Source organism: Haliotis rubra, unplaced genomic scaffold (genome assembly GCF_003918875.1).
Source record: "Haliotis rubra isolate DU_JTF1 unplaced genomic scaffold, ASM391887v1 Scf44, whole genome shotgun sequence".
NCBI lineage: Eukaryota > Metazoa > Mollusca > Gastropoda > Lepetellida > Haliotidae > Haliotis > Haliotis rubra.
The window spans coordinates 1,462,554-1,534,642 of record NW_025767124.1 but is presented as its reverse complement, the minus strand read 5'-3'; the positions used below and the strand labels follow the sequence as shown (position 1 = coordinate 1,534,642).

The 72,089-nt window shown below is 38.3% G+C and overlaps 2 long non-coding RNA genes across 2 annotated transcripts in view; both read left to right on the top strand.

Annotated features, from left to right (window-relative positions):
• The first annotated feature begins 21,326 nt into the window (after window positions 1-21,326).
• On the top strand, window positions 21,327-33,927 carry LOC124289375. Its single transcript, XR_006901681.1, has 3 exons — window positions 21,327-21,338; window positions 25,966-25,968; window positions 33,832-33,927. It is a non-coding gene; the product is annotated as an uncharacterized LOC124289375 (long non-coding RNA).
• A 35,956-nt stretch (window positions 33,928-69,883) lies between these two features.
• LOC124289364 overlaps window positions 69,884-72,089 on the top strand; it is a 14,342-nt gene continuing 12,136 nt past the window's right edge. The window contains exons 1-2 of the long non-coding RNA XR_006901679.1: window positions 69,884-69,895; window positions 71,786-71,787. This is a non-coding gene — a long non-coding RNA (uncharacterized LOC124289364). The remainder of the gene's footprint in view (window positions 69,896-71,785; window positions 71,788-72,089) is intronic.

Genomic DNA, 72,089 nt, shown 5'->3' with positions numbered 1-72,089 from the left:
TGGGTAACCAAAGTCAGACACATCCTGTTTCAATATGGATTTGGATATGCTTGGCTAAGCCAAAAATTTGGAAATGTGGAATATTTTGTGTATCTATTCAAGCTAAGGCTAGGTGATAACTTAAAACTGTTTTGGTTCTCATCAATTTGTGCATCTCCTAAATGTATATTTTACAAGGAGTTCAAAACTTTGTTAAATGTTGAAAGATATTTGTGTTGTGATATCCCTATGCATATAAGAATTGCTATGTCAAGGTTTAGATGCAGTAATGTTAATGCGGCTGTTGAATGTGTTATAGGTATAATGGAATTGAATATAACGAAAGGCTATGTCCTTTTTGTAAAACCAGACGCCAGCATTATATAGAAAATGAATATCATGTACTATTTATTTGTAATGCCTATGATATACTTAGAACGAAATATATAACAAGGTTCACTAAAGAACCACTTACTCATTACTCTGTCATAAATCTTTTGCAAAGCAAAAATGATGCTGTCATACGAATGTTGGCCTGTACTTATACAACGTCCAGAAATTGATAAACTCCAGGACATAGAGCTGCAAAGTTGTATTGCGTGTCCACTAAACACAATGTCAGTTTGATTGTATTACGGGCGAGGGTCTCTTTAATGAATAAATACTGTCGGCCTGTCTGTCTCTATTACAGATAAGATTATGTTGTGGTAACAAAGTTACATTTAAATTGTTACATAGTCAAAAGATGTCATTATTGATTTGTTTTGAATCAATGTTACTGTAACAAAAGTTTCATGACAAATGCTCAAAACAAACTTGTTAACATAAATTAAAAATGTGATTGCAGCTAAATCTGTAATATTTCATCGACTGTATATTTTTTTATACACAGATCTTTTACATTTTTATAGATGTCAATGTTTTGAAATATACACAGGTGGTAAAAATGCTCAGAATTATGATGTGCTGAAATTGTGAGTATCTCCCTTTGAACCATACAAGAGTTACTAGAAAGCAGTGAACTAGATCAATATTGCATTGTTTTGTTTCTGAATGATTAATAACAATACACAAAGTGTTATGAACAGAGAACATGTTTGATGTATATATGAAATATACACCTCACATTATGTTTATCAATTAAACAATGAAAGAGGTTGATCTTGTTGTATTTTTCTGAATGCATTAAACTCGATATAATTTCATGCAGCTTGATGTTAAGAATAATGCTGATTTTTTTTGGTAATTGACATAATCAGAGAAATGACTTCTAACATAGTAGTACAGAAACTTGGAAAGAAGGTAATCAAAGAAGAATGTATCTGCCTTGTCTTTCACGCTTTGCCAGCTCTCAGGACAAAAGCTAATTCTCTCGAGATGGTGTTGCCTTACAGACCAGACAAACACATAACACCACTTCAAACCAGTCATTGCCAGTTGCATCTGGATCGAATAATAGTAGTTAGATGTTGCCTTAAGAGCAAGCTGGCCATTGTCCTTCAGGCTCAGGTACTGCAGATCATGGAGGTCCTTATTCCGCAGGTCTGGACACTTCACCTCCAGTAGACAAAATGGAGGGTTGGAGCTGAGGTCTAGCACCTTCCGGTCTGGAGAAGCAACCACCCATGCTGCTCTTGGACTTATTACAATTCCACAGGGATATATATTCACATTGCCCTCCTTTAGCTGAAATATCAACATACAAGTACATGGGTACACTTCTTTATATTTATTATGTATGTTGAGATTTCTCTCCTTAATCCGAAATATGAACATACAATTTTAATTACAGATACACATGTGCATTTATTCAGCTGATTCATTTACACATATGACTTAATCAGTCTGAAATGTTTACCTTCCCATATGCCCCTACTGCAAAAGGCTCATTGGCAATGCCCTCTCTCTTTGCCTCTGCGAGGACGATCCTAAAAGAAGATCTCAGTCTTTCTGCAAACTTCTCTGGTTCTGAAATGTTATTTATTTTTATTTTTTAATGTAATGGATTTTGGTGCAACATTTTCTTTTTTAATAAAATTAATTACATAAAACTTAATGTTAATTAGGTTTATTTTTCTGTTGAAATTTCTCCAATTTTGGAAGCTGTGACCCTGTGACGTCTTAGACGAACCCACTTCTTGTCCTGCGCCTGGAGTCTGGTAGCCTTCTCTATCTCCACAGCCTCATCCTGACTGACACTGAGTGAGTCTAGCAGATCTGTCTGACTCTCTGTCAGCACACTGCTGCAGTTGTTATCTCCTGTCTGCTCAGCATTAATGGATAAGTCAGGATAAAGTCCATACAATGTTTATCAGATAATTTCTGTTGATGGCTGATGGTACTACCCTTAAGGAAACAATCCAAAATTAGTCCTTACAAAAGATGGCGCTGGCTCACCAGTCTGTGGAACTGTTGTTAATAGTGATAGATCGGGATGATTTAACTTCAGAGATGAAAAAAATGGTTCGAATGGTGGAAGGGTAGACCTAATGGGGTTGTAAAGGGTTGATTTCACTGGCCTGTCCTCTCCATCACTCTTGTATCCAGACACCTTTATCTCCAATACTGACAAACCGGATATTTTGTCCTGGTGAGGGATGTGCCATGTCTGTGGCATGGAGGTCTTGGCAATATCCTGCGGGATGGATTTTATTCCTCTCGGCTTATAGTGGGCCACCAGATATAAAACACCTGTGTAAGAAAAACATATTTTCAGGAACAACGGAATCAGATACTCAGTATAATATATACAGACATTACTTATTATTCATTGAAATAGGCTAATGACATACCTGTCACATGACCATAACACTGGCTCTAACCTATGGCACAGCTGCAGCTGGCGCTGACCACTTTAACCACTGGACTGCTCTCTAAGGTGACCTTCATTTCATAGTACATGTACTTGAGTGAAATGAATGTACTAGGCTATCACAATTTAACATAAATGAGATACTTTAAAAAATATGTGTTCCTAAATTATATATTTAGAATTTATATTATTTTATTATTATATTTATTAGTTTTTATTAGATATAAGAAATTATATCTGTACTAAGGATCTTCTGACTTTTGTCTTTTGTGTGTGTGTGTGTGTGTGTGTGTGTGTGTGTGTGTGTGTGTGTGTGTGTATGTGGGTATATATTCTGATATCAGACTGATAATATTTATTCTTGACATTACTATGAACCCAACTTAAAGTCATATTATGTGGCGAGTCATTTTTCTTCATGGAACGGTAACAACGAGCTGTTATTACGCAAGATGTGTCATCACATGATGATGCAAAAAAACGATTACAGGTGAAAAAATATACAAGTCAAAGGAATAATATTACACGAAATAACATAATTTGAATTTTACCCCCAAAAAATTCTTGTATGTTCTACAAGGTCTCTCAGATGTCAACGTTACCTCATTACTCAGGTTGAACCTTATCTTTCGTTCAGTTAACAAGACTTACACTGAATACCTGACAAGTCTTTTGGATAATAACGTATTATCCACCGCCACGCGTTTAGCGCGTAAGCGGGGGATATAGTATTAGGCTCCGTTCGTCCGTACGTACGAATTAGAATATCTTAAGAACCGTTCACTAGATTATTTTCATATATTTGGTACCCAGGTTCATCACAGTATAAGAAAGGTCCAAGTCAGGTTTGGTGACCTTGACCTTCATTTCAAGGTCACAAGGGAACTTTAACGTTCTACCTGCATTTTAAGCTATCTCCAGAAACATTCACTGGATTTTCATCAAATTCAATACCAAGCTTTATCTAGGGAAGGCGCAGGGTGATTTTGGTGACCTTCACATAATTTTCAAAGTCACGGCGACACTTTGAAGATTTCAGCATGTAAACCTGCACGTTAAGCTATCTCAAGAACCGTTCACTTGATTTTCTTCATATTTGACATCAAGCTATATCTAGGGAAGGTGCAGGGCCCAGTCACATTTGGTGACCTTCACTTAATTTTCAAGGTCACAGAGACACTTTGAAGATATCAGCATGTTAAATTGCATGTTAAGATAGTCAGCAAGATATCGCAAAAAATATTCACTGGATTTTCTTCATATTGACACTAAGCTTCATCCAGGGAAGGCCCAGGGCCCAGTCAATTTTGGTGACCTTCACATAATTTTCAGGGTCACGACGACACCTTGAAGATTTCAGTATGTTAACCTGAATTGTCAGCAAGATATTTCAAGAATGGTTCACTGGATTTTCTTCATAGACTTTCAAGACTTCCCTTGATTGTTTTTCATTAAGCAATTTCTTTAGTAACATTTTTGCATATTTCATACACTATGACATTCATGTCAAGGTCAAAGTCAGTCGTAATAATATGTGTGTGTTTGAACAACTACAGAGCAAGATATCAAGAGAGGTTGACTGGTCATGGTTTTGTTGACATTTAACTTCATTTTAAACTTTCATTACTTTATAAGTTTGATTTGATAATTTGCGGCGGGGGGATTATGTCACCTTAGTGACAATGTTGGTTTATATTCTTTATCACGACGTTTCAAAGCTAATTCTTGCTCTTTCATCTGGTAAATGGACAGGAGCATAGAGTTAATAGATATAGTTCATGTTACGTTTACACACCACACAAAATATATAACTATATAATGGTGTATGATTAATGAATTAACCTTCCTATGTTAAAGTTCATACAGAATTGTATATACGTAATTTAAGCCAAAATGAAATGATGTTTGAATGTTAAAGGTTTTATCAAAATGGATATTCAGGCTTTTTTTCATATTTTTGCACGGTTGAGCTGTAAAACCGTAAGTTTGTTCTCGGAAAGAAACATGGGTGGACGGAAGATACGTTCCTTCCTAACTATAAATGTGTGTGATGTAAGCATTCACAAAATGGCTAGAATAGAATTCTACACAGCCAATACATTTCAGCTGTTTAGTAACACGATGCTGTTGTATCCAAAATGGCTTGTGGCTGACCATATAATCATGTTTCGAATGTAACAACCATTGATATCTTATTCCACATTGTTTAAAACCTTTTGCTCAGATCAATGTCAACTGAAGCTATTAATGTAAAGAAGAAATGTTGGAATCCTCATTAGAATGATTCACTTCGCTTTGTAAAGAAATATTGACAAAGGGACGCATACAAAAACAAAAAGGTTTGAACTTGTATATTTGCTTTTGAATTAAACAACTCTCTTTATGCTTTTTAGCGTAAATGTATATCGTCAGCGCAAAAAATACCCGGCCTTTATCCTCAGAAACAGATTCACCTTGAAAATATACTCTTGAAGATCCGGGTTAGAATTTGAGTCTGCACCAGACAATAAACAGCGTAAGCATCGATACGATGACATGTGTCAGCCAAATCAGCAAGCCTGAGTGTCCACCCGATCCCGTTAGTCGCCTCTTACGACAAGCATGGGTTGCTGAAGATCAGTTCAAAGTGCACAACATAATACGTTCAATTTGAATGCACCCAGTGCAAACATTGCCTTAGGTTATTCGCATACAGTATTTCATATGTCATTTACGATGTCTTTGTAATGGCTTAAACTTTTATAAAAAGATCTGGCTTTAAGAACCTTTCATTTCCTGGCTCAAGCGTCCAAATCAGCATTGATGAGAAGACGATTCAAACAACCGGTAATTAGTGTTTCAAGCATCAGGTTTTCAAACCTTTTTAATACCAGCTTTGCACTATTATCAAGGTTGAGTCGAAAGATACGCCAATTAGCGTTGTACAATATGAATATTCATAGCGTTCATTATTTCTTCATCAGACCTGCAAACAGCGTTATCCTCTGCAAACAGTACACAGGAGTTCCATGTCTTCGTCGAGAAGGAGTCCCCCATCTCAACTTAATATACTCCCTATTCAACCATTTACAAAACAGGCTTTGTGTTGGAGTTTTTATGGTATCAGTCATTCCAGATCTAAATGGTATTCCAATTCTAGGGGCGCCAGCGAGACCAACCTAATGCCATTTTACTCTAACAACATTAAACCCTTCGGTGTTGGCAAGCTATGAATAAAAATATTGTTGAGTCCACCTAAGGGACCAATATTATAGCCATAGCCTAACACTGTATTGCTGTAAAAGGCTTTTGAATTGAATTGCCTTTCACAGGGGTATGGGTCGTTGAGCATGACTTATTGCACGATTATAACTTGATTATATACATGAATGCTGGATGATTCCTGAATGCAATTATATACGAATATCCACTCTCTCACTCTCTATGATTATCCGTCTGCTTAAACAGCAACTTAGTTTCACACGTTCAGTATACTGTTCACACGTTCAGTATACTGTTCACACGTTCAGTATACTGTTCACACGTTCAGTATACTGTTCATGTGCAGAGGAAAATTGGAAAGTCCAACATGTTTTCGCATAACGCCTGTTGAGAGCCATGATACTTTCATAAACTCTGTACGGACCTATCTAAACATGTAGCATGCTCTATCATGTAAGATACCACAATGGCTTATCATCTATAGTACTGACAAATTAGCAATACGTTCCTCACAATACTGCTTTATGTACAACCTTAACAAAGGACAAAAGCCAAATACGGTCAATATGATCTATGACATACGTTCATCGCAATTATCGCTCCATCGTAATTATCGCTCCAACGTAATTATCGATCCACTGGCAGGGCATCTTGCGGATCAGGGTAACACATTAACATTGGTTATTGCTGTACAGCTCCAGCCTCGTGTGGTTTACCGACACTCCAGGTCCGCTCTGTAAAGGGGCAGGTCCAATCCATCGTTCTTGATGTGAGGTTGGCGGTCAGCACTTCTTGAGACTGCGCCGAGTGGTAAGCGTCTGGTTGTCTGGATTCTGAAAGTGAAGATTGCTCGCCATTTTTCTCGAATAAGATATGCTTCTTGCAAATAAGCAGTTCGAACAAGAAGTCCTTGGTTGTTTCTTCGACTCTTCAACCAATTTCTTTGGTTCAAAGCCCAAAATTCGTTCACAAGATAACCCTTGAAATAAATTCCATGTCACAATAACTTTCGCTTCTTCGCCTCTGTGCAGATTATATTGGGCAAAATAGAGATGGCATGTTTCAGGTTTCAAGGCTTTCAGGATGTAAGCTAAATTCAGAAGATATGTACAGCAAGATCTCTATTTGTATCAGGGAGTAAGGGCACTAGTCTTCCAGAAAACGTGAGCCTTCCCTGCCGGAGGGACCGGTCACACAAACACATGAAAACAGTTTACCTGAAATGATTGATTGGTTGGTTTTGTTGTTCCAGGCCGCACTCAGCAATATTCCAGCTATATGGTCGCGGTCTGTAAATAATCGAGTCTGGACCAGACTTTAAAATGTGACAAATTGAGCTTACATTGTTTTGCAGCATTGTTCAAATGTCAAATGGTCACTTTAATTTAGTTATCCCTATTTCAAGACCACATACTGTGTCAAGTAGGTTATAAACATTTAAGGTTATACGTCTGTCAACGTTAAAGGTTGTTAGTTTCTTGTTTAACGCCGCACTCCGCAATATTCTGCTATATGGTCGCGGTCAAGTCTGGACCAGACAATCCAGTGATCAACAGCATCGGCATCGATCTACGCAATTCGCACACGATGACATGTGTCAACCAAGTCAGCAAGCCTGACCAGCCCATCCCGTTTGTCGCCACTGACGACATGCATTGGTTATTGAAGACCAATTCTATCCCGGATCTGAATATGAAGAGGGGTTTGTCTAATTTACCTGGAAAAGAACTGCACATGAATGTACAGTTACACATAACTGTACGTAATTTTATATAAATGTAGATTAAGTGTCTGATACTGACACAAAGAAGGTGCAAGAAAGTGGGACAGAATTTACATAATAAAGATACGGACTTTTATACGATTGTTGACACCTGAAGTTCGATATTTACAATGATTTATCAAGTAAGTAAAAGAGTCAGTGTCTTCCTGCGTTATTAATAACCCAATAAGTCAGTACCCAACTAACGAGGGAATGTATATCTTGATGGTAACAGGAATAGAATTTAGTTCCGACACACGTTTGTTAATCGACGTATAATGTGTGTTTAATACAGCAGAGGACCTCGACCTGTAGTGGTATTAGTTTTATGGAGTAATATTATTGCTGTCGAATATAGATTCGAATGAAAGGTCATATTTACGGCTTAGCTGTTGTGTTAAGTGGATCATGTAACAACAAGTCTATGTTTGTCTCACGGGCATAAACTTCAGGACGATGGTGTACATGACATATACACGTATGCAAGCAAGGGCATTACTTTACAATGTGATAAATTGAGTTTAAATTGTTTTGCAGCATTGTTCAAATGTCAAATGGTCACTTGAATTTAGTTACGCCTATTTCAAGACCACATACTGTGTCAAGAGATTAAAGACATTTAAGGTTATACATCTGTCAACGTTAAAGGTTGTTTAGTTTGGTGTTTAACGCCGCACTCAGCAATATTCCAGGTATATGGCCGCAGTATGTAAATAATCGAGTTTGGACAGTCCAGTGATTAACATCATGAGCATCGATATACGCAATTGGGATACGATGACAGCGAGTCAGCGAGCCTGACCAACCGATCCCTTCAGTCGTCTCTTACGGCAAGCATGGGTTGCTGAAGACCAATTCTAACCCGGGTCCACACTGCCTGCAAATTTCTACAGTGTCACCGTATACTGTTTGATGCCAGAGTAATACCCATGTTATAATATGGTTCGGAAACATAGGGAGTCCTCTTGATACTGAAATATTTATGATGGATCTTGCATACTTAATCTTGGAATGAACAGAAATAGACCCAATATTGTTACCATAGAAATTAGTGAAAAGATGCTGATTACCTGAGAAGTCTAAAATTTGGGTTCAGATTGTTGGCAAAACATAATTTAATAGGATTGGTTGGTTGGTTGGTTGGTTGGTTAACGCCGCACTCAGCAATATTCCAGCTCAATGGCGGCGGTCTGTAAATAATCAACTAAGTGATCAACAAATGAGCAAATTTAATAAGATTTATATGTCACAAAATAAAATAAATATAGCAGATGATGGTGTTACCAGCGAGATCTTTAATGTTAAGACATGTCTGTACTGGTGATTTTGTCTCATGTGACTACAACAGTGTGTTGAAATATTTGTGTATTTTCCGACTATATACTGAATAGTATCAGAATTAGGTGCTCCAGTTACAACGTTTTATTAGAAACTGTGAGATACATCAAATATCAAAATTTATTTTCTCATCTGTGTTATGTATGAATGTAAATTCAATTGTGTGTGATATTCCTAGCGATTGAGAGTTCATTGTTTTGTTCATGTCTTCATGTTCCCGAAGGTCTGGCCTTATATGGGAAGTTGATGTTTTTAGCGGTTGTAGATACTGCTGTAATTACATTTGCAGTGACAGGGGCATTGGCAGCAAATGATTTTATAACTACTAGTACAAAAATAACTTCTGTCGTGGGCAGAGTTGAACATCAGCCAGCTGCATCTAATGGATGTCACCATATTGTTTTTTTATTTTTCGAGATCTCAATTACATTCTGTGATGACACCACATTCACAAGCAAAACAAATGTCAGTGCTAAATATAGCACTCATTGTTCAGTCTAAAACAAGGCTAAGCAAACCTTGTGAAGCATACTTCTTTCACACTATACTTTTTAAATGCCATCCTGTTAAATTCTCAGCCTATTGTTGACGCTGTTAACAAACTAGTATGTTTTTGATGTTCAACTACACCTGTCTTCCAGGAACTTGGGTTATATTTCGATTTGGGCTGTTAAGTTGCTCCAGGCGAGTGATGCAGGGGCATTTGAGTGTTGTCATGAGTGGTTGTCATGAGTGATGGTACGTCAGATGTTTTAGTGGATGATATTAGCGGTGAGGTAGCCTAGTGGTTAAAGGGTTAGCTCGTCACGCCGAAGGACCGGGTTCGATTCCCCACATGGGTACATTGTGTGAAGCCCATTTCTGGTGTCCCCCGGCGTGATATTGCTGGAATATTGCTAAAAGCGGCGTAAAACTATGCTCACTCACTCACTGGTGGATGAAATTGGCGGAGTCTCCATATTGTCGACAGATTTGGTATTGGGTTTAGTACAAGCTTGTATTTCTCTTAGTTCTTGACTTTGCATTGCTTTTTTTAAATATTTTACTAGATCCAAGGCTGAGGATGATCAGTTTGTGAACATTAATCCAGACACCTCTGAGGGAACGGCGTCACCTCAGGAATATTTCCGTATAAGGTGTTGATTCATGGCTACACGACGATTCCAAACCGAGACAATGAACGAGACAACGTAGTGAACAACCGTGCGTACGTGCCTGTGTGTGCGTGCGTGAGATGAGAATATTTTATGCTTACGAGTTACATTAATGTTTCCAGTATACACAAGTGATTACTAGGTCTTGAAATTAATTACAGTTTATATTACGCAAAGAAAAGGGCACATATATTCGTGTTTGTGCATGATATGAGTGTCTTGGTACACAATTTATTGTGCCGGCCTCAAACGCGCAGAATAAACCAAGCTTTTCCGTGCCCACCTCAAACGCATGGACGTCTCCAACCAATACTGTACCAAACTCAAACGCGTGGACTCGTGATCCATACCAAGATTTGATGATACTGTGGGCGTAATTGGTAACCATCACTAAATTTGACATTTTAAAGGACATTACCAGATCCCGCTAAGTCAGTTTTATTTCTGCTTTTACGGCATCAGATGGAATATACCAATATAGAGCTAACGTTATGCCATTGTACAGGCTTCTTTTCTACGTCACTTCAAGCCTTCAAGGTTTGGATACTTACATCAGTGATACTGTCAGCCATAACACAGATCAGGATTAGCTGAAGAGGATTTTCATTCTTTAAATGACTCCCTAAAAATTCACTGCCTATGGTTGGTTTGTATAGGAAGTTTGGTCAAATATTCCCAGATAATGTGGCCCCTCTCGCTAATTTGTAGACAAAGTCCCTGAATTCTCATGTTTTGAAAGCTGCAGAGTTTTAGAAAACATTTTAACTGTCACTTGATGCAAATGAGATAAGTAAGTGAGTGAGTTTAGTCTTACGCCGCTTTTAGCAATATCCCTGTAATATCTCGGCCGGGGACATCACAAATGGGCTTTACACATTATACCCATGTGGGGAGTCGAACCCGGGTCTTCGGCGTGACGAGCGAACGCTTTAACCACTAGGCTACCCCACCGCCCAAATGAGATAAATGCTGGTGGTGTTTTGTTAGAAGAATATATAACAGGCACCATGTTTGCTATTTAACTTACAAATCTTCGGTTACATGTATACAGAGATTTATCCTGTCAGCACGTTCTTGGGCTCCATCAAGTGGAAGTTGGTATTGGCTTTGAATACATACATATGGAAAAAAAGTATCGCAACACATGAGTTTTAAACCCAAATACAGTATTTATTTTCATATCATATTCTGTTTGTTTGTATGATTTTTTACCAAATACTTCGAATTTAGATATGCACGTGCTACGATCAAAGGCGAGCATCACATGCAATACTTGTACCCGTCATTATAATTAAGCAATACGAAGTTTCAGTAAACTGTACACTTCAATAACTTGGAAAATCAATTGATCTCGTTGTTGATGAGAAAATATAGTGACTCCTCAACTGACAACTGCTCAAAGATGGCAAGTTATTGCTATGCGGAATGCTGGAATGTGAGGACTCTTGTAAGACATGTTGGTGGTCATCCATCGACTATCAGCCGTTTGGCAAGACTACATCAGCAAACTAATAACGTTAAGGACCGTCAGCGTTCAGGTCGACACGAGTGGCAGATTATATGGAGGATGCAGCCCATCTCAGAATTACAAGACTTAATCCGTTCAAGGCAAATGGCGTGTTAAAAACAAAGTGGCTTACACGTTGTCGTTTGTCCACAAGAACGGTCCGAAATTTCCTAATGTCGGCTGGGTATAGAGCCAGACGACCTGTCAGACGTTTGTAGTTATCCCCAGAGCACAAAGCAGCACATGCTTGTTGTCACAGGAATTCGACATCATTGGGAAGGGTCAACTGGTGGGACGAAAGTCGTTTCCTTTTGTTCATGTCTGATGGCCGAGCTCTTGTTTGACGCGCAGGAACACTGCATATGCTCAACGGAATATCTTCTTAGTTACCATAACTACGAAATGAGTCAATTTCTTGCCATGTTTGCTTCTCTGAATGAACTACAGTACGGTTCTTTGAGACTTGTCGCTTAATTATTCTTTGTGGGTCAGTTCATCCACATAGTAAGTTAAATTGAGGTTTGGATAACTTCCTTTGCAATGGATAATGAAAAAAAAATGGTCCATGAAAAATATGGGATATTGTGATACTGTGATGTGTCTAATGGAGAGGTGTGCTTTCAGGTATCACCTGTTTTGGTGTTTTCGAACCTGTAACCACATCATATTTAGTAATGTACTCCAAGGTACTGAGCCACAGTGGTAGGAGATACGGAACGCATCGATTGTGGACTCATGAGGCGCCTGCGAGTGCATGTACAGTGCCAGCAGTACCTTGGCTGCACGTTCTGGGGTAACAATAAGCAATAGACGAGCCCTTTTTGAAACCGGTATAGGTGTTACGTTCGATGAATGTCGGTCCAAATCTGAGATGATGTCAGCTTTTTGTGAACGTACCCGACCGGGTATGACGTTTTGACGAGAGTACGAAGGTTGAGTGAGTTGTGTTTTACGCCGCATTTGGCAATATTCGAACAATTCGGGTGACACCAGAACAGAGTAAGAACTATCATACGACCAATCTACCTCATCTGTCATCCCACGTTATTGGTTGAGAAAGAGACCCTTAATTACATTTTATCATTGCAATTTGAGGGAAATTGAGAACTACAAAGTATCCCAATAACGTGTTAACTCATTAAAATATCCTGACCTGTCTTTAAAGGTTTGAAAAACAAAATGTTTCAATGATTGATGATGTGTATTTTGTCTTTGCAAGTGTTAAATATTGAGATCAAAGGGACAATGTGGTTGTTTTTTCAGAAGTCAGTTGATTGGATCAGTACAGTCAGGCATTTTTGCTAATTATGGAGTTAACATGTACTGTATATTTTTATAATAAGTGTGCAGCATCTCTGCTTCCAGAGGTTCAGGACAGTTTGTCAAAAAATGAAAGTAAATGTCATCTGGAGTTTTACTGAGATAGGTGAAATGCTGGACTTGCTCATTTAAAACAGTCTACTCCGCTTTTAGTTGAGAGTATTCTTTATGCATTTGATTCGGATTTTCTGCTCAGATTGGCAAAGCGAAACTATAGCGACTTTACACCATGCAAATTGCCTGTTTTGAGCTGACAACCTTTTTCTGTTGGTCTTTTCAGGTGTTTGCGACGGATGAGTGAAGGAATGAGTGTGTATGGTTTTACGACGGTTTTAGCAATATGCCAGTAATATCACGCCGGGGGACACACATTGTACTCATGTTGGGAATCGAACCCGGGTCTTCGGTGTGACAAGCGAACGCTTTAACCACTAGGCTACCCAACTGCCTTGCGACAGCTGACGCAGGATCCGCAGACATATATTTCATAGTGGCTCATAAACACATGTTTATAGAACAGTCGAAATCATTCAATTAACTAATACTATCAGAAGACATACTATGCTTATAGAAATGGTTTTCTCGCTTTGATGTGAGACAGGGATTTGGTGTTGCATTTGCTGGACACACCATTTTCTATCTCTTTGTACGGAATATTTTTTACTTTGGAGTCCAATACAAAATCGGAATGGACATGTTAGGTTTCAGAGTCAAGCCGTACTCTGACAGTAATGATGCGTGGTTTTGGCAGATGAAGGAAGACAATTTATATTATTCCATCTCACTGCATCAACTTTGGCATTGACAGTGATAATATAAATGCTCTGTCCTGGAAGATCTATCCGTACTTCTCTATGGAAATATGTCGTTTGTTTTATCTTACTTCAGTTAATAAACTGCTACGTGTAGTCCAAAGATGAATAGCGTTATGGGCAATGTAGCAAAACTTCACAGGCAAAAATAGAAATGACACGTTCATAAGCATAATGGTAAACATATCGGATGATGAAACCCTGTACGAATAGCATTGAGTTTGTGAGCTGGCATGTTTGGTCAGAGGCCAGTTTAGCATTATTTAATAACACGAGACCTTGGGAATTTTCTTCACAGGACAATCAAATCATGCATGTGTCAATAAAGAAAGGTGTATCACTTTGTGAGACAGCTTCATAAGGTCACAAAGCGATCAATCACATAATCATAGTTTAATAATGCCACGATGACAAGCTATCAATCCCGTCAGCGAGGCAGACCACCTCATCCATTTAGATGACTGTTGCGACAAGCGTAGATTGTGTTGAGGGACCTGTAATCTGATCCTAACAAGAAGCATGGACAATAAATAATTAGGTTAATATCACACACTGATTATAAATAATTTGACATGTTAGAGTATACATTGCTGCACAAACCTCGGAACTATAATACACACGTAAGAACTGATTCATATACATAGGTCAAGGTCAAAGAGGTCTTCAGATTCACGAGCAGACGCTTTAACCACTAGGCTACCACACACCCACACACCACACCACACCACCAGCACCATCCCCACCACCACCACCCCAACCCCCCCACCCCTACACTCACACAAAATAATGGCACAATAGGAATCTCCCTCCAATATGATTCAACTTTACCTTCAGGGAGGCCTCTCCTACGGGCACACAGGAGAAGATATCTTACAAATGCAAAATTATATATATATTTCACTTTGCAAGATCTATTTTATTTTCTCATGTTAGTGGGTGTTTGTTTTTTTAGAATGCCTTAAAGCACTAGCCTTTGTTTGTGACGAGTGCCACCAGTGGGGGAGGATACGCTCACCTTCAACACCTGGTGTTATCACCCTTTGATAGTGATTACAAAACCATACTCAACCATCGTATCTCATGTTGTGAATGATCGGATTGTCTAGTCCAGACTCGATTGTTTACTGGCCGCGCCACTGCTGAAAGTGGTGTCAAACACACGCTCATGATATAGTCAGAATTGTACAATCGACTCAGCAGAGATTTCCTGTGGACTCGATGGTTTACTGGCCGCGCCCCTGCTGAAAGTGGCGTCAACCACACGCTCATGATATAGTCAGAATTGTACAATCGACTCAGCAGAGATTTCCTGTGGACGTTCTTAGGGTTTGTCGTTTCTATTTAAAGAAGTCGATCTGTGTAATACATACTGCATACCCACTTTTTAAGTTATTTTAAAATCACATGCCCGCTTACGCTGGAACTAACAAAATACAATACCGTTAAATAACAAATGCAAGAGATTCCCTTTCACCTTTCACCATAATGATTACTTGTGGTTGTGCACAGAGATGAGCGAACGTGGTGAATACGACCTGAATGACACCATCACATAAGGACAAACATCACCTCTCTGATATGCAAGCCCCATTGTTTGTTTTCATTCACAACTGCAATGATTATTTCCCCGTGTCTTTTTTAACGTTCCGAATATGACTTTCAATCTTTGATTTAAAATGAGATATAAAATGGGTTGAACGATTTGTCGAGAGCTGCTGGCGCTGAATATTGATCCACGTGTAGTTTAAAAATGTCTACATGTGATGGATGACTTGCGGAAGCACACGATGTGCCTGAAGGCAAGACGAAAAACGGTTGTCCTAAGTTTAAATGCGTAATGTTATTTCAAAAGAACCCAGCACATATCTTTACAGTGCGCACTGTCATCCATCACCTGAGAAAATAAAAACAGAAATAAATTGGTTGAGTCCAGGAATTACAGAAGATTACAATTAATTATGCTTAGCAACTTGAGGTATCAACACCCAGTGTAAATGTGTTCGTCATGATTATATGAATTTGTTAAGTGGCAATCTGGAGTATATTTTACTGATGGCGTCCTATTACCAATTTGTTGAAGATTTATCTCGTTTCTAAGAAAATCATTAACTTTTTACACGTGTGCCATTCGTATATCCTAAAAGATGGAACGGAAAAACACTTGAAAATAATCGATATAAAAAGGTATTCCACAAAGGATGCTTCCACTTACAGAAACCAAAGATAAAGAGAAATATAAATTTAAAAATTAAAATATGAATTTAAAAAACAACAATTCCAGTCCGACACCATATATAGCCAAAAGCAGCACGTTCTTTTTTTTGGTTAGATTACTAACATATGTAAATGTCAAGCCTAAAGTATTTAAAAAATAATGGATGCAAACGTGTCTGATATTTCTATTTTCTCTGTTTAAATGGAAACGCAAAGTAGAAATATAACTAATAAACGATAAAGTTATCCATGCTTCATTAAAGAACATTGTTTGCACACAATTGATTTTATTCAAAAGCCAAGCAACAACCGGATTATTTTCAGATTACTTACTCCTCATACTGTAAAGACAAATATTATAAAAGAGACATATGTCTTATATGCACTTTCTACCATCAAGTCAAGGCAATGTTTGCGATTTGATCCGAAGCCCATTTCGTGTCTCGGGAATTATATAAAAGGTATTTTAGGTACATTGAAGCGACAAAACCCTTTCAATATCCATAAGGAATAACTGTTAAAAGCACAGTCGATTGTACAATTCCGACTAAAATATGAGCATTGTTTGTATGTTTAACGCCGCTCTCGGCGATATGAAAGCTGTATCACTGTAGTCCGTAAATAATTGAGTCTGAACCAGACTATCCAGTGATAAATATCATGAGATACGATGTAAAAGTATGTGTGTATGGATCACTATTGGATAGTGATGATGCCACGTGTTCGCAAGAAGGTGAACATATCCTGCCCCACCGGTACCGCCGGTCAATAACACATGCAAAGGCCGGTCAAGTCAAAATACGGAATTGCATCGGACATAGTTTTTGTCACCGTTGCATCAGATTTTGAAACGTCCTCCACATGGCTACCATAAAACTGTTTGAAAACTTCACTGAGGCCTTCAATGTTGTGACCTTGATCCAACAACCTCTGCACAGGAGTGTTATGGCGCTGTTTGTAATCTTGGTGAAAAGAGCATGCTCGAGTGTACCTCAGATGTTAACACCAGAACCTACAGCTGTTGAACAATGCTCGACATGAAAGGAAATTTGATTCTTGGACAGTTGAAATCATCCCTTTTTGCCAAACAGTTTCGTGGAGACCTTTTTGTCATTCTGAATCTATCTTTATGCATAGATCTAAATATGGCACACATGAAGCGGTCTCACTTGTTTCCTTTATTTTTAGTTCAGCTGCGTAAATCAGTGGACTGGAATTGGCCATTTGATCGTTATTGAACGATATTAGATCATCGACACACCTAAAGCTTAAGTTACACTTCCTGGCCAAATTGCCTTGTTTTGATTTTGCCAATCCGAGCAGAAATTCTAATTCATTTGCATGAAGAAACTTATCCGCGTAGTATAATTGGTCTTCCTGTTTTAACGCGTACCCCTAAATTTTACATAGATGTTATCGATGAAGACGTCCACCATATTTGAAATGTTTGTCTCTGCTTCCTGTTTCTGAGATTGTCAAGATTCAAACAAACACTTTGAGGCTTTGAGTATCCACGTGGTATTAATTCTGCCTGTCTCAAATACTTTCTGTAAATATAGAGAAAGTCCTTCCGTGATAGTCTTACCGATTATGATTTATATTTGAGACAAGGAATCGGTGGTACATTTGTTGGACCGAGCAATGTATTTCTGTGTTAATTTGTATGGAGCTAGGCATCCAGTATAAAAGCGAAATGGACATGTCTTCAGGATGGAGTGATTTTCAACATTAAAATGCCGATAGACACAGTTGGGAACATTTCTCTTGATGCCTTATCTATGCTGACTGCATTGTGTCGATAAGTTCTTCAGTGGATCTCCGATACACGTCAATCCACTCACAGTATATTAAATGCCAGATATGATGGGGTGTTTTTGGTTTGTCATGACATGTCTTCAAAATATTTAGCGGAGTTTATTTTACTGTTTAAGTCAGACTTGAATTCAGTATCAATTATTGAAATAGAAAACCTTTTACAATGTTTGTGTCACACAAGGTTCAGTTCCTTCAACATGTTTCTTCGAAGTTAGCCATACGTCTCGGAACAAATATCCATCTGGTTCAGTTCCTTCAACATATGTGTGTGAAGTTAGCCATACGTCTCGGGAACAAAATATCTACCTGGCTCAGTTCATTCAACATTTTTGTGTGAAATAGTCATACGTCTCGAGGAAAAAACATCCACTTGGTTCAGTTTATTCAACATTTTTCTTCGAAGTTAGTCATACGTCTCGGAACAAAATACCCACCAGGTTCAGTTAATTCAACATATTGTGTGAAGAATGCATCCAAGGTAGTGATATGTCTCTGGGACTCATATCTAACACAACACATAACCACCGACAGACAAATCAAGAAACAAACCATATAGTGTTATTTTGAATTAATTCATACATTGTGTTGTTAGTTTGGTTTGGTTGACAGAATGTCGAAAATGGAATTTACGATTCCAACAGAAGCCAACAGTTAACATCGACGATGTACAAATAGCCAACGTCGTATGCATAATCATTCAAAGAAATTCTTAGCTGAGATTTCTTTTTAAAAAAAACATATATTCACATAATCCCAAAGGACAACTGATAGTTAAATCCTGAGAGTAGCTGTTAGATGGGTTATTCTTTGGGGGAATTTGTCCCCAACTGAATTAATTCATAAGCATTGTTTTCAAATTGTCAACACAATGTGATGATAATACCCACGTGCCTTGCACAACGTGAATCTTCAACAGAAAACTGGAACATTAAGTTGTTCGCTGGTCACGAGGGGGGCATGGGTTGATGTACACTCAATGTTTGTTTATGTTCCCTGAGCCCGAAGGGCGAGGGGAACATAAACAAACATCGAAAGGACATCAACCCATGGGCCCCGAGGGACCAATGAACAACGTATTTATCTTACCGAACACCTTAATTTAATTTTGAATTGTTTGAAGCGCGGGTACAAATCTTTTTGTAGCCATCGCTAGATTTTGCTGACAAGAAAAACAGATTTAGAGTTATGTCCCTTCCATCGATTTGCATTCGCAAAACATCGGTAATTTCCGTACATCATACGTGATTCAATGTAAGTCGAGATAAAGAATTACTACCACGAAGTACAAAATGAGTTGCCATTGATAGCGAGGTACAATGAAATGTTACTCGCTTGTAAACGGGTACATTGAAAATAATAGAAGAGCGCTCAGCCAATAAGACATTTATGTGTGAGGTAAGAAAAGTACTCTGAACAGACCGACAAATATAGGCGATGTAACAAACACAGTACTGTCAGTTTTGTTAATAGGTGGCAATGATCGTCTCGCCCACACACATGTAATCTTGATTATAAATTACTTTCCGCACATCACGTTTTCAACTTTGCCATTTGAGAACAACTGTTAACATTTAGAACACAATACTAAGGAAAGAGATCACCATTACAGATTTCCGTGCAACATTTGTGAACCGTCTTTGCAGATAGCTTGTCCACATCCTTGAATCACTCGTATTTTAGCAAAACGCTTCAGAAGATTAGTTATAGGCTAGGGAACCTAGTATATACCTTAATCCACCCTTCTGAGCCCAAGAACACAACACTGCTAACACGTTTTCGCAAAATGCTACATTGTTTACCATTTGAGTTAAAGTTTGGTTTCCATGGCAATCAGAAGCAGAATCTGGGAATCAGGTGTGAGGTGAGAAGTCGATTCTCCAGTTCTCATGAAGGATTTACTGGGATTGTTATCTTCCGTCTTTCAGTCGACTTCTCAATGGGGAAAATGGGTTTTCACAAAAACTATTGAACTTTGAGAACTCATATTTTACACACTGATGTTATTAGTCCTACAAGAAAATTGTAGTCTTAAATATATTTTTACAGCCTTAACGCTCCTGCTCCATGTTTTTCAACTTGGTTCAAACTGCATAAAACCGGGAACATTTTCTCAAACACTATTAATGTTGGGGACACACACTGGTGTTACTGGCCATGTTTCAAAATAGTTCGAAAAATGGTGTCATACACTGGCGAAAATGTACTGCCAAGAACACAGCCCTCCTGAAACTCTGGATAACGAGGACAAGGGGCCCTGACCTAATGGTGAGTGCGGAAGGGGCGGTTGGGTAGCATAGTGGTTGAAGCGTTTGCCCGTCACGCTGAAGACCCGGTTTCGATTCCCCACATGGGTACAATGTGTGAAGCCTATGTCTGGTGTCCCCCGCCGTAATATTGCTGGAATATTGCTAAAAGCGGCGTAAATCTAAACTCACTCACGCACTTCAGTGAGGAAGGATCACCCGAGACCTTCTAGCTGTATTTATTCGTATTGATCTGTATAATAATGATAATAATAATAATAAAAGTGAATGAGTCAGAGAGTTTGGTTCAGTGTCCATTTGAATCGACAACTCGTACAGGATTCCAGTCATATCACAGCTTAATGTGGGATTAAATCCCGTAACGATATAGGTCCTAGACGATCACGACATCACTGAAACCCACAAACATGGTGCTGTCAGATTTTGAACCGGAATCGTGGGTTCCTAATGAGAGAATAATATTGTCAAAGTCAAAATATCGAAGTATCAAGACTGTTCTCTTAGCCATCCTGACGTACACAATATGTCAGAGGCTATCTCGTGACGCGAAGGTGGACTTATAAGGCAATGACAGACTGGTGATTCAGTCGAGAAAAGGTCAATGTCAAGTTTACGTGGGTGGACACTGGATCGTATGTCTATGCGTCCTCACAGAGATTGTTTTACAATAACATCCGTCTTGAGGCATCTAACGATCTCTCGATGGTCAATTTACAAGAGTAATCCCAACGTTAACCTGGCTTTCTACTGATGCCACGCTCGCCGCCTACAGCAATGATGATAAATCAGTAGTCCAAAACAGAAGGTAGAATAACCGAAGGTAGTCAATCATGATTATTTTGATCGCTTTCCCATCTAATGACCCGAGTTAACGATCAGCTACCGCTCTCTGACAGCCGAGGGTCACATGAAGGATTATATAGCGGATTGGTTATGAAACAGCCTAAAGTAGCTAAACTATCCCGCAAGTTCTAAAAAATGACCATCTTTCTGTTTTTATAAATCATGATGTTGCTTCCCCACATAACGCACACTGTGACATTAAGTCTCTGTAATACATTAAACCCGTTTATTATCCTACATCCTTGAAGGCCTGGTTAAGTCATACCTGATATTTGATGGCATACATTCAGAGGCATTTGTCAATATGATGCTTATACGTCCCTATGCTGTGACATCCAGACTTTTTCAGAATGTGTTTAATGGCACTTGATGTATAGTGTTGTGCTACCGCTTGAGCAGGACATGCTTATAACTTCTTGTTTTGAAACCTAATAAATTAGCGATTCTTACGTGTTGCCTAAATCTGACCGGGTTTTGCTATGAGACCACACGATGCTAGGAAATCTTCATACTATCATAACATGCATATAGCCCCCATACATTTCTTTCGGCTTACTGATTTAATATCAAGGGTCACCATCATCATCAAAGATACAGTTCGAAAGGTTCCGTATCGCCATGAGTCATGATGAATGTACCATAGGTCAAGAAACCTTGAAAGTAAATAATGTTTGCCATTTTCACTAAAATGTCTGTAGATATTGATTTTGGAATGTATGTAGTTAAGGATAGTATTTTGATGTTTGTCTATCCATAACAATAAGTGATAAAACACTCTGGATGTAACACTCTGGATATGTGACCTAACTATACTTTATCTTACACATTACTATGGGCCATGCGGCCTGAATTGTGAAATTGATTGATTGGTTGATTGCGTTTAGTTTTACGTAGCACTAAGCAATATTACAGCTACATGGCGGCGGTCTGTAAGTAATCAACAGCATGAGCATCGATCTACGCAACTGGGATACGATGACATGTGTCAACAAAGTCAACGAGCCTGACCTCCCTGTCCCACTAGTCGCCTCTTACGACAAGCATGGGATACTGAAGATCAAATCTAGCCCGGATCTTTACGGGTAGACGTGGGAGAACGGTTGCAGTGTCTGGAATAACGAAATAAACTTGATTGGGTATAAAACAATGTTTAAGAATTTGACATCCATAACAATTACAGATTCCGACTTTATCATGTATAAATGAATCACTTTCAACTAGTGATGATTTCAGATGTTCACGAAAATTCGTAGCCTGCTCTAAAGTTGCATTATCATAAGCACAATGTAATTGCTAGTCAATTGTTCACTTGAACAAAAAGCGGAATATATGGTTTAAGTCAAAATAGATAATCGCATCTGACATCATTTTGGTCACTGTGGCGTCATTTTTCTTATGTGTCGTCCAGATGTCTGCCACGAACCTTTTGGTAAGGTTTACTAAGGAATTGAATGTCGTAACCTTTATCAAACAACCTCAGGGCAAGTGTTATAGGATGCTCTTGGTAAAAGATGCCTAACTTGACCTAAATAGGTGGGAAATGTCAACACCAAAGGCTGGAGCTACAGGAATGTTGCTTGAGGGGTTATTAGAAACTCGAAGTCATTCATCCTCTTCCCATTCAGTTTTGTGGAGAATATTGTGATGGTTGGTCACGGGGATCTACTTTCTAACCAGTGAAGTATATCATGCTGATTGCTGTATGACTGGGGCGGTGGGGTAGCCTTGTGGTTATAGCGTTCGCTCGTCACGCCTAAGATCCGGGTTCGATTCCTCACATTGGTACACTTTCTCCAGTCTATTTCTGTGATGTTGCTGGAACATTGCTACAAGCAGCGTAAACCTAAACTCACTTGGTAAGTTTGTCAAACCACTATCGTGAATATATGTTATATTTACCTTATATTTATCCATATTAGTTTAAACATGGTACACTGAACCCGCACAGTGGGGAACTTTTCTCAATAAGGTTCTGGATATAAGAATGCATACTACATGCAAGACGAAGGAATACATTATCGATAAGGGACAAATCTGTGCTTTTCGAAACTGCTCAGGATACAAGGATGACATTTTGCATACACCGGCATAAAGAATTGATATGTTAGAGAGTTATGGCCATATATTCTTCTCCCGCACGGGTCACCCATCAATATAAATGACCTTTTGAATACATCATTAAATTTTATAACTGAAAGATAATCCACTTTTAATCGCTTGCTGCATTATCGTGGGCGTCATGGTTCTACGTAACGGCACTGGTGACGTGCTCCGTGAGACCATGCTGTTGTTTGGTAATAAATCTGTCAAGATGTTTTTGTGGTGAGCAAGTTGATGTGACTCATTCAATATTTCTTAACCTCAACGGAGCTCAAGATTTCCTTGTTCAATTGATGCAGATACACATTATTAACCAGAACAGAATACAGTGAGGCCATGTGATCTTGTTATTAAAGTGGCGGCGGAGTAGCGTAGTGGTTAAAGAGTTCGCTCCTCAGAACGAAGACCTTTGTTCGATTTAATCAGTACCTTACTAAGCCCAAGCCCCGTGACACTGTGTCTCCTTTTCCTCGTTAAATGTGTCACAGACACCAATGTTTCTCAGACCCGTGAAGATGCAGGTTAGAATTGGTCTTCAGCATACCATGCTTGTCATAAGAGCCGTCTAATAGGATTGGATGGTCAGGCTCGCTGACTTGGTTGATCACTGGATTGCCTGGTTCAGACTCGACTATCGCTGGGTGCGACGTTGAACAGCAAACAAATACAACAAAAATAGCTCTCAGTTTTTTAACCTCTAGTCTAATTCTACTAAACTTGTTTTACATGAAAGAGTAAATTAGGCGTGGGCACCACTAATACTTTTAAGTGTACATGTATACAAATTATCCCCCGCAACGCGTCCGACCGTCCAGAGCAGAACCTTAAAACCGTTCAATGTTTCTTCACCAAATTTGGCACATAGATAGGTCTGGTTGTGAACTGGTGCCTTTTGGTAATTTTAAATTTGTCAATGAAATATGTCTTGCGTCTCCATGGCAACAAGTTTGACTTCTACTGAAATTGGTGTTGGTGCTCTCTTTCGGAGCAGAACTTTATTCTCTTTCCACTTTGTGGGTATCCAAGAATCTAATGACATAAATCAAAAGTTCCACTCTATTTCCAGTATCAACATTACTGAGGTACATTAAACCGTACATTTGACATAGTCATAAAGGGTTGATATATTCATGATGTATATTTTACCGTTGCGGGGATAATGATGACTTTGTCTTCTTGTCTGAATATTGATTCGAGGTATCATCAAAGTTTTAAAGCAACAACGTATCATATTCATCAATTATGGTTTAAATTATTTATATATAGTTAATAAAATATATATAAGATCATAATAGATGACGGACTCCGATTTAAAATGGGAAAGTTTCAGAGATGTCTGATCACCTCCAATATTGAATTCCTAACGACTTTCAATATGTCAACGGTCTTCAGGCATTTATTCTATATATCATTTATGTCGTAGGAAGGGCAAATGCTGTTAACAAAGACATTAGACATTAGCCTCTTTTACTGACGCAACATCTTTCCCAAAACCAGGGCACGCATTAGTTTATTGGTCAACTTTACTTCACAGAGAATTAAACTTTGTTTCCATGTATCACATTAATCAGTCTTGTTTCATCATTGTTTTTTAACTGGGTTCCCATCTGAGAAATCTAAACCTCGGATCTGGTAAATGGTTCACGGTTTTTTATTCCGAGCGTGATTTATTTTGTTTTCTGTTTGTTTGTTCGTTTGTTTGTTTGTTTGTTGTTTAACGCAATTAGCGATGTCCCAGCTCTGACGCCAGTCTGAAATCTGGACCAGACAATCCAGTGATTGACATAATGAGCATCGATGAAACTGGGATACGATGACGTGCATGAACCATGTGACCACCTGCTAGCCACGCATGGGTTGCTGAAAACCAAGTCTTACTCGTATGGTCACGACCAGGGTGCCGTTGTACAAAACACACTAAGCGCTAAGACTACTTTAAGTCAATGTTACGGTCACCTTAGCACTAAGATCGCTTTGCACACCAGCACCCAGAACTGGTCCAAGAGAAAATATTGTTTGCCATGAGAGGCGAGTAGTTTGTTTAAATTACGATATGAATGTTCTATTCTTAAAACTGCATTGCTTAACATTTGACATTCCCAGATATAAATTCCATATTGTTGGACCACGTCCAGCAACAGCCAACTGCAAATAATAATTCAAAGAATATGGTTGTTCTATGTACAATGAAGACGTGGAAACGAAAAACGCACCTGACCATGAACTGAACTGAATCTGTAGTCCCATCGTGTTGGCAATTCTAGAGCAGTTGATGTTGATGTGCCCCTTATCATGAATATTTGTAACTTTACACATTATTGTTTTTAACGAATATTTTTTGGCAAGTGAACAGTTGGTTTTGAATTATTCATACGTATGTTATCTTATTATCTGAAGAACATTTGAAATTGACCGAACAATTTTTTGTTTAAACGCAAAGTACTTTTTCATATTTTTCGGAAATAATTGACGCAGGGGGCTAAAACCCGTTTCGAATGATTTGAGGACGTCAACCTTGCCATACATTGTCAGTGTCAAAGAATAATCGATTACATATATGTCTCAACTACAACCCGAAACAGATTCGTCTACAGCCTCACGAAACAGCATTGTCCTAGCATTCTAGAGTGGAAGCGGAGATCATGTTCCACGAGCATCACGCCAGTGCGACTTATACACACAGATAACAAACACACAGATAACAAACAAATTATATTTATTTTAACAACGTATTCCAAAGGAACATTTTGTCAAAGTCTAAAAGTAATTTAGTATGTTTCATTATGGTATACCACATTGCTGACAATCGGCGTGCTGTTGCCTTGAGACTGAATTACGACCTAGCAGGTTTACCGAGATGCAAGTCCTGGAGACATAGGGTGGTAGTGTGTAGCCTTGTGGCCTTGTGGCAGAGTCCAGGTTACGAATCAGGGCCCATTCGATTGTGCTAAACCGGTTTTGGTTTCTGCAAAACCATGCACTAGATTATGTCGAAACCTAAAATTGGGTTCTGAAATTCCGAGGCAGGTTTCGCAGTTTCGGTTTCACGTTCCCTCACAACAAACATGGCGGAAACGAAGTTCAGCTGATCTTGGTGGCCAAATAGAGCAGCAGTTTCTGTAACCAAACAATGATAAAAATCAACAGAACAAGGAACATATTATTTAAAACCCCAGTCTATTGAACGTGACTATTTTATGTAACTTGTATACATATAATTGCTTGTACAGTATAATTACTTATACGCAAATATTTACCTCCATAAGCATCTCATCTCTTTATTATTTGTTCATTCCCTGATAAAATGACAAAAAAATTACCTTCGGCAATGCTGTCATCCAATTCCTTCCACATATATAGTAGCTGAGACATTTTTTTGTATCCATTTTGAAACCGGATGGTGAAACCATCCACTCGTTTATAAAACTAGAAACTAGTTTCTCTTTGAAACCATGTATCCGAAACTGGATACTCGTTTATAACAAGAGACACCAGTTTCTGAAACCAAAACCAGTTTCGTAATAGTTGACAGTCCTTGGATGGGTGACCGTGTTTTACAGCTTGGCTCTAGGGTTTCTGTTCCTGTCCCGCAACGAACCGCACGTGAAACATGTGGTGTCACCTTAGGCAGGTGAGTTTGTTCAAAATTGCCTCTGTTCACCCAGCAGTGAATGGGTACCCGTTGGGATACGTCATGTGACTATTAACCTTCTAACACCTCAAGGGCAGCTTTGGTTAACCGGGGTAATAATGTCCATTAGGTTGTGTGCGTTAAGAGTGTAGTTCAGAGCCAGAGAAATGATATTATTATTATTATAGGGGACTAATATGGGCTACTGGGCACTTATCTATACCAGGATTTCCGACAGGGTTGTATGATATCTGATATTTGACTCAGTGCGTCAAATATATTTGTATCATTTATATTTTACCTGTTATTGGGCATGTTACATGTTCGCAGATTGATTCAATAAACTGTTATAAAGTCTGTAAAAGTATTTATCGTCTAAGCTTTGGCAAGTTATCTCTTTACGATTCCCGTTTAACTCCAGAAATTGGTATTGGTAATATAATCGACTGATAACAAAATTATACAACCATGTGGTGTGCTTATAAAATCAAACGAGAATATACATACCTTTCATTAACTGTATGTTGACGTTCAAATCAATTTTGGTAGAAGTCAAAAGACAACTTCATTGCGTCTGGGGTGAATTAAAAATAACCAATGAAACATTTTTACAACTGTCACTTTTCCCTTCACAAAATACAGACGATACGTTATTTTTTTTCTTCAGTCCAAAAAAGCAACTATTCTATAGTCCAGCAATGGTCAGTCAGCTGCACATGACCTTTATTGAAATACGGGCATGCATGCGTTACCCTTCGTCAGCGTCATGCCAAGACTCGGGTCTTCTCTGTTTCTTGGGATTTTCTTCGTGTCTTCTGTGATAAACCGCCTGCTTTTTATACATAGTATGAACTTACATCGTGCTTTCATCAAAAAGGAGAAAATTACGAATAACGACATTCTCTGAAGGCATATACCTCTAACAGATGATTTTCGCTTAAAAGAGAAAATTGAGAACTGCAATTTTTCTTGGAATGCTTATACTTCTTACAGATGATTTTCGCTGTGAATTCAACCTGTTTGCCTTTTTGGGCCAAAGAATTTATTTATTCACACTCTAACAGTTTCAATTCCGTTTGCTCGGCAGCTCATATGTTTCTGAATAGTGGTGGTGAAGGCACAGCCAGTATTGATTGTTGTGATGCTGTTAGACTGAAGTCAAGTTTAAAATCGTCAAATAATTGTTTATTACACACTGTCGAAGGCACATATAGCTGGTACTACGTATAATTGAACACGTTCTCACATAACAGCCCGGCATCAAACTATACTAGTAAGTGAGGTGTTTCACATCCACATACCATCACTCATCAGAACCTCGTATAGTTTCAGGGGTGGTGGGGTAGCCTAGTGGTTAAAGCGTTCGCTCGTCACGCCGAAGACCAGGGTTCGATTACCCATTGCTGGAATATAGCTAAACGCGGCGTAAAACCATACTCACTCACTATTAGTCCCGATCATACTCCATTTGTGAGACACTAGTCCTCTGGACATTATAAGACTTATCATAAATATATTATGATTTTATTTGAGTTTTATGGTCATAAATAATTAAATAAATGGGTCTCGTATTACTACATCAAATACACACCACTTAGCTATTTGTAATGGAATACGGGAGTCCACCCAATATCTGTGAACACACAGTCCAGTAATCAGGTCAAGGTTCGGTGGTTTTTTTCTTATGGGTTGGTACTTTCTGTTTGGTTTCTTTTTAGGAAAACAGTTTTGACTTCCTATTTAACATTATCAGTAGGATATATTGAATAATTAAATCGCTTTTTGACTCGGATCAAATTGTTAAGCATGTGTTAATAGCAACAAAGTGATCAATGGAAGGAAACACAGAGGAGTCAGCTGGTTGCCAACTAGCTCTCTGCCTTTTACAACGAAATTTATTCTATGTCCTGCCTTACCGGCAGAACATTTCCAAGAGAGATATGACCTCAGATCTCATCTCCAGTGATTGTTAAAGCGATTGTGGAGTTTGTCCCGCACGTAAATCTACCAACATTCCAACCCAGGAAATTGTTCTATCTGGACTAATTTGCAGGGTTGGAGGTAAGTGCAAAATTTGATTGGTCGCAAATGTCGCTTTCAGCATCATTCCAGGAATACCTTCGCCGGAGACACCACAAATTCAATTAATGCAATGCACCAATGTGAGAAATTTTAGTCGAACAAACGTTTAAATCACCACTCCCTGGTGCTAATTAGTTTAAATGCGTCTCGCAATAGTCACATAACGATTTGTTCAGGGACATCCTAATGTCAAGGATGTGGCTCCATTACTGAAAAAGTTCATAATGGTTTTCTACTGGTATATGTAAGTACCAGTGTTAGTTGTGCGTAGGTTGATGACTCACCATCCACCAACGAGTAACCTTAAGAGGTAAACGATATATAACGTATTGTATTATATATACTGTTTTCATTTCCACTGCAACAAACTGTAGATAGATATACAAGCTTGTATGTGTCATGTAATGAATACATTACGAAGCTTAATTTACAACTTTGTTTTGATGAGATATATAAGACCTAAACAATTTTGTTTAGATGGGATTTTGTTATTCCCTGTATATATTGGCAAAAGGCTTAAAATTAGTATGAACTGATATATGACTGTCCTGTATGGGCTAAATAGAGTTCTTTACGTCGTGCTACGGTGGCGTGTAACATTACTGAAATTTGGCCTTGAGCTTCAATTACCACTATGCTGTGATAGCGGGACGACATACTCTCCTTGCAATGATATTGACAGGTAGGGAGATGAATTGCTTTGTACTTTTCCTCGCGCGTTGCAAAGCATGTGAGTAGATATTATGGCCTGATGCACATAGCAGATTAACAGACAGGGGTGATTGTACAAACGGTGACATGTATATTATAATCAAAGTGTGTTCAAATTGGTTTGTGCTGAGCTGACGGTTCGTTCTGTACACTTTATGATTACTAACATGCTCCAGTCCACCAAGCAAATTGACCAACGGAGTGGATTGTACAGGCAGGGGAAGCTTGTTTATTATCACTTAAGAGGGTTGAATTTGGTTTGTGCTGAGCCATCCGAATGTATAAATAAATGGTGCAATTTCGCTTTTAATTACGATTTTGCAATACTTTTGAATTCTGGTAAATGTTGTTCACATAGTCAAGATATGACTGTGAATGTATTGTAAAACAGACAATATATACAAATGTTACAAATAGATATTATCTTACCTTCAATAAAATAACATGCGATCTTCCAAATAAAATAAAACGATATTTTGTACGTTTAACATGGCGGTAAGATAAATGCGTTGTATGTCTCTCCCTCGGGTAATACGGTCTGATGTATGCCTCTTTGTATCATGTGTGATCCCTCGCCTACCGGCTCACATAACACTGCTACAAAGAGGCGTACATCAGACCGTATTACCCTCGAGAGAAGCATACAACTGATATTATTAACAAGTGGTATATGACCACTAATGATTTTAATAGACACTTTTTAAGACAAGAAAGTATCTCAGTAACATGTAAAGATTTTCTTGATATCTCTGGCATATGTAACCCTACAAGCCAAACAAAGTCTCAAGGCACAAACCTTGCTTATAGTTTCAATGTAATTCCCCATCTCTGACGAACAGTATGCAATAAACCATTAAAACTGAACCCACGTTGTGTACAGCAATCATATACAGCATCCAAACTGATGGTTATTTACAATCATGTCGTTTGTAAACATAATGAACATGGATCTTGGAACACTCGTTGTATTTGAAGAAGGAAATTGATTTCGTACTTCAAAAAGAACTGGTTCAGTAAGATTGTATATGCTATCATATGCAGCTTCAAGATATCGAATGAGATATATGTTGTGTGATGAAATGGATCAGATAACATTGTAAGGGTATAAGTGATGGTTTGATGACACATGTAATGATGGGAAATATAACTACCTTAGTTACTTAACTAAGAAACTGCAACTTGGTACAGGTAGATTTTAAATCAGTTAAGATACTCAACTGACCAGGATACTTATCAGATAAACTTTTATCATCCCAGACAGGCATTCCCAATGGTTGCTTACTCACGGACGAATTTCACTGATGTAATGAGCGGTACACTTTGTTTTGTCTCTGTGCGTTAGGTATATCTTGAAGAAAGAAACATTATGGGGAAAATTGCCTGAGCATGTTACATCAGTGTCATAATGTCATAATGTCATTTACATGGAAGCCACGCTCTACATCGAAGTATGGTATTAACATCGCATTTACAGAGCTACGGACAACGTTCTGGGCCATTAGTCTAGAAGCCAGACCCCCAAAATTGTGAAAATGTGGTGCAGTTCTGGCGACCAAACTGGATGGTTTAATTTAATAACTCTGGTTTGGATTGACTGATTTTCATCAAAATAGTAGTTTGGGAATGCTCAGATCATGATTTAAAATTGTAGACAAATAAAATAACATATATGATCATCGCAAAAATATTTTGGTAAGGTCAAAGGTAAATTTTGATAGAAAGGGCATTTGATGAGAAAATATGAGTTGAACGTTACAAATTAAAGGCATTTTTCTTTCCAAAATTATGTTTTTCTGATTCAGCTATATCATTTGAAGATCATATATACCTTTGGTTGGCACTTAATGCATAAAAAAACCATTACAAGGAAACCAAAGGTTGGTACTTTGTATTTAGATCAGCAACATATAAGAGAATTTCACCTCCATGCTTTACAAAGTATCAACAATACTAAATATGTCGAAGATACTGTTGAACTATCATATAAATTTGCGTTTATTGACATTCTGGCAGAAACAACAATTTAGCTGTCAGAAGGAGATATGTTTTGATAAGTGTCAGTATTGCACTGACATGCCGTGAAACCCTTAAAGCTGATTGATAATAGTATGACATCCTAAAGGAAGGTTTACAAGTGACATTATGGTGTGCCATTTTTCTGTGTACAATGTGAAATATTACGACTTTGGTTTTCTTGATTTCTTTTACACCGGCAATTATTAATACATTGTAAAATATATGACACACTGATGAGAAAGGCGTTATGGTATCTTACTACCAAATATACAAACAGTCATGTCATCATAACGCAAACAACATTGCCTTCATATCAGTTCGTATTTATTGTTTTTAATAGTCATAGTATATTCCCAGTTAAGATAAGATAAGATAATATTTTATTATCCCGAAGGAAATTTTGGATGACATGTTAGTCAATATCAACATTGTCAAGATCACGGGAACATGTTTCAAGTCCACATCCACATGCTGAAGCACACAACAGGTTCAACCTCTTGCAGCAACACCTTCCTGTACATAAATGTTTACACGCACAGATATCTTGAAGAAGGTCCAGGGAAACAATTAAGTCTTAACTTATTTGCAACTTTATCACAGAGGAACAGAGGAATATTTGATGAAGATATATTACGACAGAAACGTACTTCTTTAAAACAAAACATTAAGTGCCTACGTTAATGGACAACTCAAAGAAATTCTAGACAATATTCATATAAACATCTTGCTTCTACTATAACGTTCATAAAAATATGCATACCTCGGTGTTAGTAATATGTCATGATATACACAAAACAGTTACACATAGCATGGTCATGACTCTATTAGCATCGATCTTCACAAGTGGGATACGATGGCATGAATCAAACAAGTAAATGAGAACGACCAACCGATCACATTAGTTCGCTGTGATAATGGTTAGTGAATAAATGCATAGTCAGTCTCATGATATCTATTGTAGATCATTCCAAATCCTATTATTGACAACAGAATGTATGTCACCAATATCGTTTCTGGTCTCTGCATACGTTGTACCTCAGAGAGCCAATTGTCAAGTTGCATTTGATTACTATCAGCTATTCAATACACGCACAGAAGATAGTATATACGTTGACAGATGCTTTAGAATTATATTTTGCGCGGAAAACCTTGAATCGTCTATACATATTGACAGTAGTGGGTGACCTCGTCTAGATAGATACTAAAAGACCACCTGTCGTTCATTTTCAGATTTCAGTATCTCGCATGACTACGTTGTCCTTCAAGCAGAGAGTGAATGAGAGCGACAATAGTTATCGCATCATGGAATTGGCTCACGTGAATCATTATCTTCATCAGCTGATGAGCGATGACAGCACAACGTCAGCTCTAACATATTGACAGACCTCACCTAGATTAACATTACCAAGTCAGCTGTAGTCAGCTGCATTGTTCCAACAGATATTATGAAGCCACCAGCTGTGATCAGCTAAGTGTGTTTCAAATGAAGGACATCTTCTGATTGCTCAGATCTATATATTAATTTTTCGAAATATGAATGCTGATATTACTAGGAGATTAGGTTTTTTAAATGCGTTTCCCTCCATGTAAGAACCACATTCCCTCTGTATCGCTGGGACCTTACACATGCCAGTAGTCTCATACTCCAAACTTTCGGCCCAGCCCCTTCTGTAATGCAATAGTCCAAAATGAAGCCAGTCTAGACCCCAAATGGTTCGGAATCTCCGAGCTCACTGGAGCTAATTCAGTATATACGAGTTATATATTGCCATAAAGATTTCCTATTTTCAGAGGCTTACGCTTTGTATAACGTGCCAGGATCCCGTAATTATGGATCCAAACATGCTCCGGATATGCTTGGTGTTTTTTCAAGACCATATCTATAATTCTGAATTTCTCCCACATTAAACAACTGTTGTTAGATCCAATATTAAACTTGCACGCTGTGTAGCCTTTTTATGCAATGGGTTTTGTGCATGTGTTTGTTTATTTGTTATTTTGTTGCATTTGTATGGGCTGGGGCTATTCAAGATGAACTCCACCTAAGCAGGATTAATTGATTATTTTCTCACTAACAGCGAGTAGCGAACTAAGTGACCTACTTTTTGTTTGCACCATGAGCTCCCGTTTTTTCCTGGTGACTTGATTGTGTGTGTGCGTGCGTGCGAGCACGCTTATTGGTGAAATGCCACACAACTACATCCTAATCACTACATTTAATCATGGGTAACTTTTCATATTGTTTGCACTGTAAACTGATCAACATGTAGACGCTTGATGGGCATTTTGAAGTTGGAAGGAAACGTAACAACGTATGGTATGGATGTACAACTTCTTTATTATTTACAACACGACATTTCTTGGCTGCTTCTTAGTAGCCCAGAAACGTCGTGTATTTATGATATTGAATATCTGCTTGATTTTATGGAATATGGAAACTTAAGGTTAATCCGCGTACATTGTATGTATGATTTCTTGTGCGATCTTTTAATCAGCATGATTATTTTCTCCAATTATACATGGGGTAGTGGAAATAGAGGAAAGATCGGAGGTATCTGTTCAAGTGAGTGAGTGAGTTTAGTTTTACGCCGCACTCAGTAATATTCCAGCTATATGGCGGCGTCTGTAAATAATCGAGTCTGGACCAGACAATCCAGTGATCAACAGTATGAGCATCGATCTGCGCAGTTTGGAACCGATGACATGTGTCAACCAAGCCAGCGAGCCTGACCACCCGATTCCGTTAGTCACCTCTTCCGACAAACATGGGTTACTGAAGATTCATACTAACCCGGACCTTCACAGGTCTATCTGTTCAAGGCGTTAATACGTTGATACGTCCACGACCTCCAGATAACCTGCAGCGTTGCTTGAAATACTAAATCAATACATTTGAAAACATGCTTACCTGAAAGAATTATATAATGCATGGATGCGAAACATGTTGCAAACTGTAATATTGTTGTCAGTTAACACCCAATAAACCTGGTCGAAGTAATAACATATTGCATAGCCTAAACAACTATCAAACCTCAATGTGAATGACAACATTTAAGTCCATAACATCTGTCTGTAGCCTGTAGCCTTTTTTCCCACTTACATTTGTCTGAAGAACTGACAATTGGTTGAAACGAAGTGATGAAGCTGGTGATCTAGTGGAAACCATCACCAGCTTTTAAGCCATGAAAACATTTGAAAATTTACCAATTTACGATTGAAATGTTTCCCCACCTAAGGAAATATTCATTTTTCGAACCCAAGTAAACTTAGAAAAGACTCGGGAATTACATCATCTATTACAATCAAAAGGAATGAATTGGAAATATTGTGTATTTCAGAGGTATATGAGGGGTGTGTACATTTGGTTGTAAGATACCATGACGCCTTTCTGATCAGTGTGTCATATCTTTAACAATATATTAATGATTGCCGGTGTAAAAAGTCGTAATATTTCACATTGTAAACAGAAAAAATGGCACACCATAATGTCAATTGTAAACCTTCCATTAGGATGTCATACTATTATCCACCAGCTTTAAGGGTTTCACGGCATGTCAGTGCAGCTGGAGCGTGAAGTGACACAAATATAAACAATATTGACACTTATCAAAACATATCCCCTTCTGACATCAGCTGAATTGTTGGTTTTCATGCATGCAGTGCCAACCAAAGGTAGGTATGATCTTCAAATGATATAGCTGAATTGTAAAAACATAATTTTGTTAAATTTACCTTAAATTTGCAAATAAGTTAAGACTAAATCGTTTCCGTAGACCTTCTTCAAATTCATAACTGTGCTTGTAAAAGTCAATGTACAGGAACTCAGGAAGGTGTCAAAGAGGTTGAACCTGTTGTGTACTTCAGCATGTGGATGTGGACTTGAAACATGTTCCCGTGATCTTGACATTGTTGACAATGACTAACATGTCAACTAGGAATACACTAGGACTATTAGGAACAATAGACACGAATTGATATGAAGGAAGTATTGCTTGTGTTATGATGACATGACTAACTCATCATTCTTTGATGAGCTGAGAAAGACATCTGGACACTTGCTTCTGTTCATCTCAATTGGGTAGCCTAATTGTCCTTTCAGTAACCAAGTATATTGTACTCACCTCACTCAAACTCAATTGGGTATTTTGCCATTTTCCATTAATCTTAAAATATAATAAAGTTTAAATGTTAGTGTTTGTTATTTATATTTATTTAAATTTGTAATATGAGAAACGATCAGAAAGACTGCAAGTTGTCAAGTTCATGTGCTGTAATAGAACCTCTCAGTACACCTCAGTTATTTTATCTATCCACCGGTACGCAAGCTAAGATTTGACATTTTTGTATGTACGCATGTAAGATCACATTTATTGAGTATTTGACAAAAATTCAAGCGTACTTGTACGCAATAGACTTAATAGGAATTGAGTTTTTACACAAATATTTGCGTAATTTACGCATGCGCAGATACGCAGCTTATCTGTACCTCTGTGTGGCAGTCATTTATTTGCAAATATGTTTTCTATTCAAAGATGTTATATGAAGATATCAACCTCTTATTTTCTGCACGCATATATAAACTCAATTTAAACCAAAAGTGGTGGTTCGGGAGTATACAGTCAATGTCATAAAGGGGCGGTGGGGTAGCCTAATGGTTAAAGCGTTCGATCGTCACGCCGAAGACCCGGGCTCGATTCCCCACATGGGTACAATATGTGAAGCCCATTTCTGGTACTCAGGTGTCCCCCGCCGCGATATTGCTGGAATATTGCTAAAAACAGCGTAAAACTAAACTCACTTGCTCACTCAATGCCATAGAATAAAACATACATCAAGAAGCTGAGTGTTTCTAAGTAAATTAGAGATGTACAATAAATGTTGATAAGCGTTTTGAATCTGAGATCTTTTTGGAAGGTAACAGTTTACTTAAGTTTTGGAAATAGCAGAACGTAACTCGAGACAACTTGGGTAACGGGTTGTATTATATATCAATATACAGATAAAAGAAGGATCTACATGATGCACATTCAAAATATTGGTGATTCAGAAACAGAAATATTCCAGCAATATTATGGGCTCCACACATTGTACCCATGTGGGGAATCGATCTCGGGTCTTCAGCGTGACGAGCGGACGCTTTTAACCATTAGGCTACCCCACCGCCCCCTGAAAAAACAAACATTGTCACGCAGACCTCACTTCTTGCCTTTATTGCATGCAATAAATAGTATGGGGAGAAATAACTAAGCATACGACTTTTGGGATTACAACTGCTTGTTCATTGCCTAGACTGATGTTTCGATGTCCGTCGTTATGAATACGAATACAAAATGCCATTTACAAAGTGGTCAAATGTAACATATGTTATAGTTGGTATTACACTTTCTCAGTAAGTTACAGATTATAGTATTTTGGTTAAGTTAAGTCCCCTCCTGGATTCGAACCCACACTCTCAGAATCAGTCACCTAATCGCCAGCACACAAACTCAACGATCTAACCCACTCAGCCACCACGGCTTCCAGGTCGTTAAGGATTAAATGGTTAAACATGCTGATTGGGTGATCATTGAATAGTTGGTTGAAACAGTCAGTCGCTTGGTCGATGAATGGATTTCGACATTCTCACATAAAACTTGATTCACAGATACACACTATCAATCAATATTCAGTTTGCATTGAATCTGCCTGTTGACAGTTCAGTACTTTGTTGTATTGGCTTCAAGACTTGTGTGTTTTATGCTGATCTTACACTCCTAGCCTCATCCAATTTGTGCTTCTTGCTATTAATTACCTGTTGTTGTTGTTGTTGTTGTTGTTTTTACTGTGTTGCTTGCCACTGCATGCCCCTCGCATATCCTTCGCATCAATTGGATTCAGAGATACGATTAGCAGTCGTGTTTTCGGTGAAGGTTTTAACATTTATTAAATATATATAATTTGCGTAACGCGTTAAGGGCTTTTTATGACCCACTTGAAATGACAAATAAAAACATGTTCAAATAATTGACACCTAGCTGTTTTCCTTTATCAAATGCATACGAATAGCAAAACTGAGAGAACGCGAAATGAAAGTCAAAGTATGAAAGTATGAAGTATGTGATGATATATATTAATGCGCTATTGATGTTCTGGCCCATACTTGGTATCACTGGATTTTGTCGTCGAGACTCACATTTAATGGTTGCTGTGGTATTTTTGGGTGCGGCATTTGACGACAAATACTTACTTTAGCGTTCATAGAGTAAATGGCGAGTGCATGCTACCGATAGAACAGAACGTACTTGTTCTGTTCGTTAACACTCTGTGTGACAACTTATTTTAAACGACCCATCATATATTTTCATCACTGTTCTGTGTTTTACACATACTTGCATCAGATTCTGTTTCAGCAGATAATCGAGACAGAGGACTCCCTCGCGTTGCCATTTCATATTTACCACATATATCATGTTGGTACTGCTTTTCTATCCACAGAACTTATGAAATTCAGCTGGGATCAATTACCTGCTCATGTTCCAATACCAGAAGCCTTTCACGTGAGTGAGCGAGTGGGTATAGTTTCACGCCACTTTTAGCAATATTCCAGTAATATCAGGGCAGGGGACACCAGAAATGGACTTCACACATTATGCCCATGTTGGGAAACGAATCCGGGTCTCTGGCGTGATGAGCGAACCCTTTAACCACTAGCTACCCACCGCCCCCAAAACCATTATTTCAAAACATTTTATCAAAGTCTTTTATCTCAATGGTCAATTCTCACAACCATCCCTAACTAATGTAATATGTTGTGGTCTTCATTTATACGGATTCTGTGGGCCATTATCATGTTTCGTCCTTTGACAAAGTTCTACTGACATCTAATAATATGTCTTCCCTTTAGGCACAATACAATAATAACGTACTGAAGTCTGTTTCCGATCCCCCACTCACTCCACTAACCAGCTCTCAGTGTAGTCAGTCATTGCCTACACGGCCAGTCCCCAAGCAGCAACACTGACAGTTGTATTTCGAAATACTTCCGAAGACTGCACGGCGACCGATTGACATTCAGAGACGTGCGTTGGTTTATGTGACGACGCTTCGTTCTGGATATACCTACACTTGAAGCACGTTTTCAATATGCACATGACTAACAATACTTGAACGAAGGTGTACGTGCGTGGTTCGTTTGAAGGCCACAATGTCAAGGTTAAGACGTTAGCTCGCCTGTCACAAAATGTTTGCCATGTTTTGCAGACGGAAGACGTTATATATTCTGCAGTTATGAAATAAATTTCAATCTTTTACATATATATCTCCCTCATATTTCTTTAAATTTTGTCGATGTAGAACTTTATTTCAATGGCAACTAGGTGATTACTGAAAAGCTTTGACTTTGGTCACCTATAAGTAGTCAAATTTCATTCATTGATCATGACTGATTGTAAATTTTGGACAGACATTTCTAATTCCTAAAAAGGGCCATATGAGTAAAATACTATTTATGTCATTGAAAATCGTTCAGAAATTTTAAATTCTCCCAATAATTCATTGACTGTCCGAAACGGCATGGAGCGAGCTTGTATTACACCTTCACTCGTCAATATTCATTAGTACCACTGAATTTATAGAATTCATATAAGGAAAGGGCTGTTTTGATCTTAGAGTACAAAACAAACGACCTGTTTGTATGGCTGTTGTCACTAAAATGTCTGTATAAAAATGAACTGCCGAAATTTGTCGCATGTGAAAGGTTCACGTCAAGCATACTTAGCTTAGGACTGTTTGTACTTACACGGCGGTTCATATTGTTGCCAATATATATTTCTACATTTCGTTTTAAAAGATATGAGGTAGAATAGCAATCATGTTTATACGAACATTTCAAAGAGCGTCATACAAACCTTTGATGCAACAAACTTTTGACCAGCCTTACAACTTTCAATCCCCATTTTAAGTCATGGGCCATTATAAGTTGTTCACTGGTCACGAGGGGGGCATGGGTTGATGTACCCTCGATGTTTGTTTATGTTCCCTGAGCCTATGTTCCCCGAGGGACAAGTGAACAACGTATTTATCTTACCGAACACCTTAATGTTAATTTTGAATTATTTGAAGCACGGGTACAAATCTTTTTGTAGCCATCGCTAGATTTTGCTGACAAGAAAAACAGAATTAGAGTTATGTCCCTTCCATCGATTTGCATTCGCAAAACATCGGTAATTTCCGTACATCATACGTGATGTTTTCAATGTTATTCGAGATAAAGAATTACTACCACGAAGTACCAAATGAGTTGCCATTGACAGCGGGGTACATTGAAATGTTACTCGCTTGTAAGCGGGGTACATTGTACATAATAGAAGAGCGCCAATCAGAAAGCGACATTTGTTTGAGGTAAGATAAGTGTTCATGTTTATATCTTCTTTCAAGCGAACAATTACTTTTGTTTATTCGTTTTTTGTTACTATATCATGGCGGTCTGTGAATAATCATGTCAGGACCTGGAAATCCAGTGAATGACAGCTTGACTCCGACAAGATGACGTGCATCAACCAATCAGTCCAATTCCATCAGTGACCTGGCACATCACAAAAAAGACTGGTGAAGATTAGTACTAAACCCGATCTTCATTGGAGGGAGGTGTCTTACCGTATCGTCGTCCCCTAGGGTTGAGCGTAAAAATCCTTTGATGTGATATGTTGTTTTAGCGTTGTTGTTTCAAGGGATTAAAGTCTGGGTGTCACCAAAAGTTGAACTCAGGAATGAGAAGTGATTACCAATTTAAGTATAAGATTTGTTCACCTACCAGTCAGTGGTGCGTGGAGACTGTCAGCGCCTCCCTTGCCATTTTGTTTTGACACGCTTTAGAAGGTCGACGTTTCGGTAATGAACCGGGAGGGAATTTGAAATAATTGACTTGACTTTCCATGTAATTGTGTTTGTGTCACAGGCTGGGCAAGATACACTCACCTTTTCGCGGACACCTGTTATCATCCCCATTTGATAGTGATTGGACAGTTTCCACCTAATCCCTGCCTCAAAGATTCACCATAATCCTTACAAAACAATCGAGAAAGGATGTACTTTATATTCATGGAACATATTTGAGACAAGTAGAAATAAAACCATGTGGAATTTGGATTTTGCAGACTTTTTGCAATCTCCTAAAATAACCGAGTTCATTTCTGTGAAAACATTTCAGTTTTAATGTTATACACCAGTAACCCACATTCCAAACTTAAGGAAAAACACATCCTTGATCCATGGGGACTTTGGAACAAAAGGTTGTGGGGTTTAGAACAATTTGTCAAAAATGAACGTAAATATTGCCTGAAGTCTACAATTTAGGTGAAGACTTTTGTGCACACCTGCTTGCGGATCTCTGTCTTCATGCATATGAATCGGAATTTCTTCTCGGATTGGCAAAGATGAAACAAGGTAATTTGACCAAAAGACGTAAAGCTATCGATGATTGAACATCGTTGAACAACCATCAACCGGCCAATTCCCTGATTTAACCAGCTTAAGTAGAAATGCCAATTGGTTGCAGTGTTGCATATCTAGATCTACACAAAAAGACAGTGACAAATACAATTCCACAGGTAAACAATTTACTTGCAGTTGCGTGTTTTTGCAGGTAGGTCTGGTGAGGTGAGATGAAATTGGGTTTAACGTCGCGCTGGAGAGTATTTTGCTCATATGACGACGTACATGCGTGTGTATGTGTAGGTGCGGCTGCTTGTTCTAGCCCAGACTTAAGCTGGTTTTATAGTGCTAGCTCACTGAGGTACCATGCCGCAGTGAAGCATGAATACCCCACTCAGACACATTATACTGAATCCGAGCCGACCAGTCCTTGTTTTACCCATTAATGCCGAGCGCCAGGCAGGAACAAACAAGTACCATATTTTAACGTCTCTTGGTATGACGCGGTCGGGGATCGAACCCGCGACCTTCCGCTCTCCGGGCGGACGCTCTAACCACTACACCACGGAGGCGGTCAGGTAGGCCTGGATTCGTTTATCTATTTGTGAATAAAAGTGACAAAACCCTTTCTACAAAGAAAATATCTCGATTGTACAATTCCGACTATTATTATGAGCATGTTTGTTTGTTTGTTTAACGTTACACTCAGATATATTGCAGCTCTATGACGGCGGTGTGTAAATAATCGAGTCTTAACCGTACCGTCCAGTAATTAACATCATGGGATAAAATGACGAAGCATGTGTTAATGAATCACCTTCAAATAGTGATGATACCAGGAGAGCTTATCCTGCTTCATCGGTGGCACCTGTCATAAACAAATGAAAACTTTAAGGCAAATCAGTTATCGTACAAGTCAAAATAGAGAACTGCATAGGTCACCATTTTGTCACTGATGCATCCTCCACATGTCTACCATAAACTATTTGGAAGCTTTGAATGTTGTAACCCGGATCGAACAACTTCAGAGTAAGAATCGTACGACAGTCTTTGAAATCCAGGTAAAATGGACCTCATAAGTTGTGAAATGTGTATACCAAAGGCTGAATATGTTAGAATGTTCCTCGACAGAAAGGGGAGAAAGTTGACTACTGGAAGGTTGAAATCATCCCGTTTGTCATACAACCTTTTGGAGAGTATTTTTGTGAGCACACATGGTATTGTCATACACATGCAATTGCACTGAGGTTGGAGAAAAAATACATGGTACCAATGTAAGGCAATCGTAGTTTAAATGTGAATTCAAAATGTCAGTATAAACCTTATGCATTACATATATACTATACCTACATGTACATTCTATAAAATGAGGATATTTTGGCAATATAAAGAAATATTCGCAATGGCTGATATTCACATACACATTTTGTCTTCTTTCAGTTAGACCCTCAGTCATGGTACGGAACCACCCCCATTTCTGGAATCATGCCTATACACATTCTGTGGAATCATGCCTATTTATATCTCTGGAATCATGCCCATAAATAGCTGTGGAATATTGCCTATATTCAGTGCGGCATGTGTAAATAGCACAGCCAAATTGTGAAATCAGCCATTTCGTGAAATGATTAAACCTCCCCGTTGCGAAGTACACTCTTTTGATTGTGGCGTATAACGTCTGTGTGTGCTATAGTACAGAGTTGGTTCATCCGGTGTACTGTGCTTCTTGATTAATTTCCCAACGCCGCGACACTGGAGAACTTGGTATTTGGCGACCAAGTAGTACTTATATCGACATTTTGCCGGCAGACTTACTAGCTTTCTTGACTTCTTCAACGGTGGTGTAGCGTTCGAGTTGGAGCTACACATTGTTACTATGATAGTGAATGAGAACATTTCCCAACGTACATGGACATGGATGGGCCTAAGTACCAATCACAATTATTTGAAGTAATTAACGAATGTTCTTGATCTGAAATTGATTTAATATAAGATATATAGTTTTTGGGATTACAGTTTCTCAGTAGGGTACATATTCTTGTACTTCATTGGGGTTGAGTCCCATCCACAATCCCAGAGTGAGGCCCCTAATCGAAGCACACAATGTCAGCGATCCAACCCACTCAAGTTTCCACAAGAATCGAATGGAGATCACGTAATCGGCGTACCCCTCTGACAATAGGCATTCTCTTTTCGTGGATTAAACAACTTAATAGTTCCTGCTTCAGTAATTTCTACTTGACATTTCACGAAGTGACTGAAATGTTTAGGGATTGAAGGTAGGGCGTATTGACGATACCAGATACCATATACTTGTAGTCCAAGAGCCTGGGATCTGGTCAATCTATACCTAATGTTCAGCAGAGCTTGTAGATCCAGTGATCTTGCATTGTTCACCTACTGCTTGGGAAAATTCTGTCCACTGTTCTTTGCAATTAACCGTCACAAATATGCAAGATGGATGACAAAATATTATCTCCTGAACATTGACAAGACACACGCTGGTGCAAGACAAATCCTGGAACAGGGTGGACTTTCAGTCAACAGAAAAACCAAGCCTTTTGCAAGAGTACAAGTGGATATGGCCCTGGAACAGACTGAATGCCCCACACCGAGGTGTGTGATACTTTTTAAGAATGTCATTTACAGAGTTATCTCCCCTTAAGTGATTTTATAGAATTACCCTTACTTTCTTTTTCTTAGATAAAGAACTAACCTTGAGGGACACATGCATTTTATTGATATATTTGAATTCCTTATACATTTTGGCATATTTTAAAAGTCTTAAATACTGTATTATATGATACTTTAGTTTCATTACAATGAACTTCAGGTGGTAAAATGACAAAAAATTGTAAATCTACGAAGAAATACAATATGTCATTACTCTGCATACTACTCTGTTAAACATTATTTTGTGAAATTACACATTTATCTTTCTTCAATACATTGCAACCACTTTGGGTGAAATACTGAGTATTTGTATTTGGGAAATGGCATTTGAAAGGATGCAGCAGTTTACCTGAAAAAAATGCTGAGTCATCGCCCCAACGCCCCCCCTAGCGGGCTAAAGCCACAGCTTTGATTTGTTAGACTGAAATGTTTGGATTCGTGAGGCAATTTTACACCAGAATACATGTTCAAACCTTTTGGCCTCTCTCGGTACAAAAATAACCCCCGGGCTCTTGGACTAATTTACTGAACATTATTTATTGAAGAATAACAACGTAATTGAACATACTTCGTTCTGTAATTATATTATTGTCACCATATAAAGTTGGCGTGGATGTGTTCTATGCTCTATAACCATCCCAAAATGACAGGGTGTGTGTGTGTGTGTGTGTGTGTGTGTGTGTTTAATGTAGTTTTTTATAGCAATAGTTGATGGTCTCATCTGAAGAAGTCATACTAATTATAAGTTATTCTCAGTTGGTTGTTCTTCTGTCTTTTCAAATACACGGTCTGTCTGATTAATTCCTTAATTACTGTGGTAATTACTGTGTTTAAATACTGGAAGCCATTCATGTAAGACCGCCATGTTTTAGAATTTGTTTCTTTAATTCGTGACTAAATATGTCAATAATCTCTAACATCAGAAGGGATGGTATAAATCCAGCTACGGTCCATGCTGATACCAACAGTATTGTAAGTCTCTATGGTCTCTAGTATTGTAATATATACCCATTGTGTGTATATAGTATCATTATATGGTTACATGCTAGTTGTAAGTATAAACCTGTGATAGTCCAGTTATTTTATTGTCTATTGTTGACAAGTATTCAGATCGTATTTCATAGTCACGATATGGGTACCCGGTGGGATAAGTCATATGACTTATGCGCCTCACAGGCAGCTTGGGTTATCCGGGGTAATACATCCATTATGTTGTGTGCGCTTAGGCCATATTTAAAAATAGTCTTGTTTCTCTTAACCGCCCGGCCCAAAAATTCGACCGAACCCAGAGATGGTTTTGATTTTTTACACTAGAGAAAATGCAACTTTGACTCTCAAGAGTTTTGATCTTCTATCGGAGAAAAGGTCACTGTAAATTTCCACAGAAATCAAGGGGTTTGGGACATAAAATAAAATAAAATGTAAAAATAAAATCCGCCCGCCCGACCCGTATGTTTTTGAAAAAGTGATGCGTAACAGGAATATTTGTTTATGTGGCCTTAGAGCATGCCTGTGTGGCGTAGAGTTCAACGTTATATAAGTGGCCTTATGACTGAAAAACTGCTGATGTGACTGCCAATTTCCACTCACACTCACACGCTAGAAAACATTTTGTGACCATTAATCCTTACCTGATTACATTTGTCGGCGAAATTGGATCCAAAATGAAAATTGAATTCTATTCTAGCCAGACTATGTCCTTCAAATACTCGAAACTGTGTCAGTAATTTTAATACACAAGCCCTGGGAGATAACTTGTTTATTTACACTCGTAGGTTTATGAAATCTTTCATTACAGCATCTATCAAATGACATGAGTGGATCTGCTTACTGTATTACAATGCCTTATATGTAGCTTACAGTTGAAACCATCGTGATATGTGGGCAGGTTTCAACTCGAATTAAGACAGTGTAAAGTCTATTTGTCCAGCGGCCGTAATATATGTCGAATGTAAAACTATACAACAAACATGGCGATAAGTATTCAAGTTTCAACTAAAGCATAACCATCGTAAAATACATCAATAACAAAACCTTGAGCAAGAAGCGAAACTACAATTTGACTTCTAAGGATATATTAATTTAGCTTTTCATTCTCGTTTGTTACCAGATGAAATGCAACTATATTTCACAGGATTTTCGCAAAAATGGACTCAAGTCAGAACGGCTTCAAAACGGCCTCAAAATAAGTTAAAATTGATACAGCTTTGTATCAATTTCAACTTATTTTGCCAAAGAAAAGATCAGAACGGCGATATGTAAAAATAATTGCGATAAACGAATATCCAATGTAGGCGAATATCCAATGTTCATGTTAGAGGTTGTTATTACAATCTAGTCGAGTTTACCTGATTTAACCAAACAAATCATATCATCTCTGAACTGACTGATGTCTAATCTGAAAATGACTAATCCTAAGGATTTGCTTGTTGTTTAACAACTCTTGACCAACCTCTAACAAGAACCAGATATTATCTTAAGGTACAGTTGGACGTCTTGGTCGGATGTCATGCTCTCAAAGTGGACTCCTCATAACTCTGGATCTAATCGGACGTGAACCAAGGATACTGAGGGCTGGCGAACGTTCAGTCTGAGACCGCTATATGAACCAGACGGATGTGATTATCATGCTGTGGTTACTTGTGGTCGTCCAGATTACGGTCAGTTCTGTTGCCAGAGTCTTGGTACCGACAGTAGAATGAGGGATATGATTGTAAGCCCCGTAGGATTTATGATGAGCATTTCTGCCGGTTGGTTGGTTTGTTGTTTAACGCCGCACTCCAGTTATATGGCGGTGGTCTGCAAATATTCGAGTCTGGAACAGACAATCCAGTGATCAACATAATGAGCATCGATCTTCGCAATGGGGATATGAGGAAATGTTGTTTTCGTTTGTTTGCTGAGTTTATTTTACGCTGCACTCAGCAATATTCCAGCTATATGGCGGCAGTCTAAAAATGTATGGGGTCGGAGCAAGAAAATCCAGCGATCAACACCATGAGCATCGATCTTTAAGTACAATGTATATAAGACAGTTAATGTGACGTTACAAAGGAGTATATTTTCCTAATGTTTCTCTTGCCAGTTTGATTATCTTGTTGTGGTCGTTGAGGTTATGGGTTGTGGCCGTTTACATTTACCTTTTGAGGCCATTCTGACACAATAGCACAATCCCGATGCAACGACAATTTTATTCTTACTTACTGACACAATGCCTCAAAAAGGCTCCCTATGTTACGCACACTCATACAATGTTGTACATATCATAACGAACACCTCAATCAATCATTACTCGAGTCGGGACAATATGCAAGTATGGAGGTTTCATTATACATGTATACAACTGAAATCATTCAGCAAAAACTTCAAGCATGATAACTAAACAAGCATCATTACTAGAAGTCGTAAAGGGTCGTTTGTTAAACATGTTGAAAAGGTATACGTACTTGTAATAGTCTCTCTCTCTCTCTCTCTCTCTCTCTCTCTCTCTCTCTCTCTCTCTCTCTCTCTCTCTCTCTCTCTCTCTCTCTCTCTCTCTCTCTCTCTCTCTCTCTCTCTCTCTCTCTCACATACACACACATACACACACACATGTATGTATTCGACTGTTTTATACCAATATTATGGTTTTAATAATAGGAATTTTTTTTTTAAATCTGGATTTAGTCCAAGCTCACTTATATGTACAGATATTTCACTTTCATCTTCTATTTCCAAATATGTTCAAAATTTTCCTGAAATGATCAAATCAACTATAACTTATGTATAAGAATTTTTTCAGGTTGCATGTGAACGTTTCGTTCGCGATGAGAGTGGAGGAGGACATGTTATTTCTATTCTGACGTGGAATATTTTACTGAACTGTTTCGTTTCTAACACCTCAGAAATAACTGAACCAGTGAGCTGAAGCATCACACATTTTTTCAAAAAATGACGACACTCCAGTTTTGTTCAAGTGATCGGAATCGGACTTTCAACATGGCCGCCACGTACGCCACATCTGAGTGTTGATGTCGTATCAGAAGAAGCAAGTCCTGATGGTACTTCGCTACTTGTAAGCCATGTCCAAGAGTGGCCCAATAATGTCGCCAGAAAAGACAAGCAGATGTCTTGCCTGATTGTCAAGGCAATTATTGGAATTAGCGCTAATTCTACAGACGTTCAAGGCCAGAATAAGGACCCCTCTTGGGTGAAGCAGTAATAAGCGTATTTTTCAATCGCGACCTCGGTGCCAAATTCCTTTTGTTGGAATTACCATAAGCAATTTACACATAGGCGTCCATAAGGGACTGCTAATGAACTTAAAATACCCTCTTGGCGGGTCATAAAGTCATAAATTGATCAGTTTCCTGGAATGCTTATATTCCAAGACTCCTACTGAAACTGGCAACACGATAAACGATACAGTAAGGAAATTTGTGTCGGTCAAATATATTTCGTTGTAATGAAGGCGCAGCAGGGCAACGCGTAAGCTTGGTTCTGTCTTTACATGTCGAAAGTTTTCGCAGCGCACACTGAGTCGGCAACCAGACCGGAAGCGAGAAGTTGGACCATCGCTTACATCATTTCAAAAGGGGAGTTATCTCCCCTCGCAACAAAAAGATCACTCAATTTGTCTGGTAACTGGCGAACCTCTTACTACTTGTGGAGCAAGACATTAATAAGTCATGCTGTATGCTGTCAGTGCCCTGGGGTACCAAGCCAGAAGCGTGTTCATGCACCCAGCAGTCTGTTAAACATTTTGGCATGCTCTTGCTGCAAACATTTCAAAGATCGTTTGCTCGAAAGTTGTCTTTACAAGGGTTACAGCAGGAAAGGCCCCAGTAAAGGTTTCAAAATGTTCTACATAGATTGCTAAGGTGAACAATTGACCTACTTGTGCATGTATATACACTAGACGCCAAAAGAAACGTTACCTTCTTACCTTTATGAATTACTGAAAAACTATCAAAGATATTTTAGAAGGTTTTAGTTTACAAGAAAGCTTAACAACACAGCTTTATGCAAATCACGAAAAATAAATTCTCAAATGCATGCATATTTAGGTGAAATGCATCGTTTTCAGAAAAGTGAAAATTTTCCGAAATATACCAGTAATAGTGATTTTGATGTCCAAAAGAAAGGTTGAAATATAATTCTGCTTTGGGACAATGATAAACCATTTAAAGTCACCATTTTTCAACTATTAAAACAAGAAACAACTGTTGTAGAATGTTTAAAATTGTAAAATAATCATTGCTATGATTTCAGTCTTTTAAAACATTTTCTGCTGATTTGCATTAGTGAAAACAAGTAAAACGTGTCTTTGATATTGTGAAAAAATGTTTAGGAACATCTACAATTATCTTTGTTAATTTTTTTTTAGAAAGAGCCAATGAGATGGTGCAGATGGGGTCGACATACAATGCTGTTGCCAACGCCTCGGATGCCACCGTATCACGGTTATAAGACTTATTAAGGGCTTCAGACAGACTGGGATCACCGTAGACAGACCAAGAAGTGGACGTCCACGCATCACAACGCCAGCTGAAGATAGGAACCTCCGTCATAAAGGAAGGAGGGTAACGTTTCTTTTGGCGTTTGGTGTATGTTGAGAACACGCAGTAGACCAGGGCACGCTCATCTTTATTGGTAAATCGGTACCACCATAATTTACAAACCTAAAACATTATACGGCATAGATGAATACGTCTGTCTTACCTGGTGGATTTTGATTAAATGAATCCTTAGCTTGTACATATTTGCCCACATATTTTTTTACAATTAAACACAGACATTATTCACACACATACACATTAAAAATATTACTTGTATTCTACTAATGAATGGAGGGTCCAATCGTTTTTGTTGGCCACGTGTAAGACCAATATGTTAAACAAGGAAGGCACACAAACAAATAATTGAACTCATACCTCACATTTCTGAAAGTCAAGGGAGGTTATATGAAGGTGTTTGGTCTGTCCAGTATTATGTCCGATGCAGGTTTTGATCAAGAGAAAATGGTATCAACAATATTTGATAACTATTTACAGACTCATGATATCGCGTTGGCGATTTGCCCTACCGGTGGGGCAGGACATCATTTCCTTTTTCGTGAATGCCTGATGTCATCACTGATGTTCGGCGATCTATTCATATAATTTTCACAGGTGCTTTTCCCTTTACGCCAAACGGAATTTGTTTCTTAAGACAGTTAAGACTATTCTTTCGAAGTGACATTCTATATGTATTTGACTGGGTCGATGTTTACTTGTTTATTTGTTGAGTCTCCGATAGCAGTTACTAGTAATCGATGGTAGAAACGAAAAACTATCGATGCATCGATAGTATGTGTGACTAACGATAGTTTAGTAATTGACCCCCGTTGATAAATGGAGCAGCGCAAAATACAGAAAGTACCAGATTCGTTCGCTTTGATTTAGAGTTATCCGCCCCTGTTACCTATTAAACAAACATGGCGGCAAACACGGCATGCTACTCGGAGTTTGAAATTGTGAATAACAATAAGTTTATGTTTTAACTGTTTACTTGACCTGGTTTGCAAGTTCCTTGTCAGTTATAAAAACAGACTGAAACCTTTACTTCAACCTGTTTTTATTTCATATAAACTCAGGAATTACATTCATCCTTTGGGAAATGACTTCAATATCTCAAATACAGAGACAGAATTCAAGGAGAAAAACTATTGCAATAGTTGGTCGCAATAGTATGTCTCCCACATTGCAATAGAACTCATTGAATACATTTTCCCTCAATCAGCACCTACTAAATCCCAAATTCCCCTAGTTTCTGTTAAATTGTTAACTGTCCCCAATGTGTTGTAAAACAAATCTATGACTTTTTTTTTTTCCAAAAGTGTTTTTCTTTTTACTTATAAGCACTGGAATCTCCATACTTGCAATAGTTGGTCGCAGCAGCAGTAATTTAAAATTGTATCTCCAAAATGTTTCCTTTTTTGGGGACCATCAATCACTTGATTGTCTGATTTTGTTTACGAACCACCGTAGCATCAGTACTAAACGTACTTCCATTTTTGTGTTGATTTTGTGAATGGCGGGTGCTTCCTGCAGGGTAGGGCATTCTTCTCCTTTTCGCAAAAACCTGGTGTCATCACTGACTTTCAGTGACCCATTCATATAATTTTCATAGTTCTTTTGCTCTCTCCGCCAAACGGAATTTGTTTCTGAAGATAGTTAAGGCTGGGTATTCTTTCGAACTGACATTCTATATGAATTTAATTGGGTCGGTGTTTGCGCTGGTATTCCTTTACACTGGCATTCAATATGATGAACCCGTGAGGATCCGGGTTAGAATTGATCTTCAGTAACCAATGCTTATCGTAAGAGGCGTGGATCGATGCTCGTAATGTTGATCACTGGATTGTCTGGTCCAGATTCGATTATTTACAGACCGCCGCCATATAGCTGGAATATTGGTGAGTGCGGCGTTAAACAACAACACACAAACAATCTTATGAATAGGGAAGAGGTTTTGTTTACTGTACACACAATCTGAGAAACCACTGGACCATTGAGGCTGAAATGGTAATATGATTGATACTACGAAAGACAACAACCCAGTTTCCTCAGACATTTTCAACAAAGTTACCACTGTGAGAAAGCTTCATAACTGCATTGAAGTTCATTCCCCCTTATATGTGTGACGCAAGCCGCGTGTCACTGGTGTGGAACCCATCCGTCACGAGTGTGCAATCCGTGACACAAGCTCTGCAGGGGAAACAAACACTTGTCGACATATCGATCCGTGTTAGGCTGTCATTGCAGGCAGCAACAAGGATCATGATTTCCTGATGGAATTCCTTCATCACGCTGTGAGTACTTGCTGATTCCTCCCTTTAGAAAAATAGCGATGAATCGAAAATGATAGAGAACTTTACTGGACACAATGCACAACATTATGTCAATAATGCGCACACGAGCACACGTCCCCCGTCGTGATATTACTGAAATATTGCTAAAACGGCGTAAAACCATACTCACTCACTCCTGACAACCACTTTCCATTCGTATATGTGTTGGACTACATCATGCATTCATGTCAAACCAACACAGGGTGTTCTGTGGATATGCATGGATGGGGTCAACATGAAACTTGCTTTAAGCCTGAAACAATTATATTTCCTAACAGTACCGTTGAAAAGGATATCTGCGTTTTCATAAGTGGAAACATAGATAACATGTCCAACCTAAAACTAAAGTGCCTGCATACTCACAATTCAAACATGCATATAAGGATATCTCGCTAAAACATTCCACACCGATATTTCAGGCTGTCGGTTGATTGATCAATATCACATCAGGCCTTTCACTTTTTAAATGTCACGAACAACGCCAGAACGTACATTAAAGTCAAGCCATTTGTTCATCCACAATTACATCAGATGTGTTACACTTTATTAAATATTCATCTTTACCTTGCTCCTCACAGATGTCAGAAATGCCACACTGACAGTCGAGGGTGGTGTCCCCTAACGAATAGAGTGGCCCAGCTCGTCTCCAGCAGAAACTGCGTCAACCACACCAACCCCTCCAGGAAGGAGACCCGCTTCGTGCACAAGCTAATTTTGATGTATAATGCTAAATGTTGTGATATTGTCTTCTTTTTCACAACAACACAGACAATTGTCTGCAAGAAGATATTGTGTCATCACTTGATTGATAACAGTGTTAGCACCTACACCGAAACGTCGTGTTTATTGCAATAAAAAAAATTGCCTATCCATAAAAAGTGTTCCTCTCCAGATATTGTCACAATGACATTCATTCCAAATATGACTGCACCGACCATCAGTTGGTGGGTTTGTTGTTATAAGACGTTGGTCTGTAAATTATCAAGTCTGGACCAGACAATCCAGTGATCAACAACAATTGGGAAATGATGACATGTGTAAACCAAGTCAGCGAGTCTGACCACCTAATCCCGTTAGTCGCCTCTTACGACAAGCACGGATTACTGATGACCACTTCTAAGGAGGATCTTCACGGGTCTCTTCAATAACTACGCCCATCGATATTGTCGTGTGCCCCTCTGGCCCTACACCCACACATCCAATCTGTCTTCACATCTCACTGTCACCAGCGGGACGCAATTCACCTAGACTGTGAACAGTCTCCTCTACATGCATCCATAAGTTACAAACCAGCGTGTCAAAACTGTTTATTCGCCTTCGATTCAATTCACAACATCCCTCTTCGGCTTCATACATCTCGTTCAAAAGTATCATCAATGAACCTGACCACCTTGAAACTTGTTTCACGATTGATTATTAGAAGTCTTACAGTTCAGCAATATGGCCTACTATTCAGACTTTAACCAAGCCTATGAGACTGCGTCGGTATCACAGCACTGAACACTGCCATCGTATGTCGCTCAACGTCCCGGTGGCGACATGACGTTACGTGATATATCTCAAGACTATTGCCACGAAAGTCGGCATCCTCGGTATCACGTGTCTATACGTCTGTCTGGTTTAGTTCACAGAGACAGCGAACAGAGTAGAGATCTTATTGGCTTTAAAGAACACACACACCTTGGGATTATCAGCTGAGATGCCCGTATAAATGAAGTGACTGACCTGAGTAGAGGTGTGATTAACATCGTTAAGTTTGGATGAGTCTAAGCAGAGACCATAATAATCTATTATATGGTCTCTGGTCTAAGCTGTCTACACTATGATATTCCATATGTTTCTGTCTTTGTCTACGATTTGGTGTTACGTAAAATCGGTTTGTCAACATATCGACCCAACGCCGTAATTTCCTGCCGACGTCGTAAACATGGTGACAGCCATCAATGTAGTCTGTCTCACAGTCCCTGAACCACATTATTTCCTTACTGCCAAATCCTCTCTGCAGTGCTAAAGCCCTAAATAAAGCAAGTCTATATATCCACAGGTTCAGGTCTGAATCTCTGGTCTCCCTGGGGCTCCTTTTTCAATTTAAATGGGCTTGATGGTTTCTAACAAAATTATATATATTCAGAGACTAAGCGTTACTCTAACATCACTGCTGTAAAGATGAAACCAGACTCTTGACAAACCTTCTAACTGGAACCAGATGTTAACTTGACTATGCCAGGTGTGCAGTTGGATTACGTGACAGTAGCAGTGGACGTCTTGGCCATTCAATCCTTGATCCAATCGGATGGATACTGCGGGCTGTCAAAGTTACATTCTCAAACAACATTATGAACCAGACTGGTGTGATTGTCTTGCCAAGATGAGCTTACTCATAGGTGTTCAGATCATGGCCAGTTCTATTGCCAGTATCTTGGCATCGATAGCAGAATGAGGAATATGGTTGTAAGGCCCGTAGGATTTGTGGTGAGCATCTCTGCCGATTGGTTGGTTTCTCGATTAACGCCGCACTCAACAATATTCCAGAGCAATATACATCATCGTATGACTGTACATACAGCAGCTTACATTTGTATGATAACGGCTCTTGTGCAAAGAGCAATAATCGTCATCATAGGACTCCACAAACAGCAGCTTACATCAGAGACCATATAATAGATCTGTTATATGTTATCTGCTTTCATGTATATTATAACGGCTCTGTAACCTGTATCTGAAACGTACAAACAAAATGTTAAACTACTTATAGAAAAAATGCTTTGCATATAAATATAATGTCAAGGTCGTGCTTGCACTCAGGGCGAGAATGAACAATTCAAATCTTTAATCTCCTGAATAACCTTGTTTGGCGCCATCTACTGGTGCAGACTACTCCCTTTCTTACATCAAAACTCTACACTACTATGAGAAGGTAATTTCCTTATTATTCATCCTATACACGAAAGAAATAACGTTTCTTTTGAACTGACGCTTTATATTAAACCCCTCTTGGAACAAGTGAAAATCATAAGATTCTGAAAGTTATCTTGGTTATACTCGTTTTACACTTTGCGTCTTGCAAATAGGAAAAACCTGTTCAGTTTGTCCAACACAATACCTAATAAAGATGCCGTGCTGGTTACAAAATGGCCCTTGGAGAGCAATTGGCTTGATGAAACAGGGAACGTCAAAGTGCAACGTCAGGTGGAACGCCAGATCAACTCTTACGGAAACAAATTCTGGACATTTTGGTAACGATTGATTCATTTTGAATGAGATATGTTAAACTCCATCCTTTTTTTCACTGTGTAACAATTCATGAATCAAGCACGTTACTCAGAAACTTGATATGATGAGTAACCTTTTTCATTAAAATGAAACATCTCTGTGGCAGGATACATGTCTCCTTCTTGCTATCGGTATCTGATTCAGGAAGGATTAACTAAGCTACTTACTGCATATTTCTTTATTATATTATTGTGCGGGTAATTCTGCTGACTTTCATAAGGGAAATGTCAGGATGGAGAACTTAGGCCATCAACGACATTTAAAAACTTCTTGGACCCTTCACATGTTTAGTACACATCAAAATAACAAGTTATGAATGTTCCTTATTTAAACCTGAGTTTGGGGCATTAAACAGCTAACCTTGAAAGTTATTTATTCTTTGGCGAGAAATCTTTTAACTCTTGACAAGAGTTGTGGTTGTGCTGAATGATGAATAACATGACTGTGATTTTAAAGAGGATCACACAATTCGACATGGCCGACTGTACTTCATCGTATCCCGACGGCGATTTTCATCCTACAAACATGAGTGTTCCTGGCATCATTGTTAGAATTGCCTTAAGAAATGTTATCCTGACACACTGCGGCCACTCTGTATGACAGTCATCAAAACACATGACAGCATTTCATCACCAGATAAGATCTGGTAAATTCCTTTGATGAATGCACTTCTGAAGCTACATCTCTGCAACGGTATCACTTCAAGGATCTGGACTGATCCCACTTACACTTTGTCCATTACAGTATATCCTGTGTAATGCTGTGACATAGAGCACCTAATTCCTTCTTCTGTATTACAGCTCCTTGCCAAGAGCCAACATGAGTGTGCATTTCTGGTGCAACTTCTCTGGTGTATGCTTCCGTCAGGATGTTGAGCTTTGAGAAAAAAATGCCTGACTTTTCTTTGTGAGGTGAAAATGGGTTTAACGTCGTGCTTGAGAATATTTCGCTCATATGACGACGTGCATGCGTGTGTATGTGTATGTGCGACTGCTTGTACTAGACCAGACTGAAGCTGGTTTTATAGGGCTAGCCCACTGAGATACCATGCCGCAGTGAAGCATGAATACCCCACTCAGACACATTATACTGACTCCGAGCCGACCAGTCCTTGTTGTACCCATTAATGCCGAGCGCCAGGCAGGGACCAACAAGCACCATATTTTAACGTCTTTTGGTATGACGCGGTCGGGGATCGACATGTGTCAACCAGGTCAGCGAGCCTGACTACCCGATCTCATTAGTCACCTCTTATGTTTATGTAAACCAATTCTATCCCGGATCTTCACGGTTCATTGGACACCTGGGGCGGTGGGGTAGCCTAGTAGTTAAAGCGTTGGCTCGTCACGCCAAAGACCCGGGTTTGATTCCCCACATGGGCATAATGTGTGAAACCCATTTCTGGTGTCCCCCCGCCGTGATATTGCTGGAATATTGCTAAAAGCGGCGTAAAACTAAACTCAGTCAGACAGTCAGTCATTGGACACCTATTAGGGATACATGTATGACAACGCCATAGGTCATTACGTTGGCCGAACGTGACCAGGAACTGCACAACAAGTAGGACAGCTCCTCAAATCACCATTGGTAGCCTTGTCGAGTGAATGAATGTTTGACAGATCGTGGCGTTATAACGCTATACTTACCTTAAACAACTTCTTACCTCCTTTGTCCTCAGGTTCGTTGGCTGTCATAACATCTACTGCCATACTTCACAACAAGTTATTAAATTTTCTCTATTCCATTTAGATTACAATGCAACTATTACCATAATCTCATTTCTGTTGCAAGTTTTGATAATTTTAGCAAATTATTTTTCATAGAGAATGTTACATTGAATCTTCAAGATTTGACTGCATAGCGTCTTGCACAGTGAGTAAAGCAAATGAATTTTTTTAAAAAGAGCACTGACTTAAAATAATCATAGAAATCTCTAGCCAATTAGGGTCTTTGCGACTGTGTAACATATTGGCCACTGCACGCTGACGACTGTCAGCTTCAATCATGCCGGTAGTCTTAGGACAATGAGCAATGTAGACGCCACATCACTAGATCATACACAAACAAAAGATGATATCAAGTGTATGTTAATGGCATGGTCAGCAGGGCTGGACATTGGTTCAAGACGTGACGCTGTTGTTTTAATTAGATCTGGACACAGTTTGAAAACAAACAGTTTGCAGCAATGTATTTTCATATTTTGTCTGCAACATATAGTACTAGAATTTGTACTTTACTAAGAAAGGGTAATCCCAAATATAACACATGTTACATTTGACTACTTTGTAAACGGCATTGTGTAATTATTATTCATCTGTTATGATTGTGCCTATATCAAATATCAAAGTCACGTCGAAAATTGTTTACTCTTGGAATGAATCACATAGCCTTTTTATGCGGACAATAATGTCAGTGTGATATTTACAACAAAATGTCGGCAGTAAGAATTGTGTTTTAAATGTGATTAGCAAAATTTGAAATACAAGGCCAACGATAGACTAACAACTAGTCTCTGAAATGAACATATTTTACTGAAAAAAATTCATTATAAAAAAAAATAAAAATATAATGAATAGGAGCCCTGAGACTTTCTTCATGCTGAGGAAATCTAGACTTGCCACATTTTCTAGACTTGCGTGGGCTTTCTTGGATATATTTGCTTCAGGGTCTGTATGACAGACTAGGCCAACGAGTGTTCGTTATGTATTTGGAACAGCTTGCTGTAAAAAATCTTGTGTTTTGACGGTTGTGACTTTAGAAAATGTAATCTTTTTTCATGGACTGGATATAACTTAAAGAAGGTATATTTTTCCAGAGGTTACTCTTTGGAGATAATTATGGTGGCTGATTAGGGCCATCGCTTTCTCGCCTTAAAATTCGGAGGCGAGAAAGCGAGAAAGCGATATCACGAGACGAGAAAGCGATATCACGAGACGAGAAAGCGATAGCGCGAGACGAGAAAGCGATAGCGCGAGACGAGAAAGCGATAACGCGAGACGAGAAAGCGATAACACGAGACGAGAAAGCGATAACGCGAGACGAGAAAGCGATAACACGAGACGAGAAAGCGATAGCACGAGACGAGAAAGCGATACCATTACGCGAGAAAGCGATAAAGCGATAGCACGAGACGAGAAAGCGATACCATTACGCGAGAAAGCGAGAAAGCGATAAAGCGATAAAGCGATAGAGCGAGAAAGCGATAAAGCGAGAAAGCGAGAAAGCGATAGAGCGAGAAAGCGATATTTCACATAATTCTGCCCTGTCTGCACATGACGTCTAACCTGCGTATGATTAAATCCAACAGGAGGCTTTATTGTCATTTGGTTTAATCGTATAGAAACAAAATGAACATTCTTTCGAATTCTGTGGCATTTTTGTAATTAATCCTTTGACTTGTCCAAACAATAATCCAACAATAACACCAGAAACCGAGTGTGTTTTCGTTGAAATGAGGTCTGGATTAATTCCTGGCTTGCATTTCTTTATTGTCATTTCCCTTGTTAAATGCCACCATTGTTATCTCATTATTCATGCCGGGATTAACAATCCCTGGCTTCCATTTGTCCATCAACCCTACCAATTTAGCGCTAATTAAGTACTGGCTTCCCTTGTTATCTTATCACTGTTTGTTTATCACTGTACGTCTTCAGCTTTCATTAACTCGATGGAGAATAAGAATGTACTCCGTTGCATCGTGTTATACAAATACAGAAGTTTACGCCCATAACTGCTCTTAATACCTTTAGGTATTTTATGAGTCCTGTTTTATGAGCTCTGTTTTTCACTGGGCTAAGCTACACATTTGCCTACTCCCCATGTTACCCGTGAAGATCCGGGTTAGATTGGTCTTCAGCAACACATGCTTGTCGTAAAAGGTGACTAACGGAATCGGGTGGTCAGGCTCGCTGACTTGGTTGGTTGACAATGTCATCGTAACCCAACTCCGTGGCGTTTTTTTGCTCATAATGTTGATCACTGTATTGTCTGGTCCATACTCGAATATTTACAGATCGCCGCCATATAGCTGTAATATAATGCCTAGTGCGGTGTTAAACAACAGACCAACCAAACCAACTCCCCGTCGGGCTGTATTGTATCAGTGGTGGAATTTTATGCACCATGTGCCTTTCATCTGGTCGTTTAATGTGTGCATATTTCACACATATATATATCTACTATTATGTGAAAAAGGTATTGTTCTAAATGTATGTGCCATAACCTCTCATACTTCTACAAGAATGGCTTGTGTACATACGTATATGTCTGTCTGTCCCCGAACTCCCAACTATCGACTTGAGACAGTGCCACAATTCATCGACCGACGTGGTAGGTGTGTTTAACCAAAACGTAATAAAATTATTGCTTGGGGAATAAAGCACTATATGATAAACACCTGTATATTGAAAATACGTTAGTTTAGATGGGGAGCTGAGAAGTTGGACGGAAGAAGGTGGGAAGTTGATTGCGTATAAGTTCAACTAAGTAAGTGGTGTAAAGTATATTGTGACTTATTGTGCAGAACAGTTAAACTGTTGCTGATAAGCTCATAAGGAGTCTACTAAATAGATGAATTGGGGTTAAATGTTTAAAAGTAGGGCTGGGAACCAGGGTACAGTGTTTATGTTTTGGTTGTGAAACGTGTGGTGCGTGGCCTTGACATTGTGAGTTAGTCTGGATAATCGAGTTTACACTGTAATGTGTGGCTGGATAGGGATGTTTTAAAGGGTTTATTCTGTATATATTCTGATATTTTATTTTCTGACCCAGTCTGGTAGTTATTGAGTCATTTGGTTTCTTCTAGTAAGTAATAGGTAGTAGGTACTAGTCTTTGCACCTGTGGCTTTTTAATATATTGTAAGGAGTTTCGTGGGGGATAGAGAAGGACGGGAGCGACTCACTCCTGTGTATACAAGATAAATGTTTTGTAGATGTGTAGGAGGGTTTATTTGTCTGCATCCCAGTGAATGCCACCTATTGCTCTATTTGATTTGAATCGTTTTGACATGAGTTGACCAGGTTATAAACAAGATGATACAGGTAGATAGTTCCATATATTGAACGAGTTTCAAGTCCTCCTCTGGAAACGAAAATGTTACGAAGGATTAACTGGATACACTAATCAGCTTTTCAAAACCTATGCGACCACGTCCAGCTGTAGCCTTTACTTTACTTTTATTCTCAATAGACCACCAATGGTGGTATAAGAGTACATATCACACACATCAATTATTACATACAGTCAAAATAGCGGCGGAGGGTAATAATATATTGTAGAAAACCAGTTGTTGGTATAACATGTCTATTATCTAACTTTTGTCAGAAGAAAACATGGCGGAAAAGATGGGTTTTGATAGATATTTTGATTGCAGAACAGGTTTGAAATTGGCGGACCAAAATGTCTCTTACATTATAATAAAGGCGTTGTATATCCATATAACTTTCCCCGTTGTTAAGCACACCAACTTCTAAATGCCATCCAAAGAAGTTCACTATATATGGCTAGACCAGCGTTTAACTGCGTACTATTTTCAGCTTTGATTAGACGAACGTTTGACTGCATCCTTTTATTTGCTTAGATTACACCATTGACTGTGGAATGGTTCTGTTACTACATTGAGGTACCAAGGTGCTTTACTGTCACGTGCGTCTCCTCTATCTTTGGGTAGGAGCGAATTGGGTTCATGTAGGTGAAGTTCTTCAGTTAATAAATTTCATCGTTTTTATTAATTCAAAGAAACTACAGCTGTATTTTGATCACCCTGAAATACAATAAAGTGACATAAACATAAACGGTTAAGTTCCCATGCCTCATTTCTAATTCCTCCACCTATAACCAAACAGCGAGAACTGATAATTATTTTTGAATTGTCTACATACAGCTCATTTATAGTGTCACATACTTCAAAACTCTCTGAATGTGATGTATATGTAATAAACTGAGCTGCAAAAGAAACGCAAGCTCCAATTTGTTTGAAATGTAAGTGAAACTCACCATTCCATTAAGTTGGAATTGAACTGATGGCGTACAATATGGCGTCACAAAACCATCAACAATGAACCTAAAACATGAATATTGCTCTTAGGCGACATATACATGTATTTCAATTCACACACTCACTCGGTGATTTTATTTTAGGATGCTGGTTTGATGTGGTTGATTGTCTTAGTGCTGGCCACTCATGGTGGAAATTGACATGAAAATATACTCGTCACAATGCCTTATTTGTCATAGGTCCCTCCCGTTCATCTGGCACTTCCGACACATTTCTCACACAACATCATAATTCAAAGAAAACCATAAAAAGAACCAGTCAGACTAGAAAATTCGGAAACTTTTGGAAGCAGTACACATCAAGAAGATATGATCCGCTCTCAACAGAGATGAAGGATAGTACATTCCCAATGCCTATTATTACTTGATAAAGTAATCAATAATATTTCTTGTGTACATCATCTGTTTCAATTCAACTATGTACATCAAACCCATCTTTTGTATATACATCCACCTGGCCTCCTATAAATTCTAATTCAGTCCTTGTATATCACCCTTCTGGCTTCCAATCAACTTACTCAATCTCTTCTACAAGCGTTGTACATCAACCTCATTTAATGTATAAACAACTCATCCCCTATCTACCGTAATAACAACTCATGTATATATTCTCTCAATTTGTTACTCATGTATCACTTGCTTGACAACGACATTAGAATCTATGTCGAAACGTCGCCTCCACAGAATAAAAGAAGTTGTATATCCAATATAATTGTCATTATTCTTCATCAACTCAAAATCTAAAATGCCCATCAAAGAAACAATTCAATTGGTTGGTGTGATTAAGTTGGTTAAGACAATTCGAATCCAGTTATGTCAAAAAATATGTAATTCCTTAAGTCACATCACAAAATGAACGTTTCCGTTATTTCACGATATGACTATTGCATACGTGCAAATTGCATGTCAAAGGAAAGTCTACATCTCTATAAGATATTTTCTAAAAGTCTAGTCATACACCGCCATTCGTGGGCAAGAACATTACTGAAAACCATTTAATACTATCCAGAAATTACGATGGCGACTGAGCTCCCGTTTGCAGTCGATCATGCGCAGACAGCACTGAATTGTGGGTAATATCGCTTTCTCGCTCTATCGCTTTCTCGCTCTATCGCTTTCTCGCTCTATCGCTCTATCGCTCTATCGCTTTCTCGCTTTATCGCTTGCTCGCTCTATCGCTTTCTCGCTTTATCGCTTTCTCGTGTAATGGTATCGCTTTCTCGTCTCGTGATATCGCTTTCTCGTCTCGTGTTATCGCTTTCTCGTCTCGCGTTATCGCTTTCTCGTCTCGCGCTATCGCTTTCTCGTCTCGTGCTATCGCTTTCTCGTCTCGTGCTATCGCTTTCTCGTCTCGTGTTATCGCTTTCTCGTCTCGTGATATCGCTTTCTCGCTTTCTCGCTTTCTCGCCTCCGAATTTTAAGGCGAGAAAGCGATGGCCCTAATCAGCCACCATAGATAATCAAATCTCTTGTCAGATGGAACATATTTGATTTCATTGTGTGTATTAATTATCAAAATAGCAGGAATATTGCTCATTTTCGGCGTAAACAAGAGATTATGTGTCCAAGGCATTGCACAAAATGACGTACTGCTTACAGATTTAATATTAACTACAGTAAACAACGCGTAACGAATATGCGCATTACGAACTGACGAATATAGCGAATAGTCTTTTGGGATCCCGGCCACATCATGTATATCTTATTCCAACTGGGTTTTTTTGTTTTTATTTCTTTTTTTCTTTCTTTTTTTTTTTGTCCTGGGCACATGTTGTTTACATTAGTTAAAATGCGAACTGAAATTAGTGTTTCATTTGGGTGCGTTATAATCATAGATTACTTCATAATATTTTTCTGGGTATGTCTAACGAAATACCAAAACGATACCTTATGTTCACATTGTTTCCTTTCACCACGATCATGTACTGTCTCACGCACCCTGGCCATTGATAATGCGAGTCAACCAAATTAGTTAAAGACAAACGACGCTATGACCAATCGGAGAGATTTATGTCAATGTTTGTCGGACTCTGGTGTTTATCACTGCTGAAAATATTACTTTCATAGGATAACAGTAGTTAAAATTTGATATTAAGGTTTCCTTAACAGGATACACCAGTTTAAACCAGATACAGAGACAATGAAGTAGAATTACCTTGTTTGTCGGACTCTGGTGTTTATCACTGCTGAAAATATTACTTTCATAGGATAACAGTAGTTAAAATTTGATATTAAGGTTTCCTTAACAGGATACACCAGTTTAAACCAGATACAGAGACAATGAAATAGAATTACCTTGTTTGTGGGACTCTGGTGTTTATCACTGCTGAAAATATTACTTTCATAGGATAACAGTAGTTAAAATTTGATATTAAGGTTTCCTTAACAGGATACACCAGTTTAAACCAGATACAGAGACAATGAAGTAGAATTACCTTGTTTGTCGGACTCTGGTGTTTATCACTGCTGAAAATATTACTTTCATAGGATAACAGTAGTTAAAATTTGATATTAAGGTTTCCTTAACAGGATACACCAGTTTAAACCAGATACAGAGACAATGAAGTAGAATTACCTTGTTTGTCGGACTCTGGTGTTTATCACTGCTGAAAATATTACTTTATAGGATAACAGTAGTTAAAATTTGATATTAAGGTTTCCTTAACAGGATACACCAGTTTAAACCAGATACAGAGACAATGAAGTAGAATTACCTTGTTTGTCGGACTCTGGTGTTTATCACTGCTGAAAATATTACTTTCATAGGATAACAGTAGTTAAAATTTGATATTAAGGTTTCCTTAACAGGATACACCAGTTTAAACCAGATACAGAGACAATGAAGTAGAATTACCTTGTTTGTCGGACTCTGGTGTTTATCACTGCTGAAAATATTACTTCATAGGATAACAGTAGTTAAAATTTGATATTAAGGTTTCCTTAACAGGATACACCAGTTTAAACCAGATACAGAGACAATGAAGTAGAATTACCTTGTTTGTCGGACTCTGGTGTTTATCACTGCTGAAAATATTACTTTCATAGGATAACAGTAGTTAAAATTTGATATTAAGGTTTCCTTAACAGGATACACCAGTTTAAACCAGATACAGAGACAATGAAGTAGAATTACCTTGTTTGTCGGACTCTGGTGTTTATCACTGCTGAAAATATTACTTTCATAGGATAACAGTAGTTAAAATTTGATATTAAGGTTTCCTTAACAGGATACACCAGTTTAAACCAGATACAGAATCAATGAAGTAGAATTACCTTGTTTGTCGGACTCTGGTGTTTATCACTGCTGAAAATATTACTTTCATAGGATAACAGTAGTTAAAATTTGATATTAAGGTTTCCTTAACAGGATACACCAGTTTAAACCAGATACAGAGACAATGAAGTAGAATTACCTTGTTTGTCGGACTCTGGTGTTTATCACTGCTGAAAATATTACTTTCATAGGATAACAGTAGTTAAAATGTGATGTTAAGGTTTCCTTAACAGGATACACCAGTTTAAACCAGATACAGAGACAATGAAGTAGAATTACCTTGTTTGTCGGACTCCGGTGTTTATCACTGCTGAAAATATTACTTTCATAGGATAACAGTAGTTAAAATGTGATGTTAAGGTTTCCTTAACAGGATACACCAGTTTAAAGCAGATATAACACGATAAAGGAATATATATTGTTTTGGCATAATAGTACTTTATGTTTATTTAAAAGAAGCGTTCTATACCTATCCCCGTAAGACGATAGTTTTTCTCTTTATTTTACCTGCCCTTCCTTGCATGTTCACTGTGATAATGTCAAGTCACGCGTTAGGGACTGAAATGATGAACGATGTAAATACCTTCCTAATTGGTCAGATATTTGTGTAGGTTAACACTGTATTGGCTATAAGTGTTGACATCAGAAAATAAGCTTTAATAAACTTTTTTTAAATGCTTTATAAATTATTTGATCTCAGATTGTTTACAGTATATCTCCTTTAAGTCGCATATTACTTACAGCATCGGCATGATTCACTCGTGTTGTAATGCACTACGTTCTTCGATAAACACGGAAATTATCAATAAATATGTCTTCTCTGGTGCATGAACTTTACGCGAACCCAACCGTTGCCTGACAGCGAAGCATCGTGCAGAGCAGGTCACCTCATGGCACATTTTACAGGGGAATGTAATATGAGGCCTCATTGGTCTAGCACCAAAGTCTAATAATGCTACCTTGGTTGCGTAAATACTTTTTTAAATATAAATTATTCGTTATTTCAATTATTGTGGTGTTCTTTTACGACATTTCGATTTTTGTTTCGTTAATTCTGGTATATTGTTGTAATTTGACTATTTTCTTGTTTCAAGTCCATTCCCAAACCTCCAAACTTAGAATCTTTCGTGTTGCTTCGATTTCTTTTCTCGTTATTTAAATGATGTTTTCTGTTTAAAAATACATTTATGCTACCGATGTGGCGCCAATAGACTTCCGTAACCAAGCACTCGATGATGTCGTTTGAATTAGGTCGTGACTTGAGTCGTTGATCAAACACAGACGCCGTGTGTATTCGTGGATGATGGACTACAGTTTAAACAAAACCGGGAAGTATTCCTCATCGTTGCTGAAGATTTTATCCCGAGAAGTCTTCGCAGAGTACAGTGCCTGTCACAAGAACCGACTAGATGTGACGATAGGTTACAATATGACGCCCCGCTGAGTGTGCATTGTCGCAGATCAACGTCGTTGATATATGACATGCCGTCTTTCTGTAGCCTGAATGTTGCACACTGGAATATTGCATTATTCATCACTCATCAATGTCTCGGACACGTCAGAGGCAACCTCTGCAATGGCGACACCCGACAGAACGTTGTGAAATTAACCATTAAATATTTTCAAACATTTGGATGACCCACAAAGGTTAAAAAACAGTGCGTATCATCGTGTGTTACATTATGTAACGTGTAATATAATGATGCTCACAGGTAATAAGATAACGGTGTATGAATATACATCGATACCTGTGAAGATACGGGTAAGAATTGGTCTTCAGTAACCCATGCTTGTCGTAATAAACAATTAACAGGATCGGGTAGTCAGGCTCGCTGATTTAGTTTACACATGTCAACTGCGTAAATCGATGCTCATGATGTTGATCACTGGCTTATGTTGTCCATTTACAGACTCCTGCAATATAGCTGGGATATTGCTGAGTGCAACAAACAACAAACAAACTAACATTGCATAAATACCATGACTAAAACTTTCCAAAATATTGCATCAGAGACCATATAATAAAGGGACGGCCCTCCCCAACAGTGTATCACTAACCATCAGCGCTACGGCATGGCATGTAACTGATACACATCGACACCCAGCTGCTAACTTCCCTCTACCGGTACAAATGCGCAACAGATGCGCAGACATTCGCAAATGAGCGCTCTGGTAACCACGTAAACAATATTGCGTAATATCCGGGCCGAGAGTTATTTCCCTTAGCGGGATTTCACCGGCTGCGTTTGACAGTTAAACGTTACATGGACAGCTCCAAGAAACTGATGGAAATAATCTTAATTTTTATCTTATCTCTCATTTGCACATGTCAACTGACAACATCGTAGAACATGTATCTATAAGGTGTTTTGGAATCCGTTAAAAAAACATGTGAAATATAGAATAGAGATTTTAAATATTTTTCTTCAGATCATACAAATTCTATTTTAACAAAATCCACCGAAACAGACCCCATTTCAGTGTAGTGGAAGAAAATCCGTAAAACTAATAAAAAGGAAAAAGCCGGAATCATATGTGTTTTGGGCTTTCGTCACTGTTTAGAAAGTTGCAAAAAACATCAAGTCCTACAAAGTGCTTCATCAGATGCAGTGAACATATGCAAAGAATGTTACCATGACGATGCCCTTTAAAATGTAAAGAACATTCCATTAATATCAAATTGTATTCTCATATCAAAGAGATGTAATCCCTAAGGATAAGTATTTTCAGTTATGTATATAAATACCGATCCGTTATGGGGGCTTTTAAAACGGCCATCTACTTTGCATTGAACATGGACTAGTCATATATATGATCCATTGTGTATATATGTGATGATCTTCTTCTGAAGTTTCCTTCATGTATTTGTGGGGAAAGGCTTGATTGCTGTGGTTTCCTTTCTGTGACAAATAGACCTCGTTTCTTCTTGAGATTAAAAGTACCTTTTGAAACTGGACACAAATATTCTTGCTCTAGAGCATCAGTAGACAATGCTTTTAATTTGGAGTCAGAAATGCGGCAACGGAACACGACCAGAGACAAGTATTCAGTGCCGAAATAACTCCAAATAATTACACTCTGTCGTGTTGGCAAAGAACATTGTAGGTCCACATTATCTTTTATGTAATTTGTACTGAAACCTGACTGCATGTAGAATGTCTTAATGCAGTAAATAAGATTATTCTTAAAGAGCACAAGCATGAAATACGTGTATATGTTAAGAAGCCGCCACTGACATTGTTCTAATGCGTAAAGCAAAAGTAACCACCTCAAGTTTATTGATAGGTTTGAAATGCATGATTCAGTTTTTATCTTCTTTAAATGAACCCTTTTATATTAAGCTTACGTCAGTTCTGTTTTCATGGAAATCTGAAAAATACTCGTTCACAGAGAACTAAACAACAATGGTCATGTGTAAAGTGATCTATGTGCACTCTTTGTTGAAGAAGTGTTAAACAGTTTTCAAATTAAGCTCCTGGAACAAACTCTGCAAAGTCGAACTTGTCATGAACAGGGGAAAATAATATCAATATTAACAATATTTTCAGAAATCATGAATAACCTCAAAGTGTATGTCTGACAGAAATACAATATTACACTTTTATGCACCTGAAACGAAACTTTATCCACTTTGTCGCAGTGGATGCAATGCCATACAGTTAACCTTGAAGATATTTCCATCATGTGGGCTGTCGATCGGTTCCTTTTCTGTTATACGTAGAGATGAATGTCCACTCGGCTATCTCCTGCAGCTGACTTCAATGTATTCGAATCCTTGAAGAATTATATCCGGCATTTTTTCGTTACCCTATACATAGATTTGGTGATATACTACACTGTTTAAATGAGTGAACGAGTGAGTGAGTGAATGAAAAACACCTGTTATTTTCAAAATATACCACACTGTGAAATTAAATAAGACAAGACACAGACAAAAAACGTAAATTACACAAATGTGACATTGACATGTATTTCCAGGTATACTGTTGATTGTTACATACAGTGAGTTGACGACAGCCAGAGATGAAAGGCCCAGACTTCGAAAGTCCTACAAATAGAAGTACACTTCAAATACATAACATACCTTAAATAGGTCACGATAGCAAAGGGGCGATAACTATGTTGGCATAAATCCACACGACTACTTCAGAGACAGGTGAGTGGGTTGGATTTTACGCCGATCTGGACATTATTCCTGATGTGTGGTGCTGACAAACCTAAAAGCAGAACAGTAGCGAAAGCAGGATTCAAGCCCATGATCCAGGGTTTCTGGCGTGCCAAAGGGAAGTAACTCTGCCAAACGAGCTGCTTCTCCTCGGGCAGCTTTTCCATTGGTGTCACTTTCAAAAGTTATGCAGATAATGATACTTCTGTCTGCCGAAGCAAGCGAGCTGCTTCTCCTCGGGCAACTTTTCCATTGGTGTCCCTTTCAAAAGTAATGCAGATAATGATACTTCTGTCTACCGAAATAGTGAAGACAAGCTGTTTAACCCTTGAAATACTGTACTCCGTGAACATGATTTATCGATGTAAAGAGCAGGAACGCCATGCACACACAACTGTGTTCCAGCTATTATTACGATCGGGACTGCAACCCATAGATGCCATACAGTGCAATATCAAGAGCTCGAAATCCAATACTCCTTATGGTTCTTCAGACGATTGTACTTCATGACTCAGACAAGATTTAATGTACATCAGGATTTTCTTACTAGTCCATGATATGAAAACATAGTAGCTTTATCTTACAGAGCCACCATCCTCGGTGATTGCCAAGTAGGGAAGGTCCCGCGAGGCGTTGGGAATGCCAATGCTGAAGGGTCTCTATTTTGTCCGATCGCTCCAGTGTAATTGAACTAATGCTCAGGGCGCCGTAAATTACACTTACTCACTCACTCGACTGCTAGACATGTAGTACGGGAGCTAAGCCAAGAAAAATATTTTTGTTCAACACCTTCTACATAAAAGGTCTGACTACACAGTTTGATCCAAAGTCAAAAGTCAAAGATCTTTATTATGCATGAAGGCCACCGGCCCATATACATATAACATATGTACAATCAAAATATATTGGAAACATGATGTAAAACAATTAAGGGTTTAACAAAGTCTGTCTCTTTTTATAAGCAGTATATATGAATTTGCATAGATTTAATAATGCTTCATTTGAAGGAGAAGTTAGCAGGTTTTTGAATATAAACATATTTGGAATGCGGTTGTAAATATGTGGAAAATAATAGAATCTTTCTTCAGAATAATATTTGCATACTAAAAGAAAATGGAATTCATCCTCTATACCGAGTTTACAGACAGGACATGTGCGTAGAGATACATCAATATTTAACCATCTTCCTTCATTTATTTTTAATCGTAATAGGCCTGCTCGGAATTTTATAAGAATATTACGATATTTGTTTTCATGTATAACACTTAAATATTTTTCCGGTTCTAGTAAACACTTACATTCTCTATACAAATTGTAGCGTGAACTGTTGTCGAGAGTACAATGCCAAGATTGGTAGAACATATTTGCACATACATCTTTAAAACATCTAAGAAAATCAACCTTATTGCCTACACTTTGTGCTAACCATACAAAGCCAAATCCATGTGAAAAAAGTATATTACGAATATGAGAAGCATAATTATTTTGCCTAATGTTATCTAAATATACTGACATGCCATATGATTTTTTTGGTATTCTACCAGAGTGCATTTCTGTAAGCTTTAGCCAATATTTAATAACTCGACATAAGGCATTTATATACAAAGGATATCGTCCACATTCACCATATGTTATAACATTAGGCGTTTGTAATCCTACATTTAGAAGCCTCTTACATGCAAGCAAATGAACTTTTTCAATATTCTCATAGCGGCTAATCCCCCATACTTCCGCACCATAAAGTAAAATTGGTTGAATTTGTGAATCAAATATTTTAAAGAATACCCTAGGATCAACCACATCAATCTTTCGTAAAGTTATATAGTATTTGTAACAATGCTCTTTTTTCCTCTCAGTGCTAGATCGTCTGTACATTTATTCATTTTAAACGTGGATGAAAATATAATACCAAGATATCTATATGAATTCACAACGTCAATAACAGAGTCTTTATGATACCATATTTCTTTAGCTGATAATCGCCCACCCCTTCTAAAAACAACAATATTGGTTTTATCGAGGTTAACGTCAAGTCCCCATTTATCAGAATATGATTCTAAGATATTCAATTGTTTTTGTAGTCCCGAAGCAACGTCAGATATGAGAATGACATCATCTGCAAAAAGTAATAGCAATATCTCTAAAAAAATCAGGAAACAGCTGTACACCAAATTTACCACTTTCTACAATATCAGTACACAGTTCACCAATAAAAAATGAAAAAAGAAGTGGACTTAAAATACACCCTTGTCTTAGACCGACTGGGCAATCAAAATAATCTGTATAAACATTATCATTGCATCTTACACATGCTGTAACAGATACATATATACTTTTTATTGCAGCCAACATTTTGCCATTTAATCCAGAGTTTTGAAGACAGTACCAAAGTTTATATCGTGAGACGGAATCAAAAGCTTTCTTAAAATCTACGAAGGCAACATATAATTTCTTCTTTTTTCTTGATAAGCATTTCTGAATTATTGCATTTAAGGTGAAAACATGATCAGTTGTAGAATACTCTTTTCTAAAACCGGCTTGAAATTCAGGTATTTTATCTCTTATCGTAGCCCAAGTTGTAAGTCTGGTATGAAGAATCCGTGTATATTTTTTGCTGAGTACACTTAAAGGGGAAATCACTCTGTAATTATCGGGATTACTTCGGTCACCCTTTTTATGTATAGGAATTATTATTGCTTTAGTCCAGTTTTCAGGGAAAACACCTTTTTTGAAACAATGTATTAAAGAGTTTTCTAAGAAATGGTAAAATAATATGTGTAGAACATGTAAGCATTTCTACAATTATACAGTCATTACCTGGAGATTTACCTCTTTTTAGATGATCTAAGGCTGATATAATTTCAGAATCAGTGAACTCACATTCAAGAATAGTTGCATCAATATCATCAACACAATCCTTATCATCTTGACATTCCCAAGTTACTGTATCACTGAGCACAAGTCTATTAAAAACTGTGTTAAAATGATTTAGCCACACATCTTTATTGATATGAGGTGATTTCCTCCAGAGATGGATCAGAGCTCTTTCCAAAATGATTTTGGGTCCGATAATGTTGTATTTAATCTGTTTCTCCTTTTGAGCTTAAACATGGCCTTGGACTTTCTACATATATTTTTATAGTCATTCCTTAGTTTGCAATACGTGCTTCTTGTTTCGTTTGATTTATGTTTTCTGAGTCTTCTCAAAGCACGTCTTGCTTCTCTTTTAGCAGATTTACAATGATGGTTATAGAATGAATTATTGACGATATTTTTGTTTCCAAGAGGCTTTTTCATACAATCAGCAGCTCCAAGAATGACAGATACAAATTCATCGACTTCATAATTAACATCGTTCTCTATATGATCTTTGAGTTCTTCATTCCTCCACAGACAACTTAGAGCTTGTAAATATGCATCAGCCTTGTTATCATCCCACCTATATCTAAACTCATCTTGTAATTGTTCATGTTTACAGTTAGCATCATTGTCTGTCACTTCAGTAGTACACTTTGAATGTAAACTCACTGGCATATGTTTCGACTCAACACGAGTATCAATGTGTATGTATTTACAGATTTGATGTACATCAACAGAACTAATGAAAAAATCAATTACACTACATCCTTGGTTTGAAATATAAGTGAAATTGCCATCCCAATCTCCATTTGTTCGTCCATTAAACAAGTACAGATTGTGTGCAAAACATAGGTCTAAAAGCTTACGACCAAACGAGTTTATAACATTGTTGCATGAGTGTCTCTGGCCCAGTAGCACAGGATCTTCATCCGGGAAGGCACTTCTGTC